The sequence below is a fragment of the Aquarana catesbeiana genome, linkage group LG13 (assembly GCF_042186555.1).
Source record: "Aquarana catesbeiana isolate 2022-GZ linkage group LG13, ASM4218655v1, whole genome shotgun sequence".
NCBI lineage: Eukaryota > Metazoa > Chordata > Amphibia > Anura > Ranidae > Aquarana > Aquarana catesbeiana.
The window spans coordinates 206,460,528-206,532,616 of record NC_133336.1 but is presented as its reverse complement, the minus strand read 5'-3'; the positions used below and the strand labels follow the sequence as shown (position 1 = coordinate 206,532,616).

At 46.4% G+C, this 72,089-nt stretch overlaps 1 protein-coding gene across 1 annotated transcript; it reads left to right on the top strand.

The window, feature by feature from the left end:
- Positions 1-19,654: 19,654 nt before the first annotated feature.
- LOC141116657 (NACHT, LRR and PYD domains-containing protein 3-like) lies at positions 19,655-64,052 on the top strand. Its single transcript, XM_073609050.1, has 5 exons — positions 19,655-19,854; positions 23,581-23,783; positions 43,190-43,255; positions 62,208-63,900; positions 64,010-64,052. Exons 1-5 carry the CDS (start codon positions 19,655-19,657, stop codon positions 64,050-64,052), a joined length of 2,205 nt encoding a protein of 734 aa, XP_073465151.1.
- The last annotated feature ends 8,037 nt before the right edge of the window (positions 64,053-72,089 follow it).

Below are 72,089 nucleotides of genomic sequence, written 5' to 3'. Positions count from 1 at the left end.
CCTCCGCTCCAACACTCAGCCGTCACCCTCATCACCCAGTAGCAGTGGTCAGCCATCCGTCCCTCCTCCCCCCCTGCAAGTGTATCATCGCCGCATCAGTACCTTCATCAGAACACCCTTCCTTCAAGCAAGCCGTCTTCCTCTCCATGTGCAACTTCAAATACACAGCAGACACCCTCCACAGGCTAAGAAACACTGCCGCAACTTTACCGACCACCACGCAAAAAAGACTAAAAAAAGAACAACTACTAAGGACCAACCCACAATCAACCATCAAAGGCAGGGAGACACCGATCCAACCGCAACAACTAGCATGCGCCCTGATCAACACCAGATCTGCAGTTAAGCACAGGCTGGAAATCCACGACTTCATCATCGAAAACAACATAGACTACCTCTTCATTACAGAAAGCTGGCTAACTTCCGACTGCAACACCATCCTAACTGAATTGGTGCCCAAGAACTACAGTATCCTATCCGAGCATAGAATAGGGAAAAAAGGATGCGGCCTAGCAGTGATTTTCAAATCGCACCTGGGGTTCACCAAACCAAACTTACAGAACTCAGTACCTTTCATGGAAACACTCTCACTGCATCTTCAAACAACACCTCAAGACACCATTCACATACTACTATGCTACAGACCACCAGGACCAAAGACCAGTCTCCTTACCCCGATCACTGAATTCTTCTCAATGCACACCTTGAAAACCAAAAACCTTCTGGTACTTGGGGATTTCAACCTGTGGGCAAGCTCTGCCCAATACCCTATTGCAACCGCCTGCATCAACCAAATGGAAGAACTTGGCCTTCAACAACTGATAAATGCTCCCACGCACGGTTCAGGACACACTTTAGATCTCATCTTCAAACAGAATATGGACATCAACGTATTTGACAACACTCCACTACCATGGACGGATCACCATGCCATCAAATTTAAAATCACCACTAACACCATCCTCCAAAAACAGAAATGGGCAACAGCAACACACTGGAATAGATCTCAGAAGAAACTACACTCTGAACTCTTCAAAACTACATTAACAAGCAAAATTCTTTTGCTAAACTCAAATCTCTCAACGGAACAAACACTCAACTCCCTAAACAATGTTTTACTACAAACAGCAGACTCAGTGGCGCCAAAACGCAGAACACTCGTCCGCAAAAAAAACTTGAGTTGGTTTAATGGCACTCTCACCCTTCTCAAGCAAGAACGCAGAAGAGCTGAGAGAGCTTGGAGAAGAAATCCCACCAAGGAAAACCATGCTAACTACAAAGCACTCACGGTGAAATACCACAAGGCAATCTTCAAAGCCAAAAAAGAACATTTCGCAGACACCATCTCATCCGCCTTAAACCGCCCACGGGAACTTTTCAAAATAGTTGCTCAGTCAATGAACCCGACCTGCTTAGAGCCCCCTGCAAATGATACTCAAGAATTCTGCAATGAGTTATCAGACTTCTTCATCAACAAAATCGACAACATTCGGAAAGCAATTCATCAGAAAATAACAACCAACCTCACTCAACCAAAGCAAAAAGAGGATATCGACACGAACATCACTCAACCACCAAATTTCTTTTTGTCCCCAATCACTATGGATACGACTAAAAACATCATCGGAAGCCTTCGCGACAGCACATCACCGAACGACATCATCCCCACCAAATTGCTCAAAGAATGTTCCGACATCCTGGCCCCCACCCTCACACATCTCATAAATCAATCATTCAAAGAAGGGACTGTGCCAACCTCCCTCAAGCAAGGAATCGTCAAACCCCTGCTAAAGAAACCCAATCTTGACCCTAAAGACCCTAACTGCCGCAGATCAATAACAAGCCTCAACACCATCTCCAAGATTATAGAGAAAGCAGTAGTACAGCAGCTACAACGCCACCTGGACACTCACCAACTCCTGGACCCTCTACAATCAGGCTTCCGCCCAGGCCATGGCACAGAAACAGCACTCCTCAAAATATGGGACGATGCCCTTGAAGCAGCAGATGACGGAGAACCGAGTCTCCTGGTACTGTTAGACCTCAGCGCAGCATTCGATACAGTAGACCACAATACTTTACTTGTCCGCCTCTCAGAAGTTGCAGGAGCTACAGATTCTGCCCTAAAATGGTTTACATCCTTCTTAGAGAATCGCTCCCAGACAGTGAAACTAGGAGCATTCACCTCGGAATCTCGGGCAGTCTCCTGTGGAGTCCCTCAGGGCTCACCCTTGTCACCAGTGCTATTTAACATCTACATCCGCCCGCTTCTCAATATCATCAGAAAAACCGACCTCAGCTTCCACTCATACGCAGACTACACCCAACTCTACCTTCGCATCAACGGACAAAAAGATCTTCAACAGCAATTACAGAAATGCCTTACTTTAATAGATGACTGGATGACCACTAGGTCCCTTAAACTCAACGGATCAAAAACAGAACTTCTTCTCCTGCACGCCAACAAAAATTCCAAAATTAAGACCCCGTGGACACCACCCTCCATCCTCGGACAGACCATCTCCCCTAGCACCAAAGCCAAGAGTCTCTGAGTCATCTTTGACTCAGGAATGACAATGGATGCACAAATAGGATCAGTGGTGAGCGGATCCCACCATCTCCTCCGCCTGCTTCGCAGACTCATCCCCTTCATCCCAGAAGAGGACAAAGCGGCAGTTGTGGGAACAATCATCAATTCTCGACTCGACTACGCAAACTCGCTCTACGTAGGACTACCACAATATCCGCTTGCGCGCTTGCAACTCATCCAAAACACGGCGGCAAGACTGTTAACAGGAAAAAAGCCCTGGGAATCCATCTCCCCATCCCTAAAGAGCCTACACTGGCTAACTGTGAAGAATCGGATTACATTCAAGACCCTCTGCCTCACCCACAAATGCATACAAGGAAACGCTCCGCTATATCTACAGGAAAAAATAAAACACTACACACCGTACCGCAGTCTTCGATCAGCTAACCAAAACCTCCTCATCATTCCCAAATTCCGCTACAAAGCAAAGGGAGAATGAAGATTTGCAGTCCAAGGACCTCGACTATGGAATGCTCTTCCAACCAACATCCGCATGGAAGAAAACCACCAGGCCTTCAGGAAAAAACTAAAGACCTTCCTTTTCTAGCAGCTGACTACAGAGAACACATCTAGCGCCTTGAGGCGATTCAGTTCGCATATGCCACGCTTTACATATCATTCATTCATTCATTCATTCATAGTTGGGAATTCAGCTTGCTTTCTTCTCTGTGTATCACCCACAGTCTAATGGGGCCGCAGAACGAGCCAACCAGTCCTTGGAGCAGTTCCTATGTTGCTATATTTCTGACCATCATAACAACTGATCAGACCTCTTACCTTGGGTGGAGTTTGCTCACAACAGTGCCTTGAATTCTGCTTCCAGATTGTCCACGTTTACGATGAACTATGGTTTCCAACCTTCCATGTTGCCTGACTCATTTGTTCTGCAGATGTCAGAGAGGTTACCTGGTTGGGCGCCGGTGCGTGCCGGGGCGCGTTGGTGCTTGAGTCCCTGTGCGTGCTGGGGCGCGTGTCCCTGGGGGCGCTGGTGTGTCTGGGCTGACCGGCCGTGGTGTGCGGGGTGGCGTCCGGGCGTTCGTGCGTACGTGCGTTCGCGCTAGCGCGTGTCCGCCTATGGGCGTTACCTTTGACATGCCCGGTAGTGTGGGCGTGCACGCCGGTGTCGGGGGCACGCTCGGGCGCGTGCGGGGGCGCAGCGCGACTTGGCGAATCGGTGCATGCACGAGCGTGGCGTTTTGGCGCCAATCAGCCTATTTGAAGCCTGCCTCTACACTGACTCGGTGCTGCCTGATCAAACATCTCTGTGTCTTGTTCCGTGATCATCATGTGTTCCTGTATCTCTGTAGTGTTTACCCGTTGTGACCCGGCTTGCCTTTGGACCTTGCTTGACTGCTGCCTGAACCCGACCCCGGCTCGTTTGACCTTGTTTCTGCCTTCTCCCTTGTACCATTGCCGCCAGCCCATTGCCGACCTCTGCCTGTGTGTGACCAGCCTGATTAGCTCCTGCTCAGCATCTGCTCTATCAAGCCTGAAGCTCTACCGGCTGCTTGCCAGACCACCGTGCTCCAGGACTCTAACCTCAGGCCCTCATACCATTCCGCATTCGCGGGCCTCCTGTGTACTCTACCAGGGGCCCCGAATCGTATACGTAAGGGAGCCTACCCTCTGACCAAGTGGACTCATCTGTCTGGTAAGTGTGGGACCTAACAGTATCAGGCAGCCATGACTGAGTCCGGGCAGGGGGCCTCCCCCATGGATGAACTGTGCAGGCACCTAGCGGGCCTTACTCAAGCCGTTAAAAGCCTACAGGAGGGCTATACCAGACTGGAAGGGCAGGTCCAGGCCCTCTCAGCCTCTCCTCCAGGAGCAGTATCTTCCAACCCTTCCTCAGCACCTTCTGTAGTGATGCTTCCACCAGAGCCCAGGGTGCCTACACCCGAAAAGTTTTCCGGAGAACGCAGTAAGTTCCGGGCGTTCCGTAACCCATGTGAACTATACTTTGCTTTACAACCCCGTACGTTCTCCCTGGAGGCTACTAAAGTGGGGTTTGTCATATCCTTGCTGACCGGTGAGCCTCAAACCTGGGCCCACCATCTACTGGAGCAAAAGGCTCAATCTCTTGACTCCTTGAGTGACTTTTTCCTAGCCATGTCTCAACTGTATGAGGACCCCCAGCTAACAGCCACAGCAGAAGCCGCTTTGCATTCCCTTCAACAAGGCCGCAGAGCGGCCGAAGATTACGCCGTAGAGTTTAGGCGTTGGAGCTCGGATACGGAGTGGAATGACGCAGCCTTGCGTCACCAATATCGGCTGGGGTTGTCGGATCCCCTAAAGGATGAATTAGCACGAGTGGGGGTACCTCAGACACTAGAAGAGCTAATCAATCTGTCTATCCAAATTGACCGCCGTCTCAGGGAGAGACGCTCCGAGAGATCTGTTGGTCACCCACGCCTCACCTGGATGTTGCCCAGGGCCCCTAGTGCCCCAAACCAAGCTCCGCTTGTCTCGCCTACTCCAGTCCAGGAGGTCCCTGAGCCCATGCAGTTGGGACTGCTCCGTCCCTCTCTGACCCCTGAGGAGAAGACACGTAGACGCACACTCAACCTGTGCCTGTACTGCGGGGAGCCTGGTCACTTTGCAAGAGCATGCCCCAATAAAAGACGTAAGTGTCTGCCGTTGTGTGCACCTGTCCTACCTAGTGCCGGTAACCATTTAACATTTTCCATTGTATTACAGTTACCTGGAAGGAGCATCCCAGTACCGGTCATCATTGATTCGGGAGCATGTAGTGGATTCATTGACCGGACCTTTATCGAAACTCATCATATTCCCACTCAAACTAAAGCCCAAGGACTGGCAGTTTTTCTAGCGGACGGTTCCACCCTCCGCTCCGGACCCGTTACCCAAGAAACGGTTCCTCTATTGGCCACCATTGGCCCGGAACATCAGGAACTTTTACGTCTAGATGTCATCTCCTCTCCTCTCTTCCCAGTCATCCTAGGAATACCTTGGCTACAGGCTCACAATCCTAGTATCAACTGGTCTACGGGCAAGATCCAGTTTTCTTCTGAATATTGCAGACAACACTGCTTACGGGGAACCCCATTAACTTCCTCCCAATGCCTGTGCATAGACTCAGAAACTAAGTCCTACCAAGATCTTCCCGAACCTTACCGGGACTTCCTGGATGTGTTCAGTAAAAAGGGGGCAGAAACCCTTCCAGTACATAGACCCTATGATTGCCCAATAGAACTTTTACCGGGTACCGAAGTTCCTTTCGGGAGGATCTTCCCTCTAACTGAGCAGGAGCTGGTCACCTTGAAAACCTATATAGATGAAAACCTGAAGAAAGGGTTCATCCGTCCTTCCACGTCTCCAGCTGGAGCAGGCATCTTTTTCGTGGAAAAGAAAGATCACTCCTTACATCCCTGCATTGATTACCGGGAGCTTAATAAAATCACTATAAAGAATAGATACCCGCTACCCTTGGTTCCTGAATTATTTCAGAGATTAGGATCTGCTACCGTTTTTACTAAGCTAGACCTCCGTGGAGCCTATAATTTGATCCGCATAAGAGAAGGAGACGAGTGGAAGACGGCCTTTCGTACTCGATTCGGACATTACGAGTATCTCGTCATGCCTTTTGGTCTGTGCAACGCACCGGCGACATTCCAGCATTTTGTCAACGATGTCTTTCATGACTTACTGGACTTATATGTCATTGTTTACCTGGACGATATCCTGGTTTTCTCTGCCTCCCTGATGGAGCACCGCAAACACGTACAAAATGTACTCTCCCGGCTTAGACAACATGGGCTGTACGCCAAACTTGAAAAATGTGAATTTGAGCTCCAATCTATCCAGTTCCTAGGCCTGATCATTTCCCCTGACGGCATTAAAATGGATCCACAGAAAGTATCCGCTATCCTGGATTGGCCTGCACCGACTAACAAGAAAGGAGTACAGCGTTTTATTGGCTTTGCCAATTTCTATAGGAAATTTATTAAGGGATTTTCTTCAATCATAACTCCCATTACAGAACTTATTAAACAAGGATGCCGGTTCTGCTGGACCCCTAAGGCACAAGAGGCCTTTGAAAGACTCAAGGCGCTGTTCACGTCAGCCACTATTCTTAAGCATCCCAACCCTGCCTTGCCTTTCGTCTTGGAGGTGGATGCTTCTGAGGTTGCAGTTGGAGCTGTACTTTCACAGAGACAGGGTGCCAAAGCACTCCTATACCCTGTGGGATTCTTCTCAAGTAAACTCTCTCCTTCCGAGAAAAATTATGACGTGGGTGATCGGGAACTTCTAGCCATTAAAGCAGCCCTGGAGGAATGGCGTTATCTCCTGGAAGGTGCAGCACACCCCATTTTGGTCTACACGGACCACAAGAACTTAGAATACCTAAGAACAGCCAAGAGATTGAAACCCCGGCAGGCCAGATGGGCACTTTTTTTTTTCCCGATTTATTTTCCATATTACTTACAGACCCGGATCCAAGAATGTCAAATCCGACGCCCTTTCCCGAATGTTTCTCGATTCTGAAAGAACCCTGTCCCCAGACACCATCCTCCCCTCTGGAAATTTCCTAATCCTACAGGAGGATCTAATTTCTCAAATCAGACGTGCCTCTATGGGAATGTCCCCACCTGCTGAAGCCTGTACCAAAGATGGGCTGTTCTGGTTCAAGAATAGGGATGAGCCGAACACCCCCCTGTTCGGTTCGCACCAGAACATGCGAACAGGAAAAAAGTTCGTTCGAACATGCGAACACCGTTAAAGTCTATGGGACACGAACATGAATAATCAAAAGTGCTAATTTTAAAGGCTTATATGAAAGTTATTGTCATAAAAAGTGTTTGGGGACCTGGGTCCTGCCCCAGGGGACATGGATCAATGCAAAAAAAAGTTTTAAAAATGGCCGTTTTTTCAGGAGCAGTGATTTTAATAATGCTTAAAGTCAAACAATAAAAGTGTAATATCCCTTTAAATTTCGTACCTGGGGGGTGTCTATAGTATGCCTGTAAAGGGGCGCATGTTTCCCGTGTTTAGAACAGTCTGACAGCAAAATGACATTTTGAAGGAAAAAACTCATTTAAAACTACTCGCGGCTATTGCATTGCCGACAATACACATAGAAGTTCATTGATAAAAACGACATGGGAATTCCCCAAAGGGGAACCCCGAACCAAAATTAAAAAAAAAAAATGACGTGGGAGTCCTCCTAAATTCCATACCAGGCCCTTCAGGTCTGGTATGGATATTAAGGGGAACCCCGGCCAAAATTAAAAAAAAAAAATGACGTGGGGTTCCCCCTAAATTCCATACCAGACCCTTCAGGTCTGGTATGGATTTTAAGGGGAACCCCGCGCCAAAAAAAAAAAAAAACGGCGTGGGGTCCCCCCAAAAATCCATACCAGACCCTTATCCGAGCACGCAACCTGGCAGGCCGCAGGAAAAGAGGGGGGGACGAGAGTGCGGCCCCCCTCCCTCCTGAACCGTACCAGGCCACATGCCCTCAACATTGGGAGGGTGCTTTGGGGTAGCCCCCCAAAACACCTTGTCCCCATGTTGATGAGGACAAGGGCCTCATCCCCACAACCCTGGCCGGTGGTTGTGGGGGTCTGCGGGCGGGGGGCTTATCGGAATCTGGAAGCCCCCTTTAACAAGGTGACCCCCAGATCCCGGCCCCCCCCTGTGTGAAATGGTAAGGGGGTACATAAGTACCCCTACCATTTCACGAAGAAAGTGTCAAAAATGTTAAAAATGACAAGAGACAGTTTTTGACAATTCCTTTATTTAAATGCTTCTTCTTTCTTCTATCTTCCTTCATCTTCTGGTTCTTCTGGTTCTTCTGGCTCTTCTGGTTCTTCCTCCAGCGTTCTCGTCCAGCATCTCCTCCGCGGCGTCTTCTGTCTTCTTCTCCTCGGGCCGCTCCGCACCCATGGCATGGGGGGGAGGCTCCCGCTCTTCTCTTCTTCTTTTCTTCTCTTCTTCTCTTCTTCATTTTCTTCTCCGGGCCGCTCCGCAATCCATGCTGGCATGGAGGGAGGCTCCCGCTGTGTGACGGCGCTCCTCGTCTGACAGTTCTTAAATAACGGGGGGCGGGGCCACCCGGTGACCCCGCCCCCCTCTGACGCACGGTGACTTGACGGGACTTCCCTGTGGCATTCCCCGTGACGTCACAGGGAAGTCCCGTCAAGTCACCGTGCGTCAGAGGGGGGCGGGGTCACCGGGTGGCCCCGCCCCCCCGTTATTTAAGAACTGTCAGACGAGGAGCGCCGTCACACAGCGGGAGCCTCCCTCCATGCCAGCATGGATTGCGGAGCGGCCCGGAGAAGAAAAGAAGAAAAGAAGAAGAGAAGAAGAGAAGAAAAGAAGAAGAGAAGAAAAGAAGAAGAGAAGAGCGGGAGCCTCCCCCCCATGCCATGGGTGCGGAGCGGCCCGAGGAGAAGAAGATAGAAGACGCCGCGGAGGAGATGCTGGACGAGAACGCCGGAGGAAGAACCAGAAGAGCCAGAAGAACCAGAAGAACCAGAAGATGAAGGAAGAAAGAAGAAGCATTTAAATAAAGGAATTGTCAAAAACTGTCTCTTGTCATTTTTAACATTTTTGACACTTTTTTCTTGAAATGGTAGGGGTACTTATGTACCCCCTTACCATTTCACACAGGGGGGGGGCCGGGATCTGGGGGTCACCTTGTTAAAGGGGGCTTCCAGATTCCGATAAGCCCTCCGCCCGCAGACCCCCACAACCATCGGCCAGGGTTGTGGGGATGAGGCCCTTGTCCTCATCAACATGGGGACAAGGTGTTTTGGGGGGCTACCCCAAAGCACCCTCCCAATGTTGAGGGCATGTGGCCTGGTACGGTTCAGGAGGGAGGGGGGGCCGCGCTCTCGTCCCCCCCTCTTTTCCTGCGGCCTGCCAGGTTGCGTGCTCAGATAAGGGTCTGGTATGGATTTTTGGGGGGACCCCATGCCGTTTTTTTTTTTTTTTTTGGCGCGGGGTTCCCCTTAAAATCCATACCAGACCTGAAGGGTCTGGTATGGAATTTAGGGGGAACCCCACGTCATTTTTTTTTTTTAATTTTGGCCGGGGTTCCCCTTAATATCCATACCAGACCTGAAGGGCCTGGTATGGAATTTAGGGGGACTCCCACGTCATTTTTTTTTTTTAATTTTGGTTCGGGGTTCCCCTTTGGGGAATTCCCATGCCGTTTTTATCAATGAACTTCTATGTGTATTGTCGGCAATGCAATAGCCGCGAGTAGTTTTAAATGAGTTTTTTCCTTCAAAATGTCATTTTGCTGTCAGACTGTTCTAAACACAGGAAACATGCGTGCCCCTTTACAGGCACACTATAGACACCCCCCAGGTACGAAATTTAAAGGGATATTACACTTTTATTGATTGACTTTAAGCATTATTAAAATCACTGCTCCTGAAAAAACGGCCGTTTTTAAAACTTTTTTTGCATTGATCCATGTCCCCTGGGGCAGGACCCAGGTCCCCAAACACTTTTTATGACAATAACTTGCATATTAGCCTTTAAAATTAGAACTTTTGATTTCTCCCATAGACTTTTAAAGGGTGTTCCGCGGCATTCGAATTTGCCGCGAACACCCCAAATTGTTCGCTGTTCGGTGAACTTGCGAACAGCCAATGTTCGAGTCGAACATGAGTTCGACTCGAACTCGAAGCTCATCCCTATTCAAGAATAAGATTGTGGTCCCTGAGGAGCTAAAAGTACGGGTGTTAAGCTTGTGCCATGATCACAAACTTGCTGGTCACTTCGGCACACGGAAAACAACTGACCTTGTCCAACGCACCTTTTGGTGGCCTCACCTTACTAAGGATTGCAAGGAATATGTGGAGTCCTGTAACACGTGTGCCAGAAACAAGACTAGCCGGACAAGAGCATGGGGCCTGTTGAGACCGTTACCAGTCCCAGAGAGACCATGGGCCATGATTTCAATGGACTTTATCGTTGAACTCTCACCATCAGAAGGTTTTTCGTCCATTTTTGTTGTGGTAGACAGGCTGTCTAAAATGGCCCATTTTCTCCCCATGAAGGGCACCCCTTCAGCCATGGAGACCGCCTCCATTTTATTAAGGAAATTGTCAGACTACATGGAGTCCCGACCAATATAGTTTCGGACAGAGGCGTCCAGTTCACCTCCAGATTCTGGAGGGCCCTTTGTGGCGCCCTTGAAATCGAGCTGTCATTTTCTTCGGCCTACCACCCTCAGTCAAATGGACAAACCGAGAGGACGAACCAAACCTTGGAGCAATACATCCGCTGTTTTTCTGCATTCTCCCAGGATGACTGGGCCTCCCTGCTTCCCATCGCAGAGTTCTCCTATAATAACTCACTACATTCAGCTACTAATCAGTCTCCGTTTTATGCCAATTATGGTTTCCACCCATCCTTCTTGCCTGGATCATTTCCCGAGTGCCCTGTTCCTGCAGTATCTGAAACTTTGGATTTTTTCTCTAACAACAACAAATTGCTGCAGGAAACCATGACCAAGGCTCAGGAAGATTACAAGCAGATCTTTGACAGGAAGAGACGGGGGGAACTTGTTCTAGAACCCGGCAATTCTGTCTGGCTGTCTACCGCCAACCTCAAGTTGGCCTGCCCATCCAGGAAACTGGGCCCCAAATACCTGGGTCCTTTCTTGATCAAAAGGAAAATCAACAGTGTGGCATACGAACTTGACCTTCCTAACTCCCTGAGGATACATCCAGTGTTCCACGTGTCTCTCCTGAAGCCGGTCACCCCCAACTTCTTTTCTGGTCACAGCATTGGTCCACCCAAACCTATTATGGTTGATGGCGAAGAGGAGTTCGAAGTGGAGGCAATTCTAGATTTCTTCTGCAGAAGAAGGCGTAATCAGGTGCAATATCTGGTAAAATGGAAGGGCTATGGACCCGAAGATAATTTGTGGGAGCCGGAAAGCAATTTACATGCCAGAGAACTTCTGCAATCCTTTAAAACCTCTCATTCCTCAAAGATGGCCCAGCTGGGCATCCGGAGTCTGCCCTTGAGGAGGGGGCACTGTCAGAGAGGTTACCTGGTTGGGCGCCGGTGCGCGCGGGGCGCGTTGGTGCTCGTGTCCCTGTGTGTGCTGGGGCGCGTGTCCCTGGGGGCGCTGGCGTGTCTGGGCTGACCGGCCGTGGCGTGCGGGGTGGCGTCCGGGCATTCGTGCGTACGCGCGTTCGCGCTAGCGCGCGTCCGCCTATGGGCGTTACCTTTGACATGCCCGGTAGTGTGGGTGTGCACGCCGGTGTCGGGGGGGGGGGGTTCGGGCGCGTGCGGGGGCGCGGCGCGCCTAGGCGAATCGGCGCGTGCATGAGCGCGGCGTTTTGGCGCCAGTCAGCCTATTTGAAGCCTGCCTCTACACTGACTCGGTGCTGCCTGATCAAACAGCTCTGTGTCTTGTTCCGTGATCATCCTGTGTTCCTGTATCTCCGTAGTGTTTACCCGTTGTGACCCGGCTTGCCTTTGGACCTTCCTTGACTGCTGCCTGAACCCGACCCCGGCTCGTTTGACCTTGTTTCTGCCTTCTCCCTTGTACCGTTGCCGCCAGCCCGTTGCCGACCTCTGCCTGTGTGTGACCAGCCTGATTAGCTCCTGCTCAGCATCTGCTCTATCAAGCCTGAAACTCTACCGGTTGCTTGCCAGACCACCGTGCTCCAGGACTCTAACCTCAGGCCCTCATACCATTCCGCATTCGCGGGCCTCCTGTGTACTATACCAGGGGCCCCGAATCGGATACGTAAGGGAGCCTACCCTCTGCCCAAGTGGACTCATCTGTCTGGTAAGTGTGGGACCTAACAGCAGAGCTTTCCTGCATTAGAGGAGGATCTCTGTACTCTTTGTTCTACTTGGGCACAAGTCCAGGAGACTTTGCGCCATGCCAATTATAGGTACAGACTCCATGCTGACTGCAGACGCCTGCCTGCACCTTCCTATCAGGTTGATGACAGGGTCTGGCTGTCATCTCGCAACCTCTGACTCTGTGTTCCCGCTCTGAAGTTGGCTCCTTGACCACAGATTACAGGGTGCCGTGCCATGGCTCTGTGGCTTACGCATGCATTTGCAAATGTGTGCGGACTGAACTGTTTTTGATGCATACTGTTAGACAGGTCAATTGGTTGTCTGCGAGCTGGTGGTAAGTAGGCTTGGATTTTTTCCTAGGCATTCCCCACATTTTGTTGATATCTGTTTGTAGCCTTCCAATGCCTCTTACTGCAATAGCCAGCTATAAATGAGGGTGGTGGCAAGGTTTTGTGATCACATTGGTGTGTGTGTTAATCCAGCAACGCACCAACACCTTTGCAGCCATTGTGCTATCTGCTGGGTGTTTGGTGTGCTCCTGTACCTTTAAGAAGGGGTGGGCTCCCTTCAGTCCACCTGCAATCACTTATCCATTAGAATGCATGTGCCTCCACTGTGGGGACACCCAAATCACGTTGGTGTGTGTATTGGTCCAGCAACCATTGTGCTATCTGCTAGGTGTTTCGTGTGCTCCTGTACCTTTAAGAAGGGGTTGGCTCCCTTCAGGTTTATTGGGCCTTTCCGTATTTTCCGCAGGATTAACCCAGTGGCTTACCCTTTAGACCTTCCTTCTAATATGCGTATCTCAAATGTATTTCATGTCTCCTTATTAAAACCTTTGGTCTGTAACTGCTTTACCACCTCGGTGCCACGTCCCCACCCTGTACAGGATGAGAACATTGAGTATAAAGTACAGTCCATTCTTGACTTTCATAGGTTCCGTGGGCGCATACAGTACCTGGTGCATTGGAAAGAGTACGGTCCGGAGGAACGCTCTTGGATCTCATCCTCCGACGTACATGCCCATGTCCTCCTCCGTGATTTCCATAGGCATTTTCCCCTCAAGCCTGGTGGTCCTGCGAGGGGGAGGGGTTGTTGAGGAGGGGGTACTGTCAGGGCTGGGCTCAACCCTTCCTTCTCTGAGCTGCTCAGCTGTCGATTAATTGCGAGCTCCTATCTCTCCACAGTGACTCACCTGTTGATTATATCCTGCTCGTCAGTCCTGCTTACTTAAGCCATCAGCCCAGATCTTCTCTGCCTTTGCCTGGTCAACATCACAGATACTCTCTCCTGTGTGCCTGTTAAAGACTTGCTTGGCTGACATCCCTTCTGGTTCCAGATCCTGCTTGCTGTTCCACTACGCTGATTCCTGGCTTCCTGACTTCCCGGCTTGTCTGACTATCCTTTTTGGTTACCGAACTTTGACTACGTTTGTTCTATTTACTTTTATTATTATTAAACAAGTGTGATTTAACTGTACTTCTGTCTTGGTCTGATTCATGGTTTCTGACATTTTGTTTATAATTGGGACACTTATTCTGGCTGCACGTCCATACTTCCAATTTCTTTAGAAGGTATCTTGTTCTCCTGGATGAAACTTTCCCATCAACAGTTTATTTTTTTCTATTTTGTTTTGCTCTTTTCACTTTTCTTCTCCTTATAAATACAGGAGAAGCCCTTCATTTTATTTTCTTATTGCTATGAACCTTCTACAGTGGAGTTACCATTTCCTCCAAGTTGACAGACTAACTCCACTGCAAGACTACACCCACTGGTCCATGCCTCCTATCATTGGGTGTAATATGTTTAAGGTTTACAAGCATTCCTTGGTTGGGGTGGGGGATGCAGGGAGGGGGAGGGTTGGGATGTTTTTGTTCTGGTGTTTTTTTGTTTTCTGTTTTTAAAGGTGCTTCATTCTGTTTCTATTTATATGGAACTGACATTAGAATGCCTCTTGGCTTTGGGTATATAATGCTGTGCAATGTGTGATATATATTTGACTGGGCTGCTGCCTTTACGAGCTGGTGTTTCACCCTGTTTTATCTTTCCACACTTCCGATGTCTCAATTCACTGTGATTTCCTGGACTGTCCAGGGCCTGAACTCCGCTGTTAAATGGTCCCTGGTGTTCCAGTTCCTCCAAAAGCATAACCCACATATTTGTATCCTCCAGGAGACACATCTCCAGGGATCAAAAACTATCTGCCTTAAAAAATCATGGGTGGACCTCCACTACCACACCACATACTCCACCTATGCTCACAGGGTCAGCATTCTGGTTAGAAAAATGTTGCCATTTAGGCTTATTGAAGTCAACACGGACCCGGCTGGTAGATATGTAATTCTGCATGCCCATATATATGACAAGACTGTGGTGCCAGTGGGGATCTATGTTCCACCTCCGGCCTCAATTCAGGTTCTACAGCTTATTATGCAACTTGTGATACAGTTTGTTCCCGATGCAGTATATATTATGGGTGATTTCAATATGGTCCCTTCCGCTGCTATGGATAGATTGCATACTTCGGCTCTTGACTCTCCTGACCTTCGGCATTGGGCTGATACCTTTGACCTCATGGAGACACATGCACCCAAATTTGAGAGAATTCACTTGCCACTCTGCCACGTATAAGACCCTGTCTAGAATAGACCTGTTTTTTGCATCTAAAGCTGCCCTGCGGTATGTCCGGGGTAGATCATGGGGTATCTTTGATCATGACACCTGTGTAACTCTCCCTTGCCCTGACCACCCCCCTGAATCCCGACTTTGGAGACTATCCAGATTTTGGGCGAATGATGAGTACCTACAGGAACCGCTAACTGCTTCTATTTGTAACTACTGGACAGATAACCAGGACGCTGCCTCTCCACCTGTGCTGTGGGGCTCCTTTAAATTCTGGGCTAGGGGGAATATATTTCTCTCTCCCCCAGTTTATTTGCTCTGGCTCTGGAATCCCTGGCCATTTTGATCAGGAAGGCTCCGCATGTCCTGGGCCTTCGGCTGGGAAAGCTGGAAGAGAGGCTGTCCCTGTATGCGGATGATGTATTGCTATATCTAAATGATTCTGGACTCTCACTGTTGGCTGCTTTGCAGATTTTTGATAGTTTTGGTAACTTCTCAGGCATAAAAATGAACTGGTCCAAATCAGTTCTGTTCCCCATTGATGATAATGCTGCCAAAACTGCCACCCCCTCCCCTCTACGCTGGGTAGATGAATTCCATTACCTTGGCGTTATAGTGACCAAAAATCCAACTAACTACCTGGAGGAGAACCTTCTCCCCCTGATGGCCACCTTGAGGACAAAATGTTCCTCCTGGACTAGCCTCCCCTTAATCTGTTGGAACAGATAAATCTCCTTAAAATGGTGATGTTGCCAAAGTTCAATTACTTCTTCAGAAATTGTCCAACATGGGTCCCTGTTTCCTTATATTTAGAAATGTCTGGGGTCCTTTCTGTGGCATGGAATGACTCCTAGACTGGCACGCTCCACCCTGTGGCTAACGGCCCATCTTGGAGGGCTAGCCTTGCCCAATTTTCAGATCTACTACTGGGCTACAATGATGGTGATGGTCCAGTGGTGGTTTGAGGGCTCCACATCAAATGCTGCTACCTGCCTCGAAGCGAGTTGGTTGGGGTCCTTGGCTAATCTATGTAACTTTATCTACAGAGGCCCGAGGCCTTATCAAGGGGTTCCAGGTCCAACACAGGCTACGTGGGTGGTGGCGAGGTGGTGGTTTATACACCCTAATCAATGGTCACTAGCCCATCCCCTGTGGGGAAACCCAAGTCTGCCACAGTTTCGCACCCTGCCAGACCCACAAGTGTGGGATAGATGAGGCATTCTATCACCCAACATGGTGATGCCATAACGTGCTTTACTTTCAATTTCTGACCTCTCTCTTAAATTTAAGTTACCCCAGTGGATGCGGTTTGGATACTTACAGTTGCGACATGCTGCTAGGGCACAATTTCCTCAGGTGCCTCTCCTCCAGGCAGATCCTGTTGAAGAACTGCTATCTCCTGGTAAACTAGACAAGCCTCTCTCGACGTTATACACTACACTCCTGGCACTGACTCCCCTAAAATGGATGGGTTGTGGGAGGTCTGGCATGGGGACATCCCATCCTTAGACAAGGAGGACTGGGAGTAGGGATTAGCCGAACACCCCCCGGTTTGGTTTGCACCAGAATTTGCGAACAGACCAAAACTTTGCACGAACGTTAGAACCCCATTGAAGTCTATGGGACTCGAACGTTCAAAATCAAAAGTGCTCATTTTAAAGGCTAATTTGCATAGTATTGTCCTAAAAAGGGTTTGGGGACCCAGGTCCTGCCCCAGGGCACATGTATCAATGCAAAAAAAGTTTTAAAAATGTCTGTTTTTTTGGGAGCAGTGATTTTAATAATGCTTAAAGTCAAACAATAAAAGTGTAATATTCCTTTAAATGTTGTACCTGGGGGGTGTCTATAGTATGCCTGTAAAGGGGCACATGTTTCCCATGTTTAGAATAGTCTGACAGCAAAATGACATTTCAAAGGAAAAAAGTCATTTAAAACTATTCGCAGGTATTAATGAATTGCCAGTCCGACAATACACATAAAAGTTCATTGATAAAAACTGCATGGGAATTCCCCACAGGGGAACCCTGAACCATAATAAAAAAAAACTGGCGTGGGGGTCCCCCTATATTCCATACCAGACCCTTATCCGAGCACGCAACCTGGCAGGCTGCAGGAAAAGAGGGGGGGACGAGAGAGCACCCCCCCTCCTGAACCGTACCAGGCCACATGCCCTCAACATTGGGAGGGTGCTTTGGGGTAGCCCACCAAAGCATCTTGTCTCCATGTTGATGAGGACAAGGGCCTCATCCCCACAACCCTTGGCCAGTGGTTGTGGGGGTCTGCGGGTGGGGGGCTTATCGGAATCTGAAAGCCCCCTTTAACAAGGGGACCCCCAGATCCCAGCCCCCCCTGTGTGAAATGGTAAGGGGGTACAAAAGTACCCCTACCATTTCACAAAAAAACTGTCAAAAATGTTAAAAATGACAAGAGACAGCTTTTGACAATTCCTTTATTTAAAGTCTTCTATTTTCCATCTTCTATCTTCTTTCTTATTTCTTCTATCTTCTATCTTCCTTCGGTTTCTTCCTCTATCTTCTTCTTCCTCCGATCCTGTGCTTCTTTCTCCGGTGTTCTCGTCTGGCATCTCACTCCGCAGCATCTTCTTCTCTTCATCTTCTTTTCTTCATCTTCTTTTCGGGCCACTCCGCATCCATGATTGGATGGGAGGCTCCCACTTTGTGACGCTTCTCTCTTCATCTCTTCATCATCTTCTCTTCATCTTCTTCTCTTCATCTTCTTCTCTTCATCTTCTTTTCGGGCTGCTCCGCATCCATGATGGCATGGAGGGAGGCTCCCGCTGTGTGACGCTTCTCCTCTTCTGACGGTTCTTAAATAGTGGGAGACACCCGGTGACCTTGCCCCCCTCTGACGCACGGGGACTTGACGGGGACTTCCCTGTGGCATTCCCCGTGACGTCAGAGGGGGGCGGGATCACCGACCCGGGGCGGGATCACCCACCCCTCTGATGTCACGGGGAATGCCAAAGGGAAGTTCCCGTCAAGTCACCGGGTGGCCCCGCCCTCCGCTATTTAAGAACAGTCAGAAGACAAGAAGCGTCACAGAGCGGGAGCCTCCCTCCATACCATCATGGATGCGGAGCGGCCCGACAAGAAGATGAAGAAGATGAAGAGAAGAAGATGAAGAGAACAAGATGAAGAAAAGAAGATGAAAAGAAAAAGATGAAGATGAGAAGCGTCACACAGCGGGAGCCTCCCATCCAATCATGGATGCGGAGCGGCCCGAAAAGAAGATGAAGAGAAGAAGATGAAGAGAAGAAGATGCCGCAGAGGGAGATGCCAGATGAGAACACCAGAGAAAGAAGCAGAGGATCAGAGGAAGAAGAAGATGGAGGAAAAAACTGAAGGAAGATAGAAGAAAGAAGATAGAAGATGGAAAAACGAAGACTTTAAATAAAGGAATTGTCAAAAACTGTCTCTTGTCATTTTTAACATTTTTGACAGTTTTTGTGTGAAATGGTAGGGGTACTTTTGTACCCCCTTACCATTTCACACAGGGGGGGCCGAGATCTGGGGGTCCCCTTGTTAAAGGGGCCTTCCAGATTCCAATAAGCCCCCCAACCACAGACGCCCATAACCACCGTCCAAGGGTTGTGGGGATGAGGCCCTTGTCCTCATCAACATGGGGACAAGGTGCTTTGGTGGGCTACCTCAAAGCACCCTCTCAATATTGAGGGCACGTGGCCTGGTACGGTTTAGGAGGGGGGGCACTCTCTCGCCCCCCTCTTTTCCTGCGGCCTGCCAGGTTGCGTGCTCGGATAAGGGTCTGGTATGGATTTTTGGGGGGACCCCACGCCAATTTTTTTTTAATTTTGGCACGGGGTTCCCCTTAAAATCAATACCAGACCTGAAGGGTCTGGTATGAATTTTGAGGGGGACCCCTTCATCATTGTTTTTTAAATTTTGGTGCAGGGTTCACCTTAATAGCCATACCAGACCTGAAATGCCTGGTGTGGAATTTAGGGGGACCCCCACGCCAGTTTTTTTTTAAATTTTGGTAGGGGGTTCCCCTGTGGGGAATTCCCATGCAGTTTTTATCAATGAACTTTTATGTGTATTGTCGGACCGGCAATTCATTAATAGCGGTGAGTAGTTTTAAATTACTTTTTTCCTTTGAAATGTCATTTTGCTGTCAGGCTGTTCTAAACACGGGACTATAGACACCCCCCCAGGTACGAAATTTAAAGGAATATTACACTTTTATTGTTTGACTGTAAGCATTATTAAAATCAGGCAGGACCCAGGTCCCCAAACACTTTTTATGACAATACCATGCATATAAGCCTTTAAAATTAACACTTTTGATTTCTCCCATAGACTTTTAAAGGGTGTTCTGCGGCTTTCGAATTTGCCGCGAACACCCCAAATTGTTCGCTGTTCGGCGAACTGGTGAACAGCGGATGTTCGAGTCGAACATGAGTTTGATTCGAACTCAAAGCTCATCCCTGACTGGGAGTACTGCCTGGATCAGGGTCCTAGATTGGTCATCTTTACTAGGGATAAGCTCATCCAGGTAAAATTCCTCCACAGGATCTATTACACACCTCAGAGATTGCACCACATTTTCCCAGACCAGGACCCCAACTGCCCTAGATGTAAAACACGGGTGGGGACTTTTCAACATATGTTCTGGGATTGCCCGGTTATATCATCTTATTGGTCAGCGGTGTTTGGTGAAATTAAGAATAGCAAGTATAGGCGCAATACCTCAGGAATTCACAGGATCAAATCTACACAAGAGAAGTACCAAATCATAAAGAATGACAATCCATATGGCATACACAAAACAGTAGTCTATGTGTTGCTATTGAATAAGATAGAGGGGTAAAGACGTCCAAAAAGAGCAAGCAGGGCTGCCATCATGATGAGAAAGAAACCATATTCTCGAGGCTGAAAGACAACAAGTAGAGAGGCGCCTCTGGGTGCAGTCGTTTTTGTGGGTAAAAATATTTTTAATATAACATAGGTAAACTCACATTGCAGTAGTTAAAAACAGGCATGGTAGTATGTCAGGGATGGCGCTTCCGATCCTGTGCCTAGTGGATAGTCTCTGCCGTGGATGTAGAACAACTCTTCCGGGTATGATATACCGGCTTCATACACAGAGGAGCGGCCTCAGAACGAGGCTAGGAACGCATGAGACTGCTGGCTACAGGGGGATGACGTCATTAACAATGGACGCATTTCTTGGGCATACGCGCTTGGATGGTCAGCAAGCCGCGCCCCTTTTTCAACAGACACATTAGCTAACCATGCTGAGAAATTTAAGTAGGGAAAGGGGGAGGAGACTGGGCGGGGAAGAGAGCTAAAGGACGGGAAGCCAGGGAAATGTAAACAGCCCAATGCTGGGAGGAATAACCGTGACATAAGTGGGCGGTGCGGAGAGCAGAAAGAATGAAGGGGAACTGGAAGTGTCATCAGTGAGGCTGTGTAACCACAAGAAAGACGACAGAGGGGAGGAGAAAATTGAAAAGAGAGAAAAAGAAAAAGAAAGAGAAAAAGAGAAAGAAAAAGGGAAGAGAGGGGGAAGAAGTGAAAAAGTAAAAAAATTGAAAAAATTGAAAAATACCCAAAAGAGGGAAGAAAGGGAAAGGAGGAGGGGGGGAAACAGGGAGAGGAAAAAAGGAAGGTGGGGAGGGGAAGAAGAAGAGAAGAAGGGGGGGATAAAAACTGGCAAACATCTATGCCACATGTCTAGACCTAGAAATCTAAAATATATTAATAAAATGTATCCTAAAAGATCTTAAATACCCTAAAAAAAAAAAAAAAATAATATATATATATATATATATATATATATATATATATATATATATATATATATATATATATATATATATATATATATATATATATATATATATATATGTATTCACACAGAATGTGTGCATATGTGCAACATACATATGAGACATCATATGAAATACATTGAAATGTGCAACTTAAACAAATAGATAAAAATATATCAAAATATCTATCATGACATTATATAACAACTGAAGATGCACAACATAGTAATCAAAATAAAAGAATAAAAAAATGCATGTGTATGAAATTACAGTATGAAAGTGGTGGTATGTAAAGTGATAAATGTCAGATGTTATGGGTGCCTTTCAAGGCATAAGGGAAGTGGGGACTGGGAAAAGAAGGACCGTAATTCACGGAAACCGTGGATAATGGATAACAATATTATTGGGGATCCATTGTAATAAATGAGAAAATACATGTATACATAACAATGATGTGGGAAATATGGACATAACGATATATGATCAATAAATGAATGTCAGATAATATGAATGCCTAAATAGAAAAAGAGAAAAAAGAAGGACCGTAAATAACGGAACCCGTAGATAATGGATACCTGTATTAATAGAAGTCCATATACTTTATTCACAACAATAATGAGACTGGGAGAAGAAATAAAGCCAGGTGTTACAGTATGGTGGAAATTTCTATTCCTTCATTCATACCCCCGGGTGAAAGAACATCTAACTGGTAAATCCAGAATGTTTCACGGGCACATAGTTTCTTGAACCGTTCTGCAGCTAGTAAGGAGTTGGGGATTTGTTCAATAACCCAAACTTTTAGCCCTATGGTAGATTTTTGGTGGGCTTGAAAAAAATGTTTGGGTACGCTGTGTGCCACCTTCAGGGGATCAATTCCACGGAGAACAGTGCAAGCATGCTGTATGCAGCTTAGGTAGAGGTCCATGGGGCCCATACCTTCTCATATTTCCACTGACAGCCTCTATTTATATATGTTATTCTGTACATAGGCAAGGCAGTGTCAATCAGTGCTTCCCAGGAGGAGAGAAATAGGGGGAGCTGGTGAGATCCTTTTTAGGAGAATCTTTGTTTTGGCATAGAATAGGAGGTAAGAAATCAGTAGCTTTTGGTGATGAGACCACTGTGCATCATTGTGCACCTCCAGCAGTGCCAATTCTTGGACCACCGGAAGAGACAGCTATAACCTAAGATTAATTTCACCAAGGAGATATTCACTTTGCATGCAGCCGCTGACTTCAGCGGCGCATGTGCTGTGAAGGTCCGGCGGACGCTGTCATACCTTGCCAAAAAGAAGTCTCCAGAGCACATGTGCAGAAGTGACGAAATCGCAGCTCCGGGCATTCACAGCGCTAGAGCTGCCAACCCGGAAGACACGCCGAGGGGGAAATGTCAGCTCCCTTGGCGGTGACCGGGATCAGCTGCCGATGCCTTGTTCTAAGGTAAGTATTTCATTGTGCCTTTGCCTTACAGGTTTTTTTTTGTGCGCGTATACAAGCGCTTTAAGTGACCATTGGGAGGTGGACCATCCTATTAAATGCTGTAAATAAATAAAATAAGTATGCACAGCCTTATGCCGCGTACACATGAGCGGAATGTTGGATAGAAAAAGTCAGACAGAGTCTTTTCATCGTCTTTTCCGATCGTGTGTAGGCCTCATCAGACTTTTTTTTTTTTAATTCTGATGGACCTAGAAATGGAACATGTTCTAAATATTTCCGACGGAACCAATTCCTATCGGGAAAACCGCTCGTCTCTATGCTGTTCCGACAGACCAAAAAAGCAAGTACTGGCTATTGAAAATCCTTTTTCTAGTTGCGTCGTATGTGTTGTACGTCACTGTGTTCTGAACGGTCGGTTTGACCGTGTGTAGGCAAGACCGCTGGAATGGAATTCTGTCGGAGTTCTGTCGGAGAAATCTTTGGAGTTTATTCCGACGGCAAAACCGGTCGTGTGTACGCGGCATTACTGTTCATATTTGTTTATACTGCAGATGTAGCCCCTCTACAACAACCTTTCTTTGCAAATTTGTCTGCAGACAAGTACCCCTGCAATCTGTGTGGAAGCAGTGGTATGTCCGCAGAGGTCAGGTATAGCCTATGCCGAGTCATATCTAGAACTGTCCAGTCAACAAAGTTCACCCTCCCTACAGATTGGAGAGGTATAGTTCTGATGTACAGGGGGGTCTCAGAGAAGTGAACAGCAGTAACATGAATTAGAGTTGCAGTATAAAAGTGAAAAAAATTAGACATCTGAAGAACCACTGGAGGAAACTAATCATGTGCTTCATAGTCTGTACTTCAGAGTAATATTCTTCAAGAAGAGCACTAAACAGATTAACCGTAAAAGTTCTCATTAGACCACTTATTGAAAAACAATCAAAGTCATTTTTTTTAAATGTCTTGTGTGAAATTCCACAAATCTCTTTTTTATTTTAAATTCCTATCATCCCCTGCACACCAACTGATATTTTAGATCAGGCTGATAGTGGGAGTGTCTGCACTGGATGCCAAAGTTGTAAAGATTGAAGCCATGGTTAATAGTACAAATCAGATTTGTTGTCTCTCTCTTGCCTGCAGCTCTGGTAGTGTCCTATTACTAAAAGCAAAAGCACACAAAAGTCAGGCAGAGTTCAGGCATGTGTCAGCAGCACTCAGTATAACTTCCTGGTGACAATGTTTTCTTTTCTGAATGGAGTGTTCAAAGCACCTAAAATCATTTTTATGTATTTAACTAAAAAATTGAAGTTATATTTTACCTGCAGATATGGAACAATAATAAGATCTATTTTCCAGGAATACCGATCAATGGAAAAAGACCCGTCTTCCTTCTCTCACACCTTGTTACAAGATATTCGGGATCAGGGAAGAGAAGCTGTGATTGGACTCTGGAAATGTCTCTATGGACTACAGAAAGATCATCCTCATCCTAATTTATTGGCCGTTCTGGATGAGATCACACAGACAGGTAACAGGACTTTGTGTTTACAGACAACAATGTGATAAAATAATGATTGATACTAATTATCCCAAATGTAACTCCATTATCAGTGATAAACACAGTACATATTTATAGCACTCCTCTCCACTGTTATTGATCTCTTTTTTTCTTTGGTAGATTTGCTCTTGTATATATTACCATACAAATCCTCCTTATCAGTTTGAAATGTGTCATTTCTACTAATCTCTTTTTTGTGGACTGTAAACCATGTGACCACATTACCCCCCCCCCATTTCTCTGTAGTGGGCTAAGTTCCCCTTCTCCAGAAAATAGTCTATGCAATCATGGGATTCCAGTAGTTATTATAAAACTGAGCACCTTTATAAAATGTTCATGAGCTTTATTGCCATGTCTATAAGCCATTGGGGTCCCCCCAGAGGTTTCACTGAAAACTCCCAGTTAGTAACCCCCACATCCTGCTATGTTAGGATGTGAAAATTATTAGCATAATAGCATTACAGGAGCAAATTCAACAGTTTTTGCATCCCAGCAACAAGCCAGGACATGGGGTTTGCTAACTGGAAGGTATTAAGCCCGGTTTCTGGAGGGATCCAAATGGACTACAGGAAGGACAATAATTATAATAAATGTTTTACAAAGCTGCAAGGATTTTTAATATGTACTGGAGCCCATGACAGCATAGACTGTTCTCTAGAAAAGGTGAACTTAACCTTTAAAATTACATGATAAAATAGGGAAAATATTAACACTGAAAGTTTAGATGGGATTTATTTTACCGACTCAACTTAGTAGGTTGGGGTTCCCAAAGCCAAATAGAATATGCAAAGAAAAGAAAACAAGTCAAGCAGGCTTGTAAAAAGGCTTCAATATGGAACTCACAGCGGCATAGATACAAAGTTTATTAATAGAAAGAAGACAAAATTCCAATAATGTATCACTATTAGCCACAATAACAGTAAAACCTTCACCAATATTAAAAAAATCATGACAACGTTGTCACAATAAAAGTGTTATTGTGGCTAATAGCCATACATTATTGGAATTGTGTCTCTTTTTTATGAATAAACTTTGTATATATGCCTCTGTGAGTTCCATATTGAAGCCCCTTTACAAGCCTGCTTGGCTTGCTTTTTTGGCTGCAAAAATTAAAAGCCAGCAGCTGCACATACTGCACACATGCTACACACATACTGCACACATACTGCACACATACTACACATATACTACACACATACTGCACACATACTGCACACATACAACACACATACTACACACATACTACACACATACTACACACATACTGCAGCTGCTGACTTTTAATAATTGGACACTTACCTGTCCTGGAGTCCAGCGATGGCGGCACCGCAGCTGATGTTTTCATCAGCTGCCGGGTTAAATCCGCCTCCATTGCAAGTTAGGGAACCCGGCAGTGTATTCTTTTGGCATCATGCTGGGAACTCTACTGCGCGTGCTCGAGGCTCCACTCCTTTCTCCTACTGGCCTGGTCGCCATGGGAGGAGGAGGGAGCCCCAGCCATGACATCAATATCCATGCTAAGGGTCCTGGAAGTGGGGAAACCATACCTGTGAAAGATAGGTATGCTGTCCCCCATCCCCCCGAAAGGTGCCAAATGTGGCACCGGAGGGGGGAGGAGTACAATGAGTGGAAGTTCCACTTTTGGGTGGAACTCCACTTTAACCTTTTAAAGCTGATCTCTAGCTTTTCTTTCACCTTATCTAGTTGATTTGGGCCAAGCTGGTCCAATCAAACCATTTCATACACTAACAGATGCACCCGCTGGAAGCACTGTATAAATAAGGTACATACAATAAACAGCAGTTCATTCTGTCTGTGAGATATGGACACCATGTTTCACACATTGGACAAAATTGAGTTAAAATGTGTGCTAAGGGGTGCTCAGCCATTCATAAGCAACTTTGTATTCACATTCCACAAACTCACGGAAGGGGGCGGAGTCTACCAACTGAAAAGGTAGCAGTTGAAGTGCTAGCAATTTTGCCAAGCTAGTATTCAACCGCTGGGCATGTGGATGGCTGGGAGTGAACTTCTTTCTGCAGTGCAGCAGCGGGGGCAGGGAAATTTGCCTGGTACAATCTGACGTTGGTGTACCGATAGCAGATTGCCCGCAAGTACTTGGCTGTGACACACCTAATTCTACACCTTCATTCCTCTCAGTGCAGGTCTCAGAGAGGACTGAAGGTATAGTGGGGTTGGAGATCCCAGCTGATGAGGAGCAAGGAGAGGTCCTCTTTGTTCTTTGGTGTGGGTCTTTTAGGTACGCTTGCCAACGAACTGCATGGCAGGTCAACATATGTCTGGTCAAGCATGTGGTGCCCAAGCGGGAGATGTTTTGGCCATGTGAGATACGCTTGAGACATATGTTGCAAATAGCAGCAGTGCGATCTGATGCACTCATCTCAAAAAAAGGCCCACACCAAAGAACTTTTGGAATAACGCACAGAGACAGCAGCATCCTTCACATGCGGATCTCTGTGGTGTGATGCAGTCAGTGTGCTGCCCTTAGGCTGGCCCCTGGAGGGCATACTGCCTCGTTTGTGATGTGCCGCCTCCTCCTCCTCTCTCCTATCAGGCACCCACATGGAGTCAGTGACCTCATCATCCCCTCCCTCCTCATCACTCGAGCAAACCTGGCAGTATGCTGCAGCAGGGGGAACATGACTGCCAGATTGCTGTCCTTCTTGGGCATCCCCCCTCTTTCCAGGCTCACGTTACTGCCTTCATCTAGCTGAGTACCATCATCAGAGCCTTCAAAATGCTGGGCATCCTCCTGGAGCATGTACCCAACACTGTGGTCAAACAGTTCGAGGGACTCCTCAGGCAGACATGGTGGGGCTAGGGAAGGAGTCACTGATGCCATTGAGCCAAGGGAAGAGGCAGCGTTGGCAGCTGCTTTGCCAGACAAAGTACACTGAGCCTGGGTGAGAGAGGATGAGGAGGATGAGGACGGCTTGGTCATCCACTCGACCAAGTCTTCCGCATGTTGCAGCCCAACACGGCCAGCTGCCGAAAAAAAGGCCAAGCGTGTCCCACGGCCACGTGCTGGCGAGGATGCACCGTGTCCACGACCAGCACTGTTGCCTCTAGACGCAGAGCCTGCTTGCCCTCTTTTATTGGCTTGTGACTGTCTGTCTCTTGGCCCTCCAGACATACTATTGGCCTGCAGTGAGCTGCACAAAACTGGGATGTGTGTATATGTATGTATATATATATATATATATATATATATATATATATATATATATATACCGATTATACTGCAGCTAGCAGAATCAACTGCCTGTCTGTAGTATTATTAGTATGAGAACACCAGCAATTGTCTTCAGGTAGCTATACTGTAGGTGCAACTATGCAGAGTACACAGTACAGTAACTGGAAATACTTCAAAGAGCCGACACAAGCACCTGGCTGCAGGTAGCTATACTGTAGGTGAGACTGTGCAGGGTACACAGTACAGTAACTGGAAATACTGTAAAAACACCTGCCTGTCAGTATATTAGGAAGAGAAGAACAGGATCTAGCTAAACTGAATACAGTGTGTGTATATATATGTATATATATATATACACACACACACACACACACAACACCTGGGATGCATATATATACACAATATACTGTAACTGCAGCTAACTGACTCGACCTGCCTACTCTATCTAACTTAAATCAAATGACACTCTCTCTCTATCTCTGTCTCAACGCTGGAACACACTACACAGGGCCGACGTGCAGGCGGTCTTATATAGTGTGGGGCGTGTACCAAACCCCCTGAGCCATAATTGGCCAAAGCCTCCTTGGCTTTGGCCAATTACGGCTCTCTTTAAGCACAGCGCTGTGATTGGCCAAGCATGCGGGTCATAGTGCATGCTTGGCCAATCATCAGCCAGCAATGCACTGCGATGCCACAGTAAATTATGGTCCGTGACACGCCACTCGAATTTGTTGCGAACGGCCCATATCGTTCATAATTCGGCGAACGGCCGAACACACGAACATTGGTTTGACTCGAACACGAAGCTCATCCCTATTCCCCACTCAGCTAATGTAAAGTCTATAGGTAAAGTCTATAGGCTTGGAAAAGATCAATTTGGAAAGATCAGTTTGTAAATGGATAGAAAACTGGATAAAAGATAGAATTCAGAGAGTAGTGGTTAATGACTCTTACTCTGAATGGTCTAAGGTTATCAGTGGTGTACCCCAAGGTTCAGTGTTGGGACCCTTACTTTTTTTTTCTCAAAGAAGTTTATTAGAAAACAAATCAAAGAAAAACTTTACAGCTCACAATTAAACATCAGTGTCTGTCATAAATTCCAATTCCAATTACAAAGATTGCAAATTCCACCTCACATTGTGTAATTCAGACATTTCCTCTCCTGATGTAAATGCTATGCACATCATCTTAATATCCTGGACTCTACTAAGCAGGGGTGTTCACCCCCTCCAAGGGCACCCCATCCATCCGACAATACTGTTTAATTCAACAGTCTATCCAGTATGAGATCTACAGTGGAGAGGCCCGGGGTATCCAGCCAATGTGTCCAAAGTTTGTCGAACTGTCCCAGGCGTCCCTTATGTTGAAAGATGTATTTCTCTAACCGTATGGTGTCTCCCATCTGAGCAATCCATTCCTTCAACGTTGGATGATCAACCGCCTTCCACCGTCTAAGGATCAGCTTGGGACCCTTACTTTTTAATATCTTTAAATAATATAGGGTCTGTGAATAAAAGTACAATTTCTGTCTTTGCAGATGACACCAAGCTTTGCAGTAAAAAAACGTCCTTACAGGATGTCTCCAATTTACAAGCTGACCTCAATGCTCTGTCTAATTGGGTGACTATGTGGCAAATGAGGATTAATGCTGATAAATAGGGATGAGCTTCGAGTTTGAGTCGAACTCATGTTCGACTCGAACATCGGCTGTTCGCAAGTTCGCCAAACAGCGAACAATTTGGGGTGTTCCCGGCAAATTCGAATGCCGCGGAACACCCTTTAAAAGTCTATGGGAGAAATCAAAAGTGCTAATTTTAACGGCTTATTTGCAAGTTATTGTCATAAAAAGTGTTTGGGGACCTGGATCCTGCCCCAGGGGACATGGATCAATGCGAAAAAAGTTTTAAAAATGGCCGTTTTTTCAGGAGCAGTGATTTTAATAATGCTTAAAGTCAAACAATAAAAGTGTAATATCCCTTTAAATTTCGTACCTGGGGGGGTGTCTATAGTATGCCTGTAAAGGGGCGCATGTTTCCCATGTTTAGAACAGTCTGACAGCAAAATTACATTTCAAAGGAAAAAAGTCATTTAAAACTACTCGCGGCTTTTGCATTGCCGGTCTGACAATACACATAGAAGTTCATTGATAAAAACGGCATGGGAATTCCCCACAGGGGAACCCCGAACCAAAATTTAAAAAAAATGATGTGGGGGTCCCCCTAAATTCCATACCAGGCCCTTCAGGTCTGTTATGGATATTAAGTGGAACCCCGGACAAAATTTTTTAAAAAAATAACGTGGGGTCCCCCTAAATTCCATACCAGACCCTTCAGGTCTGGTATGGATTTTAAGGGGAACCCCGTGCCAAAATTAAAAAAAAAAACGGCATGGGGTCACCCAAAAATCCATACCAGACTCTTATCTGAGCACGCAACCTGGCAGGCCACAGGAAAAGAGGGGGGGATGATAGAGCGCCCCCCTCCTGAATCGTACCAGGCCACATGCCCTTAACATTGGGAGGGTGCTTTGGGGTACCCCCACAAAACACCTTGTCCCCATGTTGATGAGGGCAAGGGCCTTATCCCCACAACCCTGGCCGGTGGTTGTGGGGGTCTGCGGATGGGGGGCTTATCGGAATCTGGAAGCCCCCTTTAACAAGGGGACCCCCAGATCCCGGCCCCCGTGTGAAATGGTAAGGGCTACTATTTCACTAAAAAACTGTCAAAAATGTTAAAAATGACAAGAGACAGTTTTTGACAATTCCTTTATTTAAATGCTTCTTCTTTCTTCTATCTTCCTTCATCTTCTTCTTCTGGCTCTTCTGGTTCTTCCTCCGGTGTTCTCGTCCAGCATCTCCTCCGTGGCGTCTTCTATCTTCTTCTCCTCGGGCCGCTCCGCACCCATGGCATGGGGAGAGGCTCCCGCTCTTCTCCTCATCTCTTCTTTATCTTCTTCTCTTCTTCTCTTCTTCATCTTCTTCTCTGGGCCGCTCCGCACCCATGCTGGCATGGGGGGAGGCTCCCGCTGTGTGACGCATCTCCTCTTCTGACGGTTCTTAAATAATGGGGGGCGGGGCCACCAGGTGACCCTGCCCCCCTCTGACGCATGGGACATGACAGGACTTCCCTGTGGCATTTCCCGTGATGTCACAGGGAAGTCCCGTCGAGTCACTGTGCGTCAGAGGGGGCGGGGTCACCAAGTGGCCCCGCCCCCCATTATTTAAGAACCGTCAGAAGAGGAGACGCGTCACACAGCGGGAGCCTCCCTCCATGCCAGCATGGGTGCAGAGCGGCCCGGAGAAGATGAAGAAGAGAAGAAGATGAAGAAGAAAAGAAGATGAAGAAGAGATGAAGAGAAGAGCGGGAGCTTCCCCCCAATGCCATGGGTGCGGAGCGGCCCGAGGAGAAGATAGAAGATGCCGCGGAGGAGATGCTGGACGAGAAAACTGGAGGAAGAACCAAAAGAGCCAGAAGAAGAAGATGAAGGAAGATAGAAGAAAGAAGAAGCATTTAAATAAAGGAATTGTCAAAAACTGTCTCTTGTCATTTTTAACATTTTTGACAGTTTTTTAGTGAAATGGTAGGGGTAAGTACCCCCTTACCATTTCACACAGGGGGGGGCGGGATCTGGGGGTCTCCTTGTTAAAGGGGGATTCCAGATTCCGATAAGCCCCCCGCCCCCAGACCCTCACAACCACCGGCCAGGGTTGTGGGGATAAGGCCCTTGTCCTCATCAACATGGGGACAAGGTGTTTTGGGGGGCAACCCCAAAGCACCCTCCCAATGTTGAGAGCATGTGGCCTGGTACGGTTCAGGAGGGGGGGCGCGCTCTCTCGTCCCCCCCTCTTTTCCTGTGGCCTGCCAGGTTGCGTGCTCGGATAAGGGTCTGGTATGGATTTTTGGGGGACCCCACGCCTTCTTTTTTTTTAAATTTTGGCTGGGGGTTCCCCTTAATATCCATACCAGACCTGAAGGGCCTGGTATAGAATTTAGGGGGACCCCCACGTCATTTTTTTTTCAAATTTTGGTTCGGGGTTCCCCTGTGGGGAATTCCCATGCCGTTTTTATCAATGAACTTCTATGTGTATTGTCGGACCGGCAATGCAATAGCCGCGAGTAGTTTTAAATTACTTTTTTCCTTTAAAATGTCATTTTGCTGTCAGACTGTTCTAAACACGGGAAACATGCGCCCCTTTACAGGCATACTATAGACACCCCCCAGCTATGAAATTTAAAGGGATATTATACTTTTATTGTTTGACTTTAAGCATTATTAAAATCACTGCTCCTGAAAAAACGGCCGTTTTTAAAACTTTTTTTTGCATTGATCCATGTCCCCTGGGGCAGGACCCAAATCCCCAAACACTTTTTATTACAATACCTTGCATATAAGCCTTTAAAATTAGCACTTTTGATTATTCATGTTCGTGTTCGCATGTTCGAACAGAGTTTTTTCCTGTTTGCATGTTCTGGTGCGAACCGAACAGGAGGGTGTTCGGCTCATCCCTACTGATAAATATAAGGTTCTGCACTTGGGGGCTAAGAATATGCATGCATCATACATACTAGGGGAGTAAAACTGGGGGAATCAATGGTGGAGAAGGATCTGGGGGTTTTGGTAGATCATAAGCTTAATAATAGCATGCAATGCCAAGCTGCAGTTTCCGAAGTAAGCAAAGTCCTTTCTTGTATTAAGAGAGGTATGGACCCCAGAGAGAGAGATATCATTTTGCCCCTGTACAAATCATTAGTAAGGCCTCATCTGGAATATGCAGTTCAGTTTTGGGCACCAGTACTCAAAAAGGATATTGGGGAACTGGAGAAAGTGCAGAGAAGGGCAACCAAACTGATAAGAGGCATGGAGGAGCTCATCTATGAGGAAGGATTGGAGGAACTGAATTTATTCTCTCTTTAGGGGAGGGGATTAAGGGGGGAATGATCAACATGTATAAATACATAAGTGGTCCATATAGTGAACTTGGTGGTGAGTTATTCACTTGAAGGTCAGCACAAAGGACAAGGGGACACTCTTTTTGTCTAGAGGAAATAGGATTTCTTTATCGTACATCATGGGACACAGAGCCATTAATTACTATTACATAATTACTGTATGGGTTATAGACCACCTTTAGGTGATGGACCCTGGCACACCCTAAACAGGAAGTTCAACTCCCTATATAACCCCTCCCCTTACAGGGGATACCTCAGTTTTTTTGCCAGTGTCTAAGGTGTTGATCACAAGTAAAGATGTGCTGTGCTGAGCTCCGCTGGAGAAATCTTTGCTGGTGCAAGCCATGCAACTGGATCCATTCAAAGTGTCTTTTCAGGCCTAATTGAATGGTACCCGGGCCTCGTGGCGGAAGAAACAAGGTTTTGCCTGTAACACTTCTCTTTTTAGAGAGCTGGACCCAAGGATCTAGTGCTTGTTTTTTATAGCAATATTTCCTGGCGGGGTGCTGTATGGGTCCAGGGGTGTGGATCCCTCGATGAAAAGGGACCCGGTCCCTGAAGGTTTTGTAAACGGAGCCCACGTGAGTGGTGAAGATTGGGTCTGTCTAGTTTACCACAGAACCCTGCAGCTGGATATGGTAAGTGGAGATTCCTAAGGAATTTTCTAATTCCTATGGGTTTTCTCCTTTAAGTAAAATGTTGCTGGTGCCACAACACTGTAAGTCCTCACTCGCTCTTGGTGGGTGCAGAAATGGGCCCTGCTGTGAAATATTAGATCAAGAATTGGGTCACTAAGGACGACATGGTCCGCAGCCACCTCCTCCCAGCCACGTACAAGTCCATGTGTTTCTTGGGACTGATCCCTTAAAGACTGCTGCTGATGCTGAGTGCCAGGCTCCACCTCCATACTGACCCAATCTTCCTCTTCCTCCTCCTCGTCCTCTTCCTGTGTGATCGGCGGGCACGCAGGAACACTGTCTGGATAAAGGGGGCCTTGAGAGCTAAGGAAGTCCTCCTCTTCCTGCCTCTGTTCTGCCTCAAGTGCCCTGTTCATTATTCCACTCAGTGTGTGCTCCAACAGGTGGACAAGGGGGACAGTGTCACTGATGCATGCACTGTCACTGCTCACCATCCTCGTGGCCTCCTCAAATGGTGACAGGACAGTGCATGCATCCCTGATCATAGCCCACTGGCGTGGGGAAAAAAAAACAAGCTCCCCTGACCCTGTCCTGGTGCCATAGTCGCACAGGTACTCATTGATGACCCTCTGCTGCGTGTGCAGCCGCTGTAGCATGGCCAACGTTGAGTTCCACCTGGTGGGCATGTCACAGATTAGGCGGTTCTTGGGCAGGTTAAACTCCTTTTGGAGGTCCGTCAGCCGAGCACTGGCATTATATGACCGGCGGAAATGCACACAGACTTTCCTGGCCTGCCTCAGGACATCCTGTAAGCCCGGGTACCTGCCCAAGAACTGCTGCACCACCAAGTTAAGGACGTGAGCCAAACAGGGCACATGGGTCATTTGTCCCTGTCGGAAGGCAGAGAGGAGGTTGGTGCCATTGTCGCAAACCACCATTCCTGCCTTAAGATGGCGTGGCGTCAACCACCTCTGAACCTGCCCCTGCAGAGCTGACAGAACCTCTGCCCCAGTGTGGCTCCTGTCCCCTAAGCAAACCAGCTCAAGCACCGCATGGCATCTTTTGGCCTGCGTACTTGCGTAGCCCCTTGAACGGCTACGGAGCACCGCTGGTTCCGAGGACACAGCACAGGAAGAGGCCATGGAGGAAGAAGAAGAGGAGGGGGTGGAGGAGAGAGGTGTGTCACAATCATTAGCATTTTGGAGGCGTGGTGGCGGAACAACCTCCAACACTACTGCACCTTGTCCTGCATCCTTTCCAGCTGCCAGCAGAGTCACCTAATGCGCCGTGAAACTTAGGTAACGTCCCTGTCCATGCCTGCTGGACGATGAGTCAGCGGTAATATGCACCTTACCGCTGACCATCCTGTCCAGCGAGGCATGGGCATTGCCTTCCACATGCCGGTAGAGAGCCGGAATCGCCTTCCGTGAGAAAAAGTGGCCTTTGGGTACCTGCTACTGAGGAACTGCACATTCCACAAACTCACGGAAGGGGGCAGAGTCTACCAACTGAAAAGGCAGCGTTGAAGTGCTAGCAATTTTGCCAAGCTAGCATTCAACCGCTGGGCATGTGGATGGCTGGGAGCAAACTTCTTTTGGCGGTGCAGCAGCTGGGGCAGGGAAATTTGCCTGGTACAATCTGACGTTGGTGTACCAAAAGCAGATTACCCACAAGTACTTGGCTGTGACACACCTAATTCTGCACCTTCATTCCTCTCAGTGCAGGTCTCAGAGAGGACTGAAGGTATAGTGGGGTTGGAGATCTCAGCTGATGAGGAGCAAGGAGAGGTCCTCTTTGTTCTTTGGTGTGGGTCTTTTAGATAGGCTTGCCAACAAACTGCATGGCAGGTCAACATATGTCTAGTCAAGCATGTGGTACCCAAGCGGGAGATGTTTTGGCTACGCGAGATACGCTTGAGACATATGTTGCAAATAGCAGCGGTGCGATCTGATGCACTCGTCTCAAAAAAGGCCCACACCAAAGAACTTTTTGAACAACGCGCAGAGACTGCAGCGCCCTGCACATGTGGAGCTTTGGGGTGTGATGCAGTCAATGTGCTGCCCTTAGGCTGGCCCCTGGAGGGCTTCCTGCCTCGTTGGTGATGTGCCGCCTCCTCCTCCTCCTCCTCCTCCTCCTCTCTCCTATCAGGCACCCACATTGAGTCAGTGACCTCATCATCCCCTCCCTCCTCATCACTGGAGCAAACCTGGCAGTATGCTGCAGCAGGGGGAGCATGACTGCCAGATTTCTGTCCTTCTTGGGCACCCCCTCTGTCCGTGCTCATTTTACTGCCTTCATCGAGCTCAGTATCATCATCAGAGCCTTCCAAACGCTGGGCATCCTCCTGGAGCATGTACCCAACACTGTGGTCAAACAGTTTGAGGGACTCCTCAGGAGGACATGGTGGGGCTAGGGAAGGAGTCACTGATGACATTGAGCTGAGGGAAGAGGCCGCTGCTTTGCCAGACAAAGTACCCTGGGCATGGGTGAGAGAGGATGAGGAGGATGAGGACGGCTTGGCCATCCAGTCGACCAAGTCTTCCGCATGTTGCGGCTCAACACGGCCAGCTGCCGAAAAAAGGCCAAGCGTGTCCCACGGCCACGTGCTGATGAGGATGCACCGTCTCCACGACCAGCACTAGACACAGAGCCTGCTTGCCCTCTCTTATTGGCTTGTGACTGTCTGCCTCTCCTTCTTGGCCTTCCAGACATACTAATGGCCTGTAGCTGCACTAAGCTGGGATATATATATATATATATATATATATATATATATATATATATACTGATACTGCAGCTAGCAAAATCAACTGCCTGCCTGTAGTATGAGAACACCACCAACCTTCTACAGGTAGCTTTAGCTAAACACTGTGAGGTGGACGCACCCCACTAACTTGTAGGTTTAGCTGAACACTGTGAGCAGGACGCACCCCACTAACTTGTAGGTTTAGCAGAACACTGTGAGCAGGACGCACTGCACTAACTGTAAATAGTCTAGCTGCCTGACTGTGGTACTAATAGGATCAAAAGAACATCAGTAATTTTCTTCAGGTAGCTGTATATACTGTAACAAGACAAGCCTGCCTGTCAGTAAGAAGATAACAGGAATGGATCTAGATGAACACTGTGAGCAGGACGCACCCCACTAACTTGTAGGTTTAGCTGAACACTGTGAGCAGGATGCACCCCACTAACTTGTAGGTTTAGCTGAACACTGTGAGCAGGACGCACCCCACTAACTTGTAGGTTTAGCTGAACACTGTGAGCAGGACGCACCCCACTAACTTGTAGGTTTAGCTGAACACTGTGAGCAGGACACACTGCACTAACTGTAAATAGTCTAGCTGCCTGACTGTGGTACTAATAGGATCAAAAGAACACCAGTAATTTTCTTCAGGTAGCTGTATATACTGTAACAAGACAAGCCTGCCTGTCAGTAAGAAGATAACAGGAACGGATCTAGCTGAACACTGTGAGCAGGACGCACTGCACTAACTGTAAATAGTCTAGCTGCCTGACTGTGGTACTAATAGGATCAATAGAACACCAGTAATTTTCTTCAGGTAGCTGTATATACTGTAACAAGACAAGCCTGCCTGTCAGTAAGAAGATAACAGGAATGGATCTAGATGAACACTGTGAGCAGGACGCACCCCACTAACTTGTAGGTTTAGCTGAACACTGTGAGCGGGATGCACCCCACTAACTTGTAGGTTTAGCTGAACACTGTGAGCAGGACGCACCCCACTAACTTGTAGGTTTAGCTGAACACTGTGAGCAGGACGCACCCCACTAACTTGTAGGTTTAGCTGAACACTGTGAGCAGGACACACTGCACTAACTGTAAATAGTCTAGCTGCCTGACTGTGGTACTAATAGGATCAAAAGAACACCAGTAATTTTCTTCAGGTAGCTGTATATACTGTAACAAGACAAGCCTGCCTGTCAGTAAGAAGATAACAGGAACGGATCTAGCTGAACACTGTGAGCAGGACGCACTGCACTAACTTTAAATAGTCTAGCTGCCTGACCGTGGTACTAATAGGATCAATAGAACACCAGCAATTTTCTTCAGGTAGCTGTATATACTGTAACAAGACAAGCCTGCCTGTCAGTAAGAAGATAACAGGAACGGATCTAGCTGAACACTGTGAGCAGGACGCACCCCACTAACTTGTAGGTTTAGCTGAACACTATGAGCAGGACGCACCCCACTAACTTGTAGGTTTAGCTGAACACTGTGAGCAGGACACACCCCACTAACTTGTAGGTTTAGCTGAACACTGTGAGCAGGACGCACCCCACTAACTTGTAGGTTTTGCTGAACACTGTGAGCAGGATGCACCCCACTAACTTGTAGGTTTAGCTGAACACTGTGAGCAGGACACACTGCACTAACTGTAAATAGTCTAGCTGCCTGACTGTGGTACTAATAGGATCAAAAGAACACCAGCAATTTTCTTCAGGTAGCTGTATTTACTGTAACAAGACAAGCCTGCCTGTCAGTAAGAAGATAACAGGAACGGATCTAGCTGAACACTGTGAGCAGGACGCACTGCACTAACTGTAAATAGTCTAGCTGCCTGACTGTGGTACTAATAGGATCAAAAGAACACCAGTAATTTTCTTCAGGTAGCTGTAAATACTGTAACAAGACAAGCCTGCCTGTCAGTAGGAAGATAACAGGAACGGATCTAGCTAAACTGAATACAGTGTATATATATATATATATATGCAACACCTGGGATGCATATATATACACAATACACTGTAAGTGCAGCTAACTGACTGACTGTTCTGCCTAATCTATCTAACTCAAATCAAATGTCACTGTCTGTCTCTCTCTCTCTCTCAATGAACGCCGGAACACACACTACACAGGGCCGCTGTGCAGGCGGCCTTATATAGTGTGGGGCGTGTACTAAATCCCCTGAGCCATAATTGGCCAAAGCCTCCTTGGCTTTGGCCAATTACAGCTCTCTGTTCAGGCGGCGCTGTGATTGGCCAAGCATGCGGGTCATAGTGCATGCTTGGCCAATCATCAGCCAGCAATGCACTGCGATGCCGCAGTGAATTATGGGCCGTGACGCGCCACACGAATTTGGCGCGAACGGCCCATATCGTTCGCAATTCGGCGAACGACCGAACAGCCGATGTTCGAGACGAACCCATGTTCGACTCGAACACGAAGCTCATCCCTATATCTGGGTAATAACATTTATAAGTAAAGTTGATCCAGGGAAAATCTGATTGCCTCTCAAGGGATCAGGAAGGAATTTTTTCCCCTGCTGGAACAAAATTGGATCATGCTTTCCTGTTTTTTTTTTTGCCTTCCTCTTCATCAACTGTGGGTATAGGATTGTGTATATGGGATTGTATGTTTTTTTTGGTTGAACTGGATGGACTTGTGTCTTTTTTCAACCTGACTAACTACAGTAGGTGACTGCGATATTGTGTCAATCTCACCACTGTTATCGACAAGATTTGACACCTGCGAGCCCCATCACCTGAGTTGGTGCCGAGCTGGCTCGCTCATCAGGAAAGGAAAACTGGGTTTTTCCTTTCCCGCTGAGCGACAAGCATTGCTGACAGGTGTCTGGTATGAATCATAAGGGGGGACGCCGCGCCAAATTAAAAAAAAAATGGGATGGGTTCCCCTCCAGGGGCATACCAGACCTTTAGGTCTGGTATGGATTTTAAGGGGAACCCCCTACGCCGAAAAAACGGCATGGGGGTCCCCCAAAATCCATACCAGAACCTTATCCGAGCACGCAGCCCGGCCGGTCAGGAAAGGGGTGGGGACGAGCGAGCGCCCCCGCTCCTCCTGAGCCACACCAGGCCACATGCCCTCAACATGGGGGGTGGGCGCTTTGGGGCAGGGGTGCCCTGCAGCCCCCCCACCACAAAGCACCTTGTCCCCATATTGATGGGGACAAGGGCCTCTTCCCGACAACCCATGTCGTTGGTTGTCGGGGTCTGCGGGCAGAGGGCTTATCGGAATCTGGGAGCCCCTTTAATAAGATCCCGGCCCCCCACCCTATGTGAATGAGTATGGGGTACATCGTACCCCTACCCATTCACCTGGGAGAAAAAGTGTCAATAAAAAAACACACTAGACAGTTTTTAAAGTAATTATTAGGCAGCTCCGGGGGTCTTCTTCTGACTTCAGGGGTCTTCTTCCGACTTCTCCACTCTCTTCTCCCGGTGTCCAGTTCTTCTTCCGCTCTCCGGTTCTTCTTCCGGGCTCCTCCACTATCTTCTGCTCTTTTGCCGCTCTTTTGCTGCTCTTTTGCTAGTGGTGGCCCGGTCTTCTCCATCATCTTGTTCTCTCTTCTTTCAATATTGACATGACGCTGTCTCCCGCTGTAATGCTGTGTGCGAGGTGCGCAAAGACTTACATAGGCATGGGGCGTGGTCACTGGGTGATCTCACCCGGTGACCCCACCCCTTATGACGACACAGTCCCATCATGCCTTGGGACTGTGACGTCACAAGGGGGTGGGGTCACCGGGTGACATCACCCGGTGACCACGCCCCATGCCTATATAAGTCATTGCGCACATCACACACAGCATTACAGCGGGAGAGAGCATTGTGTCAACATTGGAAGAAGAGAAGAGGGAACAAGACAACTGAGAAGACCGGGCCACCGCTAGTAAAAGAGTGGCAAAAGAGCAGAAGATAGCGGAGGAGCCTAGCAGAAGAACCAAAGAGCGGGAGAAGAACCGGACACCGGGAGAAGAGGCCGGAGAGCGGGAGAAGAGCCGGACACCTGGAGAAGAGAGTGGAGAAGTCGGAAGAAGACCCCCGGAGCTGCCTAATAAATTACTTTAAAAACCTGTCTAGTGTGTTTTTTTATTGACAATTTTTCCCCCTGGTGAATGGGTAGGGATACGATATACCCCATACTCATTCACATAGGGTGGGGGCCAGGATCTGGGGGCCCCCTTATTAAAGGGGGCTCCTGGATTCCGATAAGCCCTCCACCTGCAGACCCCGACAACCAACGACCAGGGTTGTCGAGAAGAGGCCCTTGTCCTCATCAACATGGGGACAAGGTGCTTTGGGGTGGGGGGGCTGCAGGGCGCCCCTCTGCCCCAAAGCAACCACCCCCCATGTTGAGGGCAAGCGGCCTGGTACGGTTCAGAAGGGGGGGCTCTCACTTGTCCCCACCCCCTTTCCTGACCGGCCGGGCTGCGTGCTCGGATAAGGATCTGGTATAGATTTTGGGACCCCCACGCTGTTTTTTCGGCGTAGGGGGTTCCCCTTAAAATCCATGCAAGACCTGAGGGCCTGGTATGCCCCTGGAGGGGAACCCATGCCGCTTTTTTATTTAAAATTTGGTGCAGCGTCCCCCCTCATGATTCATACCAGACACCTGTCAGCAATGCTTGTCGCTCATCGGGAAAGAAAAAAACGCAGTTTTCCTTTCCCAATGAGCGAGCCAGCGCGAGATGTACAGTACCCTGTCGCCGAGAACCAGCGCGATGGGATCGCGCTGGAAACACATTCTCACGGTCGGGTACTGTATGTAAAAATGTAATATACTGCAGTAAACATACACGAACCCACTTCAATATACTGCAGTAAACATACACAAACGCACCTCAATATACTGCAGTAAACGTGCGTTAATTCATCTTAATATACTGCAGTACACACGGCCTGAAACACTAAACTATCACTATTATCATTCTACACTGTAGCACACTAACTTGCTAGTAGCAATGAACAGAGCCCTTTTATATCTCTCTCCACTCCAATATCACACTCCAACTCTATTCCTTACACTTATTCAGAACTAGGGATGAGCCGAACACCCCCCTGTTCGGTTCGCACCAGAACATGAGAACAGGCAAGAAATTTGTTTGAACATCATTAAAGTCTATGGGACACGAACATGAATAATCAAAAGTGCTAAGTTTAAAGGCTTATATGCAAGTTATTGTCATAACAAGTGTTTGGGGACCTGAGTCCTGCCCCAGAGGACATGGATCAATGCAAAAAAAGTTTAAAAAACGGCCATTTTTTAAGGAGCAGTGATTTTAATAATGCTTAAAGTGAAACAATAAAAGTGTAATATTCATTATTAATGAATTGCCGGTCCGACAATACACATAAAAGTTCATTGATAAAAACGGCACGGGAATTCCCCACAGGGGAACCCCGAACCAAATTTTTAAAAAAAAATTACGTGGGGGTCCCCCTAAATTTCATACCAGGCCCTTCAGGTCTGGTATGGATATTAAGGGGAGCCCCGGCCAAAAATTAAAAAAAAAATGGCGTGGGGTCCCCCTTTAAAATCTATACCAGACCTTTCAGGTCTGGTATGGATTTTAAGGGGAACCCCGCGTCAAAATTAAAATAAAAAATGGCATTAGGTCTCCCCAAAAATCCATACCAGACCCTTATCTGAACACGCAACCTTGCAGGCTGCAGGAAAAGAGGGGGGACGAGAGAGCGCCCCCCCTCCTGAACTGTACCAGGCCACATGCCCTCAACATTGGGAGGGTGCTTTGGGGTAGCCCCCCAAAACACCTTGTCCCCATGTTGATGGGGACAAGGGCCTCATCCCCACAACCCTTGCGCGGTGGTTGTGGGGGTCTGCGGGCGGGGGGGCTTATCGGACACTCTGGAAGCCCCCTTTAACAAGGGGACCCCCAGATCCCGGCCCTCCCCCTGTGTGAAATGTTAAGGGGGTACCCCTACCATATCACAAAAAAAGTGTCAAAAATGTTTAAAATGACAAGAGACAGTTTTTGACAATTCCTTTTTTAAATGCTTCTTCTTTCTTCTATCTTCTTTCTTCTATCTTCCTTCGGTTTATTCCTCCATCTTCTTCTTCTGGTTTTTCTGGTTCTTCCTCGTCGGGTGTTCTCGTCCGGCGTCTTCTTTCCTTCGTCTTCTTGGCTGCTCCTCATCCAGCATGACGGGAGGCTCCTGCTGTGTGACGCTTCTCCTCTTCTGATGGTTCCTAAATAACGGAGGGCGGGGCCACCCGGTGACCCCGCCCCCTCTGATGCACAGGGACTTCCCTGTGGCATTCCCCGTGATGTCAGAGGGGCGCGGACAGGGAAGTCACCGTGCATCAGAGGGGGGCGGGTTCACCGGGTGGCCCTGCCCTCTGTTATTTAAGAACCGTCAGAAGAGGAGAAGCGTCACACAGCGGGAGCCTCCCATCCCATCATGCTGGATGCGGAGAAGCCCAGAAGACGAAGGGAAGAAGACGCTGGCGCCGTGGAGGAAGATGCCGGATGAGAACATCGGAAGAAGAACCAGAAGAAGATGAAGGAAGATAGAAGATAGAAGAAAGAAGAAGTGTTTAAATATAGGAATTGTCAAAAACTGTCTCGTCATTTTTAACATTTTTGATACTTTTTTGTGAAATGGTAGGGGTACAAGTACCCCCTTACCATTTCACACAGGGGGGAGGGCCGGGATCTGGGGGTCCCCTTGTTAAAGGGGGCTTCCAGATTCCGATAAGCCCCCTGCCCACAGACCCCCACAACCACCGGGCAAGGGTTGTGGGGATGAGGCCCTTGTCCCCATCAACATGGGGACAAGGTGTTTTGGTGGGCTACCCCAAAGCACCCTCCCAATGTTGAGGGCACGTGGCCTGGTACAGTTGGGGGGGGCGTTCTTTTGTCCCCCCTCTTTTCCTGCTGCCTGCCAGGTTGCGTGCTCAGATAAGGGTCTGGTATGGATTTTTGGGGAGACCCCACGCCATTTTTTAAAAAAAAATTGGCGCGGGGTTCCCCTTAAAATCCATACCAGACCTGAAGGGCCTAGTATGGAATTTAGGGGGACCCCCCATGTCATTTTTTTTTAAATTTTGGTTCGGGGTTCCCCTGTGGGGAATTCCCATGCCGTTTTTATCAATGAACTTTTATGTGTATTGTCGGACCGGCAATTCATTAATAGCTGCGAGTAGTTTTAAATGACTTTTTTTCCTTTGAAATGTCATTTTGCTGTCAGACTGTTCTAAACACTGGAAACATGCACCCCTTTACAGGCATACTATAGACACCCCCAGGTACCAAATTTAAAGGGATATTACACTTTTATTGTTTCACTTTAAGCATTATTGAAATCACTGCTCCTGAAAAAACGGCAGTTTTTAAAACTTTTTTTTACATTGATCCATGTCCCCTGGGGCAGGACCCAGGTCCCCAAACACTTTTTATGACAATAACTTGCATATAAGCCTTTAAAATTAGCACTTTTGATTTCTGCCATAGACTTTTAAAGGGTGTTCTGTGGCTTTCGAATTTGCCGCGAACACCCCAAATTGTTCGCTGTTCAGCGAACTGGCGAACAGCCGATGCTCAAGTCGAACATGAGTTTGACTCAAACTCGAAGCTCATCCCTATTCAGAACACAATCTGAATCAGGTCACTTCTGTATATTTATATATGGTCAGAATATGGAGAACTTTACTCTGACATGTTACATGTAACATAGGTTTCATTATATTCTGCTGCTTGGACATAGCTGTAATGTGTAGCTTGGTGTATGTGAAAGGTCAGCTTCAATCATACATGACACAGAGCCATTATCTTATATTCCTCTCTATAGGTGAGGGTTTGCCGGATCAGATTCTGCTGGATGAACTTGGACATTCCCTGACTCCGGAGCTGAAAGGTAAATAAAACCTGTAGTGTATCTATCACAGGAATCACTTTGTGTAAGGTGCGGAGATGGTGTTGTAATAATTACACTTCTTTTGTACCATCTACTCCACTGAGGACTTCTAGATCTGAATCTTTATCTGAATCTTTAGAAATTATAATGATGATCTATGTACACTGATTATACTGGATCTGGGGTCTGTCTTCTTTTACCAGGTTCATAGTTCTTGAACTCTAAATTGAATTCCATTTTATGCCAGAAGCCCATTGCAGGAAATGGACCTATAAAATGTGTTCTCACCAATGGACTACTGTATTGCCCTTTAAAAACTGTAGCCTGCCAACTTCATATGTCAAAATGCTTCTATCTGTGTGAGGTATTGTGACATCATAACCCAACAGATGTGTTTGTGAATAATACTATATGATCACCATGTCAGAGATTTCATAGTGATCACAGGACTGGGAATCATGATGATTTGTTCCTGAATGATAGAGGAGATTTGGATGTCACTTAATAATCAGAAACATACAAAGATGTTCTCATTTGTAATATCACATAAAGTGGTTCTAAAGGCTGAAGATTGTTTACCTTTTTGCATTCTATGAAGATAAAGGAAGATTTATTATGTTAATTGACACACAGCCTCTTCTTTATCCATGACCAAACAGGGTTTTATAGCAACACCTACAGGAGTAGAACACTAGGAAGAAAAAAAGGTTGGCACCTCCTGTAATGATGTGTATACTTTATGTTATAATTCAAATTCAATGTTTATGCCTAGTTCCTTATGCATGTTAGGAAACAGTTAACAGTTTTGGTCATGTGATCTGGGGGTGGGGAGCTGTGGAGAGTTCTGTAAGATGGATGCTGCTGAATAAACACCAGGCTCATGTTAAAGCTCTTGCTGTCTGCCTATTCTTGGTGTTAAATCATCACATGGTACCAGAAGTGGGGTGAGAAGAATCATGGCAGCAAACAGCAACACAAAGAACATTCCATCCCTGGATTTGGAATCAGGGAATGTATCAGACAACTGATCACAATGGAGGGAGCTGATAGAGCTTGTGTTTGCAGGACCAGATGCAGACAAATGGTCTGATGAGCAGAAAGCAGCTCACTTTCTGATATGTGTGGGACAAAAAGGACATGATGTGTGCCGAGCCTGGCAAGCAAGTGGGGAGATCACTGCAGAGGACAAAAAGAAAACAGAGGTACTGTTTGCAAAGTTTGAGGCGTACTGCAACCCAAGGAGAAACTCCACAGTGCAAAAGAAACTGTTTTATGAGAGGAAGCAGTGTGGAGGTGAGTCTGTGGATGAATGGGTAACACAGCTGCGCTTGCTTGCCAAAGACTGTGCTTTCTATGATGCTGGAGATATGATAAAAGACCGCATTCTGATGGGCAGTGAGTTTAAAGAAGTTCAGGAAAAGCTGCTGCAGGAAGAAGACTTAAATCTTGAGAAAGCCATAAGAATTGCCAGAGCATATGAAATGTCAAGAAAGGACATGCAGGTACTGGAAGGAACACAGCTCCAGATTAATGCTATAGAACATCACAGCAGAAGATATGGGCAAGAAAGAACACACAAAGGAATAAAGAACACCTATGGCACTGCGACAAGTAACACATAAGAAGCGTGTGGATATTATGGAAACATGCACCATAAAAATAGTGTCTGTCCGACAAGCGGGCAGTTATGCAATACATGCAAGAAAAGAGGACATTTTTCCAGGGTGTGTAAACTGTCTTCACAAACCATAAACGCCATAGAGGACAATGATGACAATGCAGGGTCAGACTCAGACTGCACCCCAATATATCTTGCAGTAGTACAAAAAACACATCCATCTGTAGATGAAGCAACTGTAACATTACAGATAGGGGCTAACAAAACTCCACATTCAGAATAGATACAGGAGCACAAGTAAATTGTGTGCCAAGCCACATATACCTGGAACACCTCAGTAATGAATCCCCCTTAAAGACTCAGGACCTACCAAAACTAATGGGATATGGTGGTGAAAAGCTGAAAGTAATGGGTCGCTGTCATGCAAAATGTTCATACAAGGGATCTGAAAAGGTTTTACAATTGTTTGTGATAGAAACACAAGCCCCAGCTGTGCTAGGTCTCAGAACAAGTAAAGAGATTGGGCTTGTGAAGATCATAATGACTGTGGATGGTGGGCACAGAGGTCTGACAGAATCTGACATTAAACGTGAGTACTGTGATCTATTCAAGGGCCTGGGGTGAATCCCGGGTGTAAGCCGCATACGTATAAAAGAGGGTGCAAAGCCTGTCATTCATGCCCCAAGGAGAATACCTTTAACTCTTGTGAATAAAGTCAGACAAGAACTCATTAGGATGGACAAGCTGGGAGTAGTAAAAAAGGTCACAGAACCATCGGAATGGCTCAGTTCTATAGTTGTGGTGTAGAAGAAGAACACAGGTGCAATTTGTATATGCATTGACCACGTGATTTGAATAAAGTCATAATGAGAGAACACTACAAACTCCCCACCATAGAGGATATAGTGCACAAGCTAGTAGGAGCAACAGTATTTAGTGTACTAGACGCCCATTCCGGTGACTGGCAATTGTGTCCTGATGAAGCCAGCAGTTACTTGACCACTTTTAACTCCCCTTTGGGTCGATGGCGCTTCACAAGGGTACCTTTCGGCATATCATCTGCACAGGAAATATTTCAAAAGAAATCACACAAATTGATCGCTGGTCTACAGGGCGTTGAAGTAATAGTTGATGATTTGCTGGTCTATGGAAAGGATCAAATGGAACATGGCAAAAACCTTACTGCTTTGCTTAATCGGTGTCGTGAGAAGAATCTTACACTCAATCCAAACAAAATGCAAATTGGGGTAGAAGAAGTTACATATTTTGGACACCTACTAACCAAAGAGGGCTTGAAGCCTGATCCAAAGAAGATTACAGCAGTTCTTAACATGAAGTCCCCAACCTCCAGAAAAGAACTGGAGACATCACTAGGTATTTTCAACTATCTATCCAAATTCTCTCAGGGCCTTGCTCAACAGATAGCACTGCTACATGCACTGCTACAGAAGGATGCTGTTAGTGTTGGGATGCAAACGTGGAAAAGACTTTCGACAAAGTACAAAAACTGATCACTAAACATCCAGGGCCAATACTGAAATATTATGATGTAAACTGTGACACTGTACTTCAAGTGGATGCCTGTTTGGGTTAGGTGCTGTACTGACTCAACAAGGACATCCTGTGGCATATGCTTCAAGAGCATTGACCACAATGCAAGCCAATTATGCCCAAATTGAGAAAGAGATGCTGGCTATTGTGAATGGATGTGAGAAATTTCACCAGTACATACATGGTTGCCCGGTAGTTGTGGAAACAGACCACAAGCCATTGCAGTACATCCTACAGAAATCACTAGCTTCTACACCTCCACGTCTGCAGCGAATGGTTATGAAATTACAGCAGTATGATCTCACAGTAAAGTATAAGCCTGGAAAGGAAATTCTCAGGGCAGATACCCTGGTGTTTCTAGAAGGACATGAAACACGGGATGAACCTGGGTTGGAAGAACAGGTACATAAAGTACTAGCAAACATTCCAATATCAGATGTACGGCTGGAGAAGACAAGACAAGACACCAAACAGGATAAAGTCCTAGAAAAACTAACTTGGGTCATGTGCAATGGCTGGCCAGAAAAACGAAAGAAGCTGTGTCCTGAACTACAGGGATTCTGGCCTATGAGCATCTGGCATTTCTGGCATTTGGGCATCACTCTGTGTAAGCGCAGAGTGCGGGAGTTGGTCTACTGGCCTAATTTGGACTTTGACATTGAGACACTTGTGAAGAAGTGTGAAACCTGACAGACATTTCAAAAACACAATGCAAAGAAACCTCTTACACTGTGGAATGCTCCTTCATGGGCATGGCAGAGACTGGCTACAGATATTTTTCATTTTGAGGAAAACCATTGCCTGATAGTAGTAGATTACTACAGCAAATACTTTGAGCTAGTGCAGCTGAGAAATTTAAAAGCATCAACAGTCATATGGGCTTTCAAAACAATACTTTCAAGACATGGAGTGTGTGAAGAACTTGCGTCTGATAATGGGCCACAATTCTCATGTTCTGAGTTACAGTGCTTCCTGTGTGAATGGAGAATCAGACACAAACCCACAAGCCCCTATCACCCACAGGCCAATGGTCTAGCAGAGAAGTATGTTGGCATAGCCAAATCCATTATACTGAAAGTGCAATCATCAGGGCAGGATGTGTACCTAGGACTGTTAAACTATCATGCAACACCTGTTGAAGGTTTATGCTCACTTGCACAGCTGCTAATGGGTAGAACACTGAGGACCACAGTGCCTATTGCACCACAGAAATTGCTGCCTCAGTCTATTCCACAGGATTGAGTAACAGCTCAGAGGATCATAAACATGAAAAGGCAAAAACTGTATTTTGATAAATCTACAAAATCCCTTCGTCCACTCTCTGCTGGGCAAGCTGTGCAACACAAAATCACTGAGAATACATGGGAACATGCTTGAATTGTCAAAGAAGCCAATTCACCAAAATCATACATAATCGAGACCAGGTGTGGACAGAAACTGAGACAAAACAGGAGTCATCTTTGTCCAGACACTGCTGCAGATACATCATTAGAGGAAGCGGGTGACAATGGAGATAAAGAACAAGCCCATGATGGCACAGAAGTCCTAAACACGGAAATTGAGTCTACTGAGGATACCGAGGACAGCATGAACATATCAGCATGTGATAATCCTGGGAGTGACTCTCAACTGGACACCAATCCTACAGATGATGAGCCAGCGATTACTTTATCTTGCTATGGTCGAGCTATTAAACCAAAGATATGGAGGGACTTTATCTCATATTAAATGCTTCATACTTGAGGGAAGATGTAATGATGTGTATGCTTTACGTTAATAATTCAAGTTCAGTTGTTATGCTAGTTCCTTATGCATGTTAGGAAAACGTTAATAGTTTTGGTCATGTGATCTGGGGGCAGGGAACTGTGGAGAGTTCTGTAAGATGAATGCTGTTGAATAAATACCAGGCTCATGTTAAAGCTCTTGCTGTCTGCCTATTCTTGGTGTTAAATCATCACACCTCCTATGGACAGTCTTCCCTGAACCTAAAACCCCTCCTCTACTATAGGCCTCCGGTCATTGTGCCGAGTGCCAGCAGTATGGTTGTATTGTTCTATGCTGGGACTTGTGGTCTTATAGCTTTCTTATTTTTTTTCCTTTTCTTTTCCTGGTATTTTGTCATGTAGAGATCGTCTATCAACAGTCATGTCAAATCAGTTTGACCAGCGAGAGCACACAGACTGCTAGCTCTGCTCTCAGACGACAGTGACTACGTTGCTTTTCCTTTTGGCAACTAGGGGCATGCCCACAGCATGTGCCCAGAGCCGATGCGAGTGCCCGGTGGGCGCGATGACCGCCAGGCACCCAGGATTGCTCGTGACAGAGCCAGAACCAGCATCTGTTTGTGTAAACACACAAATCCCAGTTCTTTCAGGGAAGTAAAGACAGATCATGTGTTCATACCAAGTATGAACACCTATCTCTCACTCTCCTCCTAGACAGTCCCATCCCCCTACAATTAGAACACAGTGAGGGAGCACAGTTAACCCCTTGATCACCCACTAGTGTTAACCCCTTCCCTGCCAGTGACATCTATACTGTAATCAGTGCATTTTTATAGCACTGATTGCTGTATAATTGTCAATGGTCCCAAAAATGTGTCAAAAGTGTCCAATTTGTCCGCCGCAATATCGCAGTCCCAATAAAAATCGCAGATCACCGCCATTACTAGTAAAAAAATAATAATAAAAATGCCATAAATCTATCCCCTATTTTGTAGATGCTATAACTTTTGCGCAAACCAGTCAATATACTCTTATTGCAATTTTTTTTTACCAAAAATATGTAGAAGAATACATATTTGCCGAAAGTGAGGAAAACATTAGTTTTTTTGAAAAAAAATGTGGGATATTTATTATAGCAAAAAATAAAAGATATTGTGTTTTTTTCAAAATTGTCGCTCTTTTGTTTATAGCGCAAAAAATAAAAAACGCAGAGATGATCAAATGGCATCAAAAGAAAACTATTTGTTAGAAAAAAAGGACGTCAATTTTGTTTGGGTACAGCTTTGCACGACCGTGCAATTGTCAGTTAAAGCGACGCAGTGCCGTATCGCAAAAAATGGCCTGGTCATTGAGCAGCCAAATCTTCCAGGGCTGAAGTGATTAAGCAGAATCTGCTAAATGAAGAAAAATATATTTTTCAAAGGAGAAGTATGGATGCTAAAATAGGTAGTACAGGTTACCCTCATACCTGCATTGCATTTCTTTCTTTCCCCAGTCCTTTAGTTTTTGTAGTACAGTCTTTTGAAGAGTCCAGAATCAGCCTCTAACGTTCTCTCTCAGTTCAAAAGTTTCCAGGGGGTAGATACTGCTCCTCAATCCAGCCCCTCCTTCAGTCCCTCATTCTCTTGGATGTGTGGGTGTGTTTGGTGAAGAGGTGAACACCCAAGCTGCTATCTATAGTGAGCACGTTCTTCACATGCCTCTGTTTCCATGGCAGCGTGTCCCCAGCTAAAACCTGGAAGCAGAGGCAGCGTGACACAAGCAGTGAAGTGTTCTCACCTCCCAGCAGCAAGCCTCCAACACCTCCTTCAGTGGGCTTTGATGTTCCTGTGTCCTACAATTCCCTTCCCCCTTCCCCTCACTCTGGGGAGATCAAAGTCTGTGTCAGTGTCTCCTCCATATGATGGGGGGAAGAGTGTCACTGAACACTTCTCATGTCCAGTACATAGGAGGTGTGCAGGGGAGAGGGAAACTGACCACCCCCCCCATATCTAAAGTGAAATATTCCTGTTTGTGGCACCGCACTGATCACTAATAATAGTTTCTTTTGGCGACTTTGGGGTGCGATTTCCATTGACATTTGTGCAGCAACCCACACAGATGTCTCTGAAATTGCCCTCAAAGTCAGGACTGACATGTGGGAATGAAATTGTGTTAGTTCAGCTGAACTTGTATGATTTCATTCCCACTATCAGTGTGAACCAGGGCCTATTGTACATAAAAAATCATCCCTCTGTCACTAATCCCATCCCCCCACCGCCATCCCTCTGCCACTGATGTCGACCCTCTGCCACTGATGTCATCCCTATCCCACAGTCACCTCCAGTGGGGTCTTTATTATGTATACATTTTTCCTCATATTGTACTCTTTGCTCTATCTTCATTATTCTAGTCTTTTCAAGTCTAGTTTTTACACACTTTGTGATTCAATGATTTTATTTGGTGTGTTTAATTGCTATATATGTTGGTCAGCCAATCAAGACCATTTGGGGTCTATCCATATGGTGTGAGGCTAGCACTATAGGGGGAGGATTGCAGAAAGCTATCAATATCATCTTACATCTGTAAATTCGACTCCCACATCCGTCCCTTTCCCCCTCATCTCTATTTGTCTACATAGGATCACCTTTGTCTACACTCTAAATAGGGAACTGACCACCTCTCTGAATCACCAGATTCCTTTTGGTTACTTTTTTTATTTTAAATTGATTATTCCCACGAAATTATTTATTTCAAGTTTTTCTTGTTTTTTTTTTCTAGATGTGATGCACTTTACAGGACATTGAGCACACATATATGTTTCTCACTTTACGAGGTGTATTTGAGAGATCCCTTGATTCATATTATTTTTTTTACATATTTAGCACTTTAGTGATATGTTTTATTGATTAGGGCTACTTCATCATATTTAAACATACCTAGGGGTGTTGGCAACACTACAGAAGTTTAGCTGCTTTTTTGCCCCATTAAGCACTTTATATCACGCACTTTATAATTAGCACCTTATCTGTTATCAATACACTTGATTTTTGGTAGCGCATTAGTACTTTCTCTATATTATCCCCATCACCACCACCACTGATGTCATCCCTATCCCCCGTCACCACTGCCACTGATGTCATCCCTATCCCCCATCACCACCACTGATGTCATCAATATCCCCAAATCTCCTGTACTCCTATACAGTCCTGTCGTCCCCATCCCCTGATTTCCTGTAGAGTCCTATCACGCCCAATTCCCTGTACTCCTATACAGTCCCGTCATCCCCATCCCCTGTGCTCCTATACATTATCATCATCCCCAATGCTCCTATACAGTATCATCATCCCCATGCCCTTTACTACTATACAGTCCCATCATCCCCATCCCTTGTACTCCTATACAGTACTGTTCATCTCCAGTACTCCCATACAATCCCATCATCCCCATCCCCTGTACTCCTATATAGTACCGTTCATCCCCATCCCCAGTACTCCTATACAATCCCATCATCCCCATCCCCTGTACTCCTGTACAGTGCCGTTCATCCCCATCCCCTGTACTCTTTTACAGAGTAGATACTAGCAGCTCATAAGGATTAGGATTAAGCAGAAAAAAGGAAACCGATACTTCTCTTTTAAACAACAACCAAGGAAAATCAGGTCCAAGGCCCAAGACAAACAATCAGACTTTAACCTTTTTACCATCACCACAATATATATATAGCCATGGCAGTGGCGTCATTATGGTTGGTGTCACCCGGTGCAAAAAAAATTGGTCACCCCTTCAGCCAACTATAGTCCCCTTCAGTACAGACCACCCTCCCTCAGTACAGACCCCCTCCATTAAGTATAGACCCCCACTAAGTACAGACCCCCTTTCCTCAGTATAACCCCTCCATTAAGTACAGACCACCCAGGTACAGACTCCCTTTCCTCAGTATAACCCCCTCCATTAAGTACAGACCCCCCTCCATCAGTATAGACATCCCCCTCAGTGCAGACCCCCATCAGTATAGACCCCCTCTGTGCAGACCCCCCCTCAGTGCAAACCTCCCTCCATAAGTATAGATCCTCCTCAGTGCAGACTCCCCTCCATAAGCATAGATCCCCCTCAGTGCAGACCCCCCTCAATAAGCATAGACCACACCTTCATAAGCATAGACCACCCTCCATAAGCATAAACCCCACCTCCATATGCATAGATCCCCCTCAGTGCAGACCCCCCTTCCATCATGTGGTGAATATTCAGTCAGAATAAGCTGTGCCTTTTTAAGGACAGGTTTCCCGCACAATAATTATCATTGAGTAATTTTTAACGAAGATATTTTTAAGATACAAAATCAATCTATATGACACATCATCCGATCCAGTCCACTAAAAACTGACAGATGAGGATTCCATTCCCCATCCATCTAGCAGATCAGATCGGATGGCATCCAATGGAAATGGACAGGTGGTCTGTTTCCATCTGACCACCCCACCATAGAGAAAAGCAGGCTGCATCCGTGTCTGCCCTGCATTAGCGGAGCGGATCTGTCATCCGCCTGCTCAGCGGAGATCAGCAGACAGATCCCCCGCTGAGAAGAAACATCTGCTTGACAGAGTCCGCTCCATATGAAAGGGGTCTTACCAAGAGCGGCCAGTCCATTAGGGTCACCACCCACCTGCAGGGCACCGGACTCATATGTTTGTATGAGTTTTTTTTTAAGCCACATGATTAGAGCCTGAGGTTCTAATTGGCTTGAAAGGTTGGGCTCGGAGTGCAGAACATTGCACCCCAACCCACCCCCTTGTTTTCCGGCTTCTCCTCCTGGCCAATCAGGATAGATCAGGTTGGCCAGAAGGAGAAGCTGAGGTATCTGTGGAGGGGTGAGTTCAGGGGGGACCGTCACCGTGAAGGGGTGAGTGCAGGGGGGACCATCACCATGGAGGGGTGAGTGCAGGGGGGCGTCACCGTGGAGGGGTTAGTGCAGGGGAGGACCATCACCGTGGAGAGGTGAGTTCAGGGGGACCATCACCATGGAGGGGTGAGTGCAGGGGGGGACCATCACCGTGGAGGGGTGAGTTCAGGGGGGACCATCACCATTGAGGGGTGAGTGCAGGGGGGACCGTCACCTTGGAGGGGTGTGTGCAGGGGGGGACCGTCACCGTGGAGGGGTGAGTGCAGGGGGGACCGTCACCGTGGAGGGGTGAGTGCGGGGAGACCATCACCGTGGAGGGGTGAGTGCGGGGAGACCATCACCGTGGAGGGGTTAGTGCGGGGGGGACCGTCACCGTGGAGGGGTGAGTGCAGGGGGACCATCACCGTGAAGGGGTGAGTGCAGGGGGACCATCACCGTGAAGGGGTGAGTGCAGGGGGACCGTCACCGTGGAGGAGTTAGTGCGGGGGGGACATCACTGTGGAGGGGTGAGTGCAGGGGGGACATCACTGTGGAGGGGTGAGTGCGGGGGGGCACCACCGTGGAGGGGTGAGTGCGTGGAGGCGTCACCATGGAGGAGGGAGTGCGGGGGGACCGTCACTGTGGAGGGGTGAGTGCGTGGAGGCGTCACCATGGAGGAGGGAGTGCGGGGGGACCGTCACTGTGGAGGGGTGAGTGCGGGGGGGCATCACCATGGAGGAGTGAGTGCGGGGGGCGTCACCGTGGAGGGGTGAGTGTGGGGGGCGTCACCGTGGAGGGGTGAGTGCAGGGGGGACCGTCACCGTGGAGGGGTGAGTGCGGGGAGACCATCACCGTGGAGGGGTGAGTGCGGGGAGACCATCACCGTGGAGGGGTGAGTGCAGGGGGACCATCACCGTGAAGGGGTGAGTGCAGGGGGACCATCACCGTGAAGGGGTGAGTGCAGGGGGACCGTCACCGTGGAGGAGTTAGTGCGGGGGGGACATCACTGTGGAGGGGTGAGTGCAGGGGGGACATCACTGTGGAGGGGTGAGTGCGGGGGGGCACCACCGTGGAGGGGTGAGTGCGTGGAGGCGTCACCATGGAGGAGGGAGTGCGGGGGGACCGTCACTGTGGAGGGGTGAGTGCGTGGAGGCGTCACCATGGAGGAGGGAGTGCGGGGGGACCGTCACTGTGGAGGGGTGAGTGCGGGGGGCATCACCATGGAGGAGTGAGTGCGGGGGGCGTCACCGTGGAGGGGTGAGTGTGGGGGGCATCACCGTGGAGGGGAGAGTGCAGGGGGGACCGTCACCATGGAGGGGTGAGTGCGGGGGGGACCGTCACCATGGAGGGGTGAGTGCAGGAGAACCTGGGGGGTCTTAATGTGTTTGTTTGTTTTTTACATTTTACTTTTTTTAAATGACAAAAATATATATATATATATATATATATATATATATATATATATATATATTTGGGGGGGTTCTTTGGTGAGATAGCAGAGGTCTAAACAGACCCCCATATCTATTTTGAGACCGAGAAAGGGACTGAAGATAGTCCTTTTCTCTGTATCACTTTAGTTGAATGGAATCTGTATAGAGATTCCATTCATTCATAAACTGACAGTCTGATACATAGTAATGCCCTGTACACACGATCGGACATTCCGACATCAAAATCCATGGATTTATTTCTCAATTTATTATGTATTGAATGAGTGATTGACTGTTGTAGCCATCACTTCCTGTTTGTCATAGCTTTTGTGATGTTGGAAATAAAAGCAAGGCGGACTGCAAAGAGAGGCAGAGATGCGGAGATGAGAACGTAAGAATGTGGTGATGTCTGTTTACTGGGGAATGGGGAACCAGAGGGGAGACATACGATCAAAAGGTACGTTATATTATTAAGACGCAGATGGGTGCTTATTAGCACAGGAGATATGGCTGTGTGCAGAGCTTACAGCCAAATTTCTCTAACACAATTAACTACCTGGAATACCTAGGTTGGGTCCTCAACCCAGAGAGATCTTCTTTAACCCCTTCCCGACCGGCTCCTGTAGATATCCGTCTGCAGAATGGCATGGCTGCACAAAGTAACGTACCCATACGTTACTTTGAATTTGCCTCCGTGTGTGCGGGAGCTCCGTGAGTCGGGTCCCTGGAAAACCCGCGATCGCCTCACGGGGAGGACGAACGGGGAGATGCTGATGTAAACAGCATCTTCCCGTTCTGCCTAGTGACAGTGTCACTGATCTCTGCTCCCTGTCATGGGGAGCAGAGATCAATGATGTGCCACACACAGCCCATCCCCCCTACAATTAGAAACACATCCCTAGTACTGACTTAACCCCTTCACTGCCAGTGTCATTTAAATAGGAATCAGTGCATTTGTATAGCACTGATTGCTGTTTAAATGACAATGGTCCCAAAAATGTGTCAAAAATGTCCGACATGTCCGCCATAATGTTGCAGTCACAATAAAAATTGCTGATCGCCGCCATTACTAGTAAAAAAATTATTAATAAAAATGCCATAAAACTATCCAATATTTTGTAAACGCTATAACTTTTGCGCAAACCAATCAATAAACGCTTATTGCAATTTTTTTTTTACCAAAAATATGTAGAAGAATATGTATCGGTCTAAACTGAGAAAAAAATGTTTTTTTATATATTTTTTGGTGATATTTATTATAGCAAAATGTAAAAAATAATGCGTTTTTTTTTTCAAAATTGTCGCTCTTATTTTGTTTATAGCGCAAAAAATAAAAATTGCAGAGATGATCAAATACCACCAAAAGAAAGCTCTATTTGTAGGGAAAAAAGGACGTCAATTTTGTTTCGGAGCCACGTCGCACGACCGCGCAATTGTCAGTTAAAGCGACGCAGTGCTGAATCGCAAAAAGTGCTCTGGTCAGGAAGGGGGTAAATCCTTCTGGGGCTGAAGTGGTTAAAAAACATTAAGAAGACTTATGCCCTGTACACACGATCGGACATTGATCAGACATTCCGACAACAAAATCCATCTGATTTTTTCCGACGGATGTTGGCTCAAACTTGTTTTGCATACACACGGTCACACAAAAGTTGTCGGAAATTCCGAATGTCAACAACGCAGTGACGTACAAGACGTACGACGAGCCGAGAAAAATGAAGTTCAATAGCTAGTGCGGCTCTTCTGCTTGATTCTGAGCATGCATGGCACTTTGTGCGTTGGAATTGAGTACACATGATCAGAATTTACGACAACGGATTTTGACGGAAAATTTGAGATCCAGATCTCAAATTTTGTGTGACAGAAATTCCGAAGGAAAATGTCCGATGGAGCATACACATGGTCGGAATTTCCGACAACAAGCTCCCATCGAACATTTCCTGTCAGAAAATCTGACCGTGTGTATGGGGCATATTTCTTGCAGTGTGCATAACAGAGCGATTACAGTGATTGCTGCATGCGCCTAGGGTGCCACACTTAGGGGATGGTAAACACATGTTTACCAAGCCCCGATAAGCCCAAACATCACCCCTATAGCTTCCCCACCGTAATCCCCAACCTGTCAGCTTACTGGAGCAGAAGCTGTGGGAGGGGAGGGAGAGATGCCGCCAGAGTAGGGATGGATCAGGGTGTGGGGGGAAGTATTGGGGGGCTATCTGAGTGATGGGGGGACACATCGGGACCCCCCAAGCCCCCAGCAGCACCTGAAGCCGGCAGGAGCGGCAGAGGAGGGGTGCCGGATTATGATGGGGGCTGCAGGGGATCAGATTTTGGGGGATCAGATCAGGTGTGGGGGGGTCAGTGCTAGGGAGGGGAGAAGGGGGTTGAAGGGGAGAGGAGAGTGGGGGGAGTAGTTTTAGGTGGAAGGGAGGTGCGGGAGGTAGAGAGGCTGGGGACAGGGAAGCGGCAGCATGGAGGGGGTCACATTAGGGATTAATAACTCTGATCAGTGGGTTGTAATCCACTGATCAGAGTTATAGAATTGTTCAGCAGAGTCTTCTGAACAATTCTGATATAAGATTATGTCATTGAAGTGACTATAAGATTATAGGAGAGGGAGAAAAGAGGTCCGTACCCCGTACTGACATGGACACCTGCAGGCCCTTTTGTAGGTCCGTACGGCAGACGGACTTGGCAGTGAAAGGGTTAAAGTGTACATAATACTGAATTTAAAGAGGTGTTATGGACGAAATTTTAATTTTTAGATATGAATCCTCCTATAATCCTCATGCTTAATGTATTCTAGTAAAGGATGGCTGTAAACGAAGGTCCGTTTTGTATTTTTACACCATTGATTTCTTACTTTTGTAAGTCCCAGCAGGCCACCGCCATCTCATGTGTGGGCATCTGAAGCCGGACTGTATCTCTTCCTGTATTCCATGCATGCTGGTTACCCAGCATGCACCTCTCTGATATATCTGCACAGAAAGAAGGGATAACATTTACAATTAGCATCTTTAAAAAAAGTAATTACCTTTTGCAGGAGCTGCCCCAAATTGCCCCCATCAAATTTCCTCCGACAAAATTGCCACATCATACTGCCCCATCACAATTGCTCCCATCAAAACTGACCCATCATCCTCACTGTCCCCATCAAATTGCCCCATCACACTGCCACCATCAAAATTGCCCCAACAAAACTGCCCCATCATACTGCCCCCATCAAATCTGCCTCCATCAAAATTGCCCCATCATACTGCCCCATCAAATTGCCCCATCAAAGTGCCCCATCATACTGCCCCATCATACTGCCCCATCATATTGCTCCATCAAAACTGCTCTCATCAAAACTGCCCCATCAAATTGCCCCCATCAAAACTGCCCCAAAATACTGCCACCATCAAAATTGCCCCATCATATTGCCCTTATCAAAACTGCCCCATCAATTTGCCCCATCCTACTGCCCCATCATACTGCCCCATCAAAATTGCCCCCATCATACTGCCCCATCAAAACTGCCCCATCATACTGCCCCCATCAAAACTGCCCCCATCAAAATTGCGCAATCATACTGCCCCATCAAATTCCCCCATCATGATGCCCATCATACCTGCCCCATCATATTGCCCCCATCAAAACTGCCTTTATTAAAACTGCCCCATCATACTGCCACCATCAAAATTGCCCCCATCATACTGCCCCTTCATGCTGCCACCATCAAAATTGCCCCATCATACTGCCCCATCAAAACTGCCCCCATTAAATTGTGCCCATTAAATTTCCCCATCATACTGCCACCATCAAAATTGCCCCATCAAAACTGCCCCATCATACTGCCCCCATCAAAACTGCCCCCATCAAAATTGCGCAATCATACTGCCCCATCAAATTCCCCCATCATGATGCCCATCATACCTGCCCCATCATATTGCCCCCATCAAAACTGCCTTTATTAAAACTGCCCCATCATACTGCCACCATCAAAATTGCCCCATAATATTGCCCCTATCAAAACTGCCCCATCAATTTGCCCCATCCTACTGCCCCATCAAAATTGCCCCCATCATACTGCCCCTTCAAAATTGCCCCATCAAAACTACCCCCATCAAAATCGCCTCATCAAAACTGCCCCATCATGCTGCCACCATCAAAATTGCCCCATCATACTGCCCCATCAAAACTGCCCCTTCAAAACTGCCCCATCATAATGCCCCCATCAAAACTGCCCTATCATCAAAACTGTCCCCATCAATTTGCCCTATCATACTGCCACCATCAAAATTGCCCCATCATACTGCCCCATCAAAATTTCCCCATCAAAACTGCCCCATCATACTGCCCCCATCAAAATTGCCCAATCATACTGCCCCATCAAATTCCCCCCATCATACTGCCCCATCATATTGCCCCATCAAATTGTCCCCATCATACTGCCCCATCATACTGCCACCATCAAAATTGCCCCCATCATACTGCCCCATCAAATTGCCCCATCAAACTGCCCCATCAAATTGTCCCCATCCTACTGCCCCCATCATACTGCCCCATCAAAAATGCCCCATCAAAATTGCCTCATCAAAACTGCCACCATCAAAATTGCCACCATCAAGTCTGCCCTATCAAAACTGCCCCATCATATTGCCCCCAACAAAATTGCCCCCATCATACTGCCTCATCAAAACTGCCCCCATCATACTGCCCCATCTAAATTGCCCCCATCAAAATTGCCCCATCATACTGCCCCATCAAACCTGCCCCCATCAAACTGCCCCATCAATATTGCCCCATCAAAATTGACCCATCATACTGCCACCATCAAAATTGCCCTATCATACTGCCACCATCAACATTGCCCCATCAAAATTGCCCCATCAAAACTGCCCCCATCAAAATACCCCATCATACTGCCACCATCACAATTGCCCCCATCATACTGCCCCATCAAAACTGCCCCATCATATTGCCCTCATCAAAACTGCCCCATCAAAACTCCCCCATCAAATTGCCCCATCATACTGCCCCATCAAAATTACCCCATCATACTGCCCCATCAAAATTGCCCCCATCAAAAATGCCCCATCAAAATTGCCCCCATCAAAAATGCCCCATCAAAACTGTCCCCATCAATTTGCCCCCATCAAATTGCCCCATCATACTGCCACCATCATACTGCCCCATTATACTGCCCCATCAAAACTGCCCCATCAAAACTGCCCCCATCAAAATAACTCCATTAAAACTGCCCCATCATATTGCCCCTATCAAAACTGCCCCATCAAACTGCCCCCATCAAATTGCCCCATCATACTTCCCCCATCAAAACTACCCCCATCAAAACTGCCCTATCATATTGCCCCCATCAAATTGCCCCATCAAAACTGCCCCATTATTTTGCTCCCATCAAAACTGCCCCATAAAATTGCCCCCATCATACTGCCCCATCAAAATTGTGTCATCATACTGCCCCATCAAAACTGCCCCATCAAAACTGTCCCATCATACTGCCCCATCATAAAAACTGCCCCATCATCAAAACTGCCCCCATCAAATTGCACCATCATACTGGCCCCATCAAAATTGCCCCATCAAAATTGCCCCATAATACTGCCCCATCAAAACTGCCCCATCATACTGCCCCATCAAAACTGCCTTATGAAAACTGCCCCATCATATTGCCCATATCAAAATTGCCCCATCATACTGCCCCATCAAAACTGCCCCCATCATACTGCCCCATCAATTCTGCCTTATCAAAACTGCCCCATCACATTGCCCATATCAAAATTGCCCCATCATACTGCCCCATCATACTGCCCCATCAAAACTGCCCTATCAAAAAAATAATTTTATTATATATATTTGGCAACTTGGAGTGAGTGGTCTATGCCCCTGTTGAAGACCCCTAGGTCGAAACGCGTCGGGTACATACACCACTCTCTTTGTTGCCCATTTGTTTTTATCCACCGTGATCACGCTTTTATTTGTGTATGGTCGTTTTTGTCAATAAAAACACCCTTTTTTATCTGCACCATGTGGAGGCACATTCTTTTTGTTTCCACATTTACCGCATGAGATCCTTTCCCTCCAACTGCTCCTTTCGGGGGACCGTTTGTGAAACTTCTGATGCACGCTGGGACGGTTCGGTGTGAGGACGGTTCGCTGTGAGGACCCATCCGGTTGCTGGCCGAGATCCATACAGACCACAATACAAGCGATTGGCGATTCCTGAGCTCCCATTCCACGTCATTTGTGACAAAATGCGCATGCGATTCCCTGTCGCTGACATGGGAATCCACAGGATCTGGTAAGAGGCTTTTTTGTACTTTCTCTGAATGACCCATTGGGACCCAGTTTCTCGGTTGGGAAGTCGCTGCATGATGCCAGGTGTTTTCTGACAACTACCAGACCATCACCACCCCTTGGAGTACTTACACCTCCTGTGCGGTTGGACATTCACATCCATCTATGGACGTTTGTGTTTCAAGGCACCTGTGGTCAATTAGTGATTTCTTTACTGTTTCACCATTTTAAAGACCTATGTTCATTTGTACATGCGCTGCATTTTTCCATATGCCTATTTTGTTGTTTTTGTCAAACTGTATGCAGCAGCTTTTATTCTACTGGTTAGCGCAGTGTTTTCTATATGCCCCCATCAAATTGCCCCATCAAAACTGCCCCATTATTTTGCTCTCATCAAAACTGCCCCATAAAATTGCCCCCATCATACTGCCCCATCAAAATTGTGTCATCATACTGCCCCATCAAAACTGCCCCATCATACTGCCCCATCATAAAAACTGCCCCATCATCAAAACTGCCCCCATCAAATTGCACCATCATACTGGCCCCATCAAAATTGCTCCATCAAAATTGCTCCATCAAAATTGCCCCATCAAAATTGCCCCATAATACTGCCCCATCAAAACTGCCCCATCATACTGCCCCATCAAAACTGCCTTATCAAAACTGCCCCATCATATTGCCCATATCAAAATTGCCCTATCATACTGCCCCATCAAAACTGCCCCCATCATACTGCCCCATCAATTCTGCCCTATCAAAACTGCCCCATCACATTGCCCGTATCAAAATTGCCCCATCATACTGCCCCATCATACTGCCCCATCAAAACTGCCACCATCAGAATTGCCCCATCAAATTGCCCCGTCAAAACTGCCCCCATTAAAACTGTCCCATGAAAACTGCCATCTATCCTTTGATCACCAGTGGTGAGAAGAACTAGAAGATATCTCTATATTGAAGCTCTTATTTGGTGTTTGTAACTGTCACATTGGACTTTCTATATTGCTTTGTATTGTTTTTTGTTACTGATTTTGGAAATCTATTATTATGTTTTTCCACTGAAGACATCATTTTATATCTGTAACCAAATCAAGATATTTATTTATCACTGTGATCGCCATTTCCTTTCTTTCATGGTTTTCAGGTAATAAAGTATAGAAAACCTGAACTGTTGAGGGCTGTGTGTTCTCTGTCATAAGAGGTATTTAGGGGACAAGTATATCCGGTATTTTTCTGTACTTGTCATGTCTTTATGAGGATAAAAAGTGTTTATATATTGCTGAGAAAATAAATCTCTGTTCTCCAGTAATATGGATGACCACACAAAGTAATCTGTATTGTAATCATTTCACATGAAAATGTAGTAATGCTAAAACCATACTAATATTATGATCAATACAGAAGAAAATGATATCAACATTCTTGACTTCTCCTGATCCATAAAATATTTTCATTATATTTCCAGATATTCAGGAAAAGCACAAACAATATCTAATGGAGAAGACTGAGACTCTGGTGGAGCATAGACCCCCAGGAACTACCCTGGAACCACAAAGATTCCTCATCAATGATCGTTATGTGGATCTGATTGTAGTCTCCACCGATCAGTTCAGGGAACGTTCCCAGAATGAGATAATAGAGACTGGGGTAAAACATGAGGAATGCTTGAAGGAAACACAAACTAGACTGGAACACATTTCCCCCAACAAGCTGTTCCGATGGAACCGCCAGTCACAATGTGTACCACATGCAGTAATGGTGAGCGGAGTGCCAGGAATAGGGAAGACCACACTGATGCAGAAGTTTGTCTATGACTGGGTGACCGGAAAACACTACCAGAGATTTGCCTTTCTCTTCTTCTTTAGATTCCGGGACCTTAATAGACTGGGAGAGGTCAGCTTGGAGGAGATGATTCTTCGTCAATATCCATATCTGGAGAGTCAGATTGGAGATATTTTACAAGATCCAGAAAGACTTCTGATTATATTTGATGGATTAGATGAAAGTATTCACCAAATGGATTTCAGATCAAGTAAACTGTCCAATCCAAAACAGAGATCACATTTTGGTGAGATTGTGGTCAGTTTGGTGAGGCAAAGTCTTCTTAAGGGTTGCTCTGTACTGATAACCAGCCGCCCAACCAGACTGACATCAGTTGATACCCGTGTTTTCCAGAGAATAGCTGAAATCATGGGATTTCTCCATGGAGACAGACGGATCTTCTTCAATAATTTCTTTGGAAATGAGGAATTATCAGAGAAGGCTTTTCATTATGTGGAGGAGAATGACACGCTGTACACTTTCTGTTATATCCCATCATACTGCTGGATCATCTGTACAGTGTTATCAATGTGCTTCAGATCCCAACCAACAATCACCGATCAGCTGATGACATCATTACCCAAAACCATGACACAACTCTTTGTGACTTTTGTCTCCAACATTCTGGCCAATCACAGCCAGATTAAAGATGGTGGTCATATTGCCCGGGAACTGCTGACCTCTATTGGGTGGATGGCAGAACATGGAGTCATGAATCACATGATTGTATTTGATGAGCGTCATCTGGAGTCATTCAGTGTGAGAAATGATAATCATGTCTTTTCCTCTTTCATGATGGAATCTGGTCAGCCTCCCGATGTGGATTACACCTTCTTACATCTCACTCTTCAGGAGTTTTTTGCTGCTTTAGTCCACTTTATGAACAATAATCCTGACAAATTACAGAAAACACTTGATGAGGCTGAATCTTACAAAGACGGCCGTGCTGAAATATTCCTCCGTTTCCTCTGCGGTCTCTCAGACTCTTCTACTAGATCCATGTTAAAGTCTCATGTGGGAGAATTGTCTACTCAGGCTGCCAGACATGTCATCACCTGGATCCAGAAGAAAATACCAAAACAAAGATCTGACAAGAGAAAACTTCTTAATGTATTCTACTATCTCTATGAGAGCAGGAATAAGGATCTGGTGGCACAATGTATTGGATCAAACAAAGTTGACTTTTCTTATGTCCCCCTCAGCCCTCTGGACTGCTCTGTGCTGTCTTTTATCCTTCAATCCTGCAGAGAGACAGAAGTAGATCTACATTCATGTAATATTCAGAATGAAGGATTGAGGAAACTTATACCGGCTCTACACAATATCAAGAGTTTGAGGTAAATATTTAACCTGAATAATCACATTGCTGTAATAATTTGGTATTTTCAGGTGTTTTTCCAGAGAAATGACTAATTATCGGTGTGATTTGTTTTCTGTTATATGCAGACTGTACACATCTATTTATCTGAATACATCAGATAAGACGTAAAGTGAATGTAAACCCTCACATATACCCAGTGAAGGGAACAGCCTCAGATGATACAAAGAGATGAAACAAATCTTCCTACATACGTTGTACATGTATATCTGCTGTCTCCAGCTTTATACACTGTTTAGAAAGTGAACATGGTGTTAGATTATTTTCTTCCTGTTCCAGCACTAGGTGTGGAGTCTGGGCATACACTGTGTGTGAGATGATTGGAGGAAAGGCACACACCCCCCTCCACATAGGCAGAGGAAGGAAGAAACATGCAGAGCTGTAATGTGAATAGACAAGCTCTCTGCTAATCTATTTATAGCACTCGCCCCGACACAAATTTCCAGCTACTTTTATCTCCTGTGTCAAAGAGCTTGTCAGAAGTTATCATGCTGATAACAGAGGAATGAAGCAGCAGAAAGACACTGGACACAGGGCTTTGAAGAAAGATGAGTAAACACTACAGATATATGTGCCCAGGTCAATTTTCAGGAATGGGGTTTACACCCACTTCAACTAAAGGCAAAACATTTTTTTTTTTTTTTTTTGGATACAGCAAAGGAAGGTTAAAGGGTGGGAATACCACCAACAACCCTCTCCATCTAATGCTGACAGCTATGTACTGTAATTTTGACCTACAACGCCCTCTGGAGGTAACATGTGGTAGGTCGTTGTAACCAAAAGAGAAATACATTTCTTATGAAATTTTGAATGTTACCCAGAAAGAAGAGATGAATGAAGTTGGCTTTTACCTTTTTGATTGATAGAAAACCGATCAGGGTGGGTTCAGTGCATGGTAAAAAGTGGATGTGAATGAATATATGTGAATAAACCAGTGTGCTTTAGGTTACTTTCACACGGCTCTGTATCAAAAACTTACAAAAAATGCATATGAGTTTTTGCTGCAGTTTTGCAGTGGTTTTCCTGTATTGTTACATTTAACATAACACATGATGTGTTTTTGCCACTTTTGTGTTGTCCCCATATCACTTCCCACTATCCAAATACAATTTCCAGTGTGACTATGCAGTGCTACTTGCTTGCACGTTTGATGTGACTTTGATGCAACTTCAATGCTACTTTAGAAGTTCTCGAACCTGGGTTCACAAATTGCATGACAAGGGAAATCGTATTATATTCAATGATGTCCCTCTGATCATCTCAGCACAGTGCAATTTTGGAAAAGGTTCCTGGTGGACTTCAGTGTGAATTCAGCCCCATAGCCTTTTATGTTGTCTCACAAAAGTCACATTAGCATAGATAAGAAGCATTCCTTTACACTTTGATGGATCAGTGTTTTTCTAACCCTCACCTCTCCTCCCTGGTCATCCTTCATCCATTGATTTTGATACAGCTGCGATTTTGAAGCCTTCCCTGGATCCTTCATTCGACCCTTTGAAAAAACCCTCCACTCTGGTTGATCTATGTACATTGCAGGGATTGTAACAAACTTTGCTGCAGATTCATAGCTTTTGTTATTCTGAAGAAATTGCTGTTTGTCCATGTGCAGAGTGAATGTGAATGGGAGTGATTTTATAATTATCAATCAGCTGCTGCACTTCCAGGGCTCTAATAAGGAAAGTGGCAGGGTCTGCATCTCTTTAGACGTGATTTCCCTTTGGCAGTGTCTCTCCAAAAATGACATTTTTGTTGCCCCACCGCTTTACCCACGTGCTCACCTGTCCCACCACTGTAGTCCCCTGTACATTGCCCCACATACAACCCTGCTCTTCTGTCCCACCACTGTAACCCCATGCTCATCTGTCTCACCAATGCACCTCCATTCACATCTGCCCCACTGATCTACCCCCTGCTCTTCTGTCCCACCGCTGAACCCCCTTCTCATCTGCCCCACCACTGTACCTCCCTGCACATCTGCTCCACCGACGTATCCCGACGTATCCCCAGGCTCTTCTGTCTCACTACTGAATCACCTTCTCATCTGTCCTAACACTGAACCCATCTGCTCATCTGCCCCAAAACTGTAACCCACTTTCTCATCTGCCCCACCAGTGTACCTCCTGCATATCTGTCTCACCTCTGTTCCCCCTGCTCATCTGCCCCACCAATGTACCTCCTTTCTCCTCTGCCCCACCACTGTACCCCCTGTACATCTGCCCCACCTCTGTACCCCCTGCTCTTCTGCCCAACAACTGTAACCCCCTACTCATCTGTCCCACCAATGCACCTTCTTTCACATCTCCCCCACTGATCTACCCCCCTGCTCTTCTGTCCCACCGCTGAACCCCCTTCTCATCTACCCCAACACTGAACCCCCCTGCTTATCTTTCCCACAGCTGAACCCCCTTATTATCTGCCCCATCACTGTACCCCCTGCTTTTCTGTCCCACCGCTAAACCCCTTCTCATCCTTCCCACCACTGTACCCCCTTGCTCTTCTGTCCCACCACTGTTACCCCACTGCTCATCTACCTCATCAAAGTACCCCTTTTTTCATCTGCCCCACCACTGTACCTCACTGCACATCTGCTTCACCGACGTATCCCCATGCTCTTTTGTCTCACTACTGAATCACCTTCTCATCTGTCCTAACACTGAACCCATCTGCTCATCTGCCCCACCACTGTAACCCGCTTTCTCATCTGCCCCACCAATGTACCTCCTGCACAGCTGTCTCACCTCTGTACCCCCTGCTCTACTGCCCCACCTGTGTTTCCCCTGCTCATCTGTCCCACCAATACAACTCCTTTCACATCTGCCCCACTGCTCTACCCTCCTGCTTTTCTGTCCCACCACTGAACCCTCTTCGCATATGGCCACACACTGAGCCCCCCTGCTCATCTGTCCCATCACTGTAGCCCCCTGCTTTTCTGTCCCATTGCTGAAGCCCCTTATCATCTCTTCCACCACTGTACCTCCTGAACATCTGCCCCATTGATGTACCCTCCTGCTCTTCTGTCCCACCTCTGAACCCCTTCTGCTCATTTTCCCCACCGCTGTACCCTCCTTCTCATCTGCTCCACCGCTGTACCCTCGTCTCATCTATGACATGCGTGATTTGCAGAGTGGTGAAAGGAAGCAGACATGAGACACATCTACCTGTCCTGACACACTCATCCTGCTGATCCAACTCTTGCATCCAGCCCACATGCTTGTATGGGATGTATGGGATGTATGGGATGTATGGGATGTATGGGATCATCCCATACATCCCATTGGGATGTATGTAATGTTACATACAAGCATATGGATAGGATGCACAATGATGAGCTCAGGTCAGGGGTATTTTCTGAAAGCAGTGGGCCTGTGTGCAGGATCATAAGATGGGCCCCCACAGCTGAGAAAAAGTGCAGCACAGCAAAAGTTGGGTTTGATTTTCATTGCGCTGAATACTGTCTGTAACTTAAAGGGACACAGAGTGCAGAGGGGTTCAGTAGTAAGTGACACAGAGTGCAGAGGGGTTCAGTAGTAAGTGACACAGAGTGCCGGGGTTCAGTAGTAAGTGACACAGAGTGCCGGGGTTCAGTAGTGACGCAGAGGAATAATTTCAACAAAGTTCCCAGAAGCTCAACAGTAATTCCACAAACTGTCACCTGATTGTGGTTTTCTTAATCACAGTGAAATCTCTTCTTTCTGAGATTAGTAGTGGCAACTAGGGATGAGCCGAACACCCCCCTGTTTGGTTCGCACCAGAACATGCGAACAGGCAAAAAATGTGTTCGAACACGCGAACACAGTTAAAGTCTATGGGACACAAACATGAATAATCAAAAGTGCTAATTTTAAAGGCTTATATGCATGGTATTGTCATAAAAAGTGTTTGGGGACCTGGGTCCTGCCCCAGGGGACATGGATCAATGCAAAAAAAGTTTTAAAAATGGACGTTTTTTTCGGGAGCAGTGATTTTAATAATGCTTAAAGTGAAACAATAAAAGTGTAATATCCCTTTAAATTTCGTACCTGGGGGGTGCCTATAGTATGCCTGTAAAGGGGCGCATGTTTCCCGTGTTTAGAACAGTCTGACAGCAAAATGACATTTCAAAGGAAAAAAAGTAATTTAAAACTACTCGTGGCTATAAATGTATTGCCGGTCCGACAATACACATAGAAGTTAAAAACGGCATGGGAATCCCCCACAGGGGAACCCCGAACCAAAATTTTAAAAAAAATTGACGTGGGGGTCCCCCTAAATTCCATACCAGGCCCTTCAGGTCTGGTATGGATATTAAGGGGAACCCCGGCCAAAATAAAAAAAAAATGAAGAAGATGAAGGAAGATAGAAGATAGAAGAAAGAAGAAGCATTTAAATAAAGGAATTGTCAAAAACTGTCTCTTGTCATTGTTAACATTTTTGACAGTTTCTTTTAGTGAAATGGTAGGGGTACTTTTGTAACCCCTTACCATTTCACACAGGGGGGGGCCGGGATCTGGGGGTCCCCTTGTTAAAGGGGGCTTCCAGATTCTGATAAGCCCCCCGTCGCAGACCCCCACAACCACCGGCTAGGGTTGTGGAGATGAGGCCCTTGTCCTCATCAACATGGGGACAAGGTGTTTTGGGGGATACCCCAAAGCACCCTCCCAATGTTGAGGGCATGTGGCCTGGTATGGTTCAGGAGGGGGGCGCTCTCTCGTCCCCCCCTCTTTTCCTGCCAGGTTGCGTGCTCGAATAAGGGCCTGGTATGGAATTTAGGGGGACCCCCACGTCATTTTTTTTTTAAATTTTGGCCGGGGTTCCCCTTAATATCCATACCAGACCTGAAGGGCCTCGTATGGAATATAGGGGGACCCCAAGTCATTTATTTTTTTTTATTTTGGTTCGGGGTTCCTCTGTGGGGAATTCCCATGCCGCTTTTATCAATGAACTTTTATGTGTATTGTCGCACCGTCAATGCATTAATAGCCGCGAGTAGTTTTAAATGACTTTTTTTCCTTTGAAATTTCATTTTGCTGTCAGACTGTTCTAAACACGGGAAACATCTGCCCCTTTATAGGCCTACTATAGACACCCCCAGCTATGAAATTTTAAGGGATATTACACTTTTATTGTTTCACTTTAAGCATTATTAAAATCACTGCTCCCGAAAAAACGGACGTTTTTAAAACTTTTTTTTGCATTGATACATGTCCCCTGGGGCAGGACCCAGGTCCCCCAACACTTTTTATGACAATACCATGCATATAAGCCTTTAAAATTAGCACTTTTGATTTCTCCCATAGACTTTTAAAGGGTGTCCTGCGGCATTCGAATTTGCCGCGAACACCCCAAATTGTTCGCTGTTCGGCAAACTGGCGAACAGCCGATGTTCGAGTCGAACATAAGTTTGACTCGAACTCGAAGCTCATCCCTAGTGGCAACCAAGTGAGTCATCTTCCTCCAGATGGTGGATGGGGCTAGCAGGACTGTTATTGGCTTTATCAGTGGCCAATGACAGTCCTCCTCCTCCTGGAAACAGGGACCCCCCCTAGCAGAACTGCACCCAATCTCCCCCATCACAAAAGCTGACAATCGCAGCTACAGCAAAGTTAGACAACCCAACAATGTTTCCCATCTTTTACAATGTGTGGGGGCACAGTGTCTCCCCCTCAGTACAGGTGGGGAATTCTGAAATTGGAATGTATTAGTGTCTCACTGACACTTCCCTGTGCTGCTCTGCTGATGGGGAGGGAGTCGAGTGCTGGAAAAAGGGGCTTGGAGTGCCGCTTGTGGCACCAGTGCCTACCCCTGCTCTATTGATAAATGTGAAAAAACAAAGCGCTGTGATGGTTAATGAATGAAAAAACCAAAGTGACACTAATCATATATATGAGAAAGGCTGCTATCAATATAAGGTGCTCAATATCCCTTCATAAAAACATATAAAATAATAATTGAAGCGCTTCACTCAATGATCAGTAAAAATTATAAATATAAAAAGCAAAACACACTAAGAGATTCACGTGCGCCCTGTATTTAGAAAAACAAATGAATCTGCAATAGCAGTCAGCCGCTGTGGACGAGAGAAAGGATCGCTGCAGTACACCGCTCTGTGACAGACTGCAGAGTGCGTCCTAGGCTCCTCCCACGCGTTGCGTCACCGTCACGTGACTTTCTCAAGGATACCTTTTGCAGATTAATATGTTCTTCTAAATACGGGGCGCACGTGAGTGAATCTCTTAGTGTGTTTTGCTGGTGTACCAAATGGAGTTCATTGCGCAATGAAATTTTTCTTGTTCATTCTTTGCTTTACATATAATCAACGGTGTGGAAAGCTGTACCTGATGAAATTGGAGGTGGATGGCAGAATTGTTTAAAAATGACTAGCAGATACCCCATTAAGCAATCAAAGAATCACAATCATTGGGACTACTTTTTATCTCTACTAAAATAGTCTTTTTATGTCTCTCCCTGTTTTACCACATCACTAATTAATTATCATCACTTGTTTATATACTTTTATTCACTATTTATATTATAATGAGGGATCATTGTTCCTGTGTGTACACGTTGTAGAATTTCAATTTTTTATATTTATCTGTGCCAAATCACAATTATTTATTAGTTTATGAGTTTTTTTGAAAAACTTTGATAAGTAGTGGAATCCTACACTGATTTGGATTTTATGTGCAGGATGCACAGTAGTGCATTTTATATTTATAATTTTTACCCCTGCTCTATAACATCTGTAAAAAGAACACCTCCAGGTTGCCATATTGCATTTTTGAGAAAATGACAGCACTGCAGATTGAAAAGGAAATAGGAGCAAATCACAAGTACCAAAAACATATATTACTATTTTCCCCTATACCATTATACGCATTTTAGGACATTCCCTCCATATATGAATTATAGTGCCCTTCATATTGCAACCTCGCCAACACAATGGTAACTTCTCTGGTTGATATGTTTGTGCTTTCTCGTGTGTTATATACCATCTTGACATATATTTATAGTTAAAGTGGATGTACACCCAAAAAAAAATTTTTTTGATGTCATAATGTAGAGTATGTAGAGTATAAGATTTCCTATCATTTGACCCCAGTCTTGCCACAAAGAGTTAATCCATCTCTGAGCAATCCTCTTTTATTGTTCAGTGAGATAAATCTTGACAAACAGAGAAAAACTTTGTCAAATCCTCCCCCTTGCTGTGAGTGACAGGTGATTTACACATCTCCTGCACTAGCCTAAGACATGCATTATTTTTTAATTCCCACCCCCACTCCTTTCTTCAGCAGCTCTGCAAGGATTGGCTGTTCCACACCTTAGCATGAATTGACATGATGAAGTCATGTGGTTACTTTCCTGTCTTTTCACTGGATGTTAGAGATCATAGCAGAAGTTCAGTGTAAGAAATACACAGGAAAAATGCATATTGAGGAGGGGAGTGTAGAGGTGGGCGGGGAGTCCACTGACATCACGACTCCACCCACCGAGCTCCAGACAACAGACCCACCCACAGAATCTGCAGTTTTTGGGTTCTCATAACAGACAGAGGGGGGACATTTGACAGGTAAAGATACATGCAGGAGGCGTGTATATCCTTATAGATAACCCCTATGGCAGTAGTTTAGAAAGGATGACATTGGGTTTACATCCACTTTAATTTCAATTGTATTTATGTCTACTGCAGAGTTGTGTACTGCTTTTAGGATTTTACTTCTTTGTCGTTCTTCTAATCGTGTTCCCCATTCCTTTTCCCATTTTCTAATGAATGGAGGGATTCTCAGCTCTGCCAACCCCGTGAGTATTTTATAAATCAGTGCTACAGAGTTTTTCACAGTCTCCCGTGAATTACAAAGATGTTCCATTAAATTTGGATCCTCTTCCTTTCAAATTGGCTGTGGTAGAGTTGATACAAAATGTTTTAGCTGTAAATACCTCCATTCATTCAGTGTCATTCAATCACCTCTGTTTTAATTCCTGATATGGGCAGATCTTTTCTTCTTTTATTATATCTTTCAACTGTGTATTCTTAAAAGGGTTGTAAAGGTTCATGTTTTTTCACCTTAATGCAACCTATGCATTAAGGTAAAAAAACATCTTACAATCACTGGCCCCCCAGCTCCCCCATTTTACTTCCCTGAGCCCTGGAAAGTCCAGCGGTGTGAACCC

Excerpts from the sequence above, each read along its gene's own strand:
- LOC141116657 (XM_073609050.1), top strand. The coding sequence starts at position 19,655 with ATGTTCTGGGATTGCCCGGTTATATCATCTTATTGGTCAGCGGTGTTT. Across the intron at positions 43,256-62,207 it reads CCTGACTCCGGAGCTGAAAG|ATATTCAGGAAAAGCACAAA; the intron begins GTAAATAAAACC and ends TTATATTTCCAG. Across the intron at positions 63,901-64,009 it reads CACAATATCAAGAGTTTGAG|ACTGTACACATCTATTTATC; the intron begins GTAAATATTTAA and ends TGTTATATGCAG.